General features: G+C 34.9%; 1 protein-coding gene and 3 long non-coding RNA genes across 4 annotated transcripts; 2 read left to right on the top strand and 2 right to left on the bottom strand.

Moving 5' to 3' along the window:
* The first annotated feature begins 31,660 nt into the window (after window positions 1-31,660).
* LOC123663008 lies at window positions 31,661-31,917 on the top strand. The gene is made up of 2 exons (XR_006744597.1): window positions 31,661-31,733; window positions 31,835-31,917. It is a non-coding gene; the product is annotated as an uncharacterized LOC123663008 (long non-coding RNA).
* Window positions 31,918-38,577: 6,660 nt separating this feature from the next.
* On the bottom strand, window positions 38,578-39,222 carry LOC123663009. Its single transcript, XR_006744598.1, has 2 exons — window positions 38,821-39,222; window positions 38,578-38,787 (listed from the first exon to the last, which is right to left on the bottom strand). It is a non-coding gene; the product is annotated as an uncharacterized LOC123663009 (long non-coding RNA).
* A 2,120-nt stretch (window positions 39,223-41,342) lies between these two features.
* Window positions 41,343-54,793, top strand: LOC123662776. The gene is made up of 5 exons (XM_045597574.1): window positions 41,343-41,376; window positions 41,836-42,065; window positions 47,166-48,332; window positions 48,376-48,948; window positions 54,614-54,793. Exons 1-5 carry the CDS (start codon window positions 41,343-41,345, stop codon window positions 54,791-54,793), a joined length of 2,184 nt encoding a protein of 727 aa, XP_045453530.1.
* Window positions 54,794-56,965: 2,172 nt separating this feature from the next.
* On the bottom strand, window positions 56,966-58,626 carry LOC123662994. The gene is made up of 3 exons (XR_006744584.1): window positions 58,419-58,626; window positions 57,506-57,584; window positions 56,966-57,306 (listed from the first exon to the last, which is right to left on the bottom strand). It is a non-coding gene; the product is annotated as an uncharacterized LOC123662994 (long non-coding RNA).
* Between the last annotated feature and the right edge of the window lie 13,463 nt (window positions 58,627-72,089).

Here is a 72,089-nt window from a genome sequence, read left to right as displayed (position 1 = left end):
ATAATAATTTATGTGTTATGTATAAAGCTTCGTTTTTAAGTTTAATTACGTAAAACATTTAAGGTTAGTAAAAAATTATTGAAAAAATACATTACAATTCTTTACTATTTTTAAAATAATTGTTATATTTCAATCAGTGGCGTGCATAAAGTTTTTAGACAGAGTAGGCAGTCAAAAAAAATTTGAACAGCCACACTGCACTTACTTTCTTCCAATTTTTTCCTAATTTATTTTAATTTTGTTGGGAATAGAAGCTTTTAGATAATTTCAAGAACAGACAAGTTAATTATTGGACACGTAAAGTGTATTTATACTAATAATGCAGGCATACAAATACACGTACAGCAACCAACTGATACCAATTAGACTTGGGTAACTCATGAGTGAGTGATACAAATGAAACATCAAACAAATCAGTTACTGGATAGCCAACCAAGTTATTTATGGGTATCCTGATTGCCCAGGATTCCCAGGATTGTGTATCACCCCGTGTTTCCGGGAATACCATAAATATTAAAAATATTATTTCATTTGTTTTTCTGAGTATGGTTTAGGGGTAAATGTGTGTCTCAAGACTCAATACAATCACATTAAAATTATTACTTTTTTATTTAAAAAACATGTTCTTACATAATGAAAAATCAGTCTCATTGATTATTATAATAATTAACCTTATACTTATGTATCATGTTGTAGGCAAGTAACTAAAATATTAATAAATCTTTTTAACACGTTAACTGCCATAGTAAAATTTTGAATTGATTTTTGTTGTTTTTTTTTATTTTTGTTTTTTGATTGTATGTTCAAGTAAATCACATTATATGACTATTTTAATTGGTTTCCGGTGATTATAATGTAAAATAAAGCAAAAAAATAAAATGACTGGCATATGTGCCTGACGAGGCCCAAACGAAACAAAACATAGCCATTGGGCCATGTCAAGCATTTTGTCAAGCACCGTCCGCCGGCTGCCAATTTATTTGCGCGGGAAATCACTCGGTGCGGCGTTCGGCCGTTTGAACAAAAGTACCTACGCGTGTCGTAGTTCATTCCTTGCAGGTTGCAACTAGTCCGGCGCGAGCCATGCGATGTACCTACAGTGTTTATTTAGTAGTCGCTTCGAATTAGCTGCGGAAGTAAGTGCGCGCATCCATTGCTTTTTTTTGTGTTTTTGGAGATTTTGTGTGACGATAGCTATTGTAATCATGTCCATTATTGATAATACGTGTGATTTTGAATTATCGTTGGTAGATCTGCAAGCAATTGACGAACTAGAAAAACAACTGACTCAAAGAGATTCCCCGCTGTTAGAAATTCCATGTTGTAGTGAAAATTGTGACGATACAGAAGTAATTTTTCATAGTCGAGGAAACAGGAAGAGGCGGTATGTGATAGAAAGTGGTAACGAAGAAGAAAACCCAGAACAGCAGGTTAGCACAAGGCTTGAGACCGATTTATGGTATGAACCAGCGGGTAAGCAAAGAAGAATTATACCTTTCACAGAGTGCCCTGGTTTGAAACCTTATAGTTTGAGAAATACGATGGCAAAATCCAAACCAGAGGATTTCTATTGTTTGTTAGTTCCGGATAGTGTGTTTCATGATATAGCTAGGGAAACCAACCGATTTGCTGCTCAGACAATTACTAAACTTAGTTCAAAAAATCAACTAAAACGAGGATCGCGACTGCTTAGTTGGACTGATACAAACCAAGACGAGATCAAAAGGTTTTTTGGTTTGATTTTATATATGGGCTTAGTTAGATTGCCTAAGCTAGCAGATTATTGGTCAACAGACCCCCTGATTTGCCAATCTTTCCCGCGTTCGGTTATGTCTCGTAACAGGTTTGAAATTTTGTTACGAATGGTACATTTTTCTAACAACGATAACCAAAGATACGGCGACCGTCTGTTCAAAATACGTGAATTGGTAAATACTTTGAATCTCAACTTTGAAACATATTACTATCCTCATGAAAATCTCTGTATTGATGAGTCTCTGGTACCATTTCGGGGTCGCATTATATTCCGACAATATATCAAATTGAAGAGGCACAAATATGGAATTAAAGTTTTGAAATTATGTACTAATCCAGGATACACTAACAGAATTCAAATATATGCGGGAAAGAGAGGTGAGACTGAAACTACAACCCCAACCAATGTTGTGATATCACTTATGGAAAGATATCTTCAAAAAGGTCATACATTATATACCGATAACTGGTATACCAGTACTGATCTTGGACGCAAATTGTTGGACAAAGAAACGCATCTTGTGGGCACTTTACGTAAAAATAGAAAATATTTGCATAAAGATGTTATAAACGGAAAGATAAAAAAAGGAGAGTTTAGAGCTAAAGAAAATGAAGATGGCATTACCTGTATGAAATGGAAGGATAAAAGGGATGTTTATTTACTGTCTACGAAACATTCTATTGGATTTACAAGGACTTACAAAAGAGACAAAGAAATGATAAAACCAAAAATTGTAGTCGATTATAACAAAGCAAAATCTTCTGTAGACCTATCTGATCAGATGATCGCATACTCAACACCACTGAGAAAAACTGTAAAATGGTACAGAAAACTTGCTGTTGAACTGTTGTTGAACACTGCATTACTCAATTCTTACATAATTTATAAAGAAACCACAAAGTCAAAAATAGGGATAGTAGAATATAGGAAAAAGTTGTGCAAATATCTAACAGGATCGGGTAAAGAAAACAGTAATCCTGACATGCCATTGACAAGAAATAGGAGGCAAAAGCATGAGCTAAAAAAGAAAGAAGGGCCTGTTAAAAAAACTAGAAAGTACTGTTCGCGGTGTTATAAAGTAAATGTTCAAACAATAGACAGAAATTATGCTAGAAAGAAGACTAAGCAAGTGAATACTTATTGCCCACAATGCCCTAATGAACCACATTTTTGCCTATCTTGTTTCAACGAGGAACATAAAACAATGTAACTTTTCCTTGGCCTCTGCGACTGATTATTGCATTTCATTACTCTAAATTGCATTTTTTTTATAATTTTCTAAGCTGTGTAAGCCCAAAATATGATTATTTCTTATAATAAAAAGTTTTTATAGTTTCATTGTGTCGCATTTTATTTTTCCCAATTAAAACCTAAATAAATCCAGTTCTAAATATAAAAGCGTTAGGCCAAGTTGAACATACTTTTTCCAGGGCCTTGTCAGTCAATTCTAATAGAAAATAACACTGTTAACATGCTAGACGGCACACTGCCGTCTTTTGAATTTGATGCTTCGACGTCAGTCACCGGTGGCTGACGTGGCCTGAACAAATAGTGACTCTGTCAGGCACCGGTGACTGACATGGCAGTTAACGTGTTAAACACTAAACCTTCTTTCATTTTACTCTTATTCATCCTCTCTACCCCCACACATTATTATAATAGGGTAGACCGAGGCGAATCGGATCACAGGGCGAATCGGATCAAAATAAGAAATCTATTGATAATTCAAATATCACATTCGCATAAAACGCACTCAACCAGCGGTTTGCGCCTCTCCTCTCACCCCGCACCTCCCGACATAGACAGTATTTCGATCGCGCTTGTGAATCAGTAGCGACGCCGTTCATCAGCGACTCGGTCGTTTGTGCGTGTCGCAATTTTTGCGCTCATCTAAGGTACGTACTTACGATTTCTTTGTGTCATTACGATTTGTGTTAAAACTCAACTACATTGGTTTATATTGTTAATCAAGGTGTCTATATTAGAGAACCAATTCGCTTTTAAGTATGATCTTAGAGGTTAACGTCTAAAATATTTATTTCAAAAGTCTTGATTATGGGGTTAATCGGATCATATCGTCAGGGGCGAATTGGATCACACTTTTAAATTGATTTATTACATGTTTGAGGTTATTGATTCATATTTTTTCCATTCTAGATGGTTCGCACGTACAAAAAAAAGACTAACGCCGGAGAGTGGTCTCAAGAAAAAATGACAGAGGCTGTAAATAAGGTCCAGAATAAGGTGTTGACCTTACGTAAGGCTGCGGACATTTTCGAAGTGCCTTACACGAGCTTACAAAGAAGAGTTAATTTATCCAGAGGCGTTATTAAACGTCGAGGTGGACAGCCAGTTTTAGATGAGGAAGCAGAACAGAAGATAGCTGACCGGCTATTGCACTTGGCAAGTCGTGGCTTTGGAATCACACCCAAAGCGGTACGTAAGTACGCGTTTGAATTCGCAGAAAAGCAAAATATACAACACAAATTTATCAGAAGCGCTGGAATGGCTGGCCAGGACTGGTTTCATCGCTTCATGCGAAGAAATAAAAAATTAACTATTCGGAAGCCGGAGGGTTTATCTAGAGCAAGGATTGATGGTATGAAGAAAGAAAAAGTGGCAGAATTCTTTAATACTTTGGAAACAATAGTAGATAACAACAATTTAAGAGGAAGACCTGAATGTATATACAATGTTGATGAAACAGGGATGCCGCTTAGTAATCGTCCACCCAACATTATAGCCCAAAAAGGTGCTAAAGATGTTGTTAGCATGACCACTGTTGAACGAGGTGAAAATGTAACCGTTCTAGCCTGTATGAATGCAGCATGTACTGTACATACCTCCATTTGTTTTATTCAAAGGTGTGCGTAAACGTGACGATTTTCTCCTAGTTATGCCACCTGGCACTGAAGTTGCCAGGACAGAAAAGGGCTGGGTCACCGAAGAAGCTTTTAAGTTGTGGCTGCAACATTTCAATCGCTAACGGACCCCAGGAAAAGTAATTCTAATTTTGGATGGGCACGCGTCTCACACCAGCTACTCAGTGGTAGACTTGTGTGATTCTTTCGAAATTGAATTTGTACTTCTTCCTCCACACACATCACATGCCCTGCAACCGCTCGATTTATCGTTTTTCAAACCGCTCAAAACCTACTATCACCAACAAGCTACAGCATGGCAACATTTACATCCGAATCGAGGAATCACAAAAGTCGCTTTCGGAGCACTTTTCCAACGAGCTTGGAATCAGGCTGCCACTGTTGGGAATGCTACAAAAGGCTTCGAAAAGACCGGAATATTTCCACTAAACGCCAATGCAATACCTGACCACAAGTTCATCGGTGATCAAAAGTCGGACATTGTAGAGTCCCTAGTCCAGACCCCAGATACACAACCAGTAGTTGATCCAGTGTCATCGGCAAGTTCACGACAGTCTGACAAAGCCCAGTCTTCCACCTGTGCAGATGAAGAAAGAAAAAAGATGAAGAATAAAGCAACACCTGGGATAAAAATTAAGAGTTCCTCAACAAAACAGAGAGAGTGTCAAGTGCCCTTAGTCCAATCCAAGAGTTTTTAACAGGTGCAGCCACAAGACCAATCCTCAAGTGTAGAACAAGTGCAGTCAAAAATAATGGTACAAGTCCAAGCCACAAATACAAAACCACTTGATAATATAGTGCCATTCACAAGTTCGCAACAAGCTCACGAAGCCCAGCCTCCTGTGCAGAAATAATTAAAGAAATTCTTCCATCACTGTTAAAGTCGCCAATTCCCTCTAAAAAAATTCGTAAAGTTTCAAAACCGGTCTTGCATTTAACATCACCTCAGAGTAAGACTGCTCTTCTTGAAAAAAAAACAAAGAAGAAATTTAAGGTAGACAATAAAATCAAGGAAAATAAGGAAAAGGCTGTAGGCAAAGAAAATAAAGAAGATGAAGAATAAAGCAAAGCCTGCGATAAAAATTAAGAGTCCATCTGCAAAACAGAGAGAGTGGCACTGCATTTACTGTTCCGAAATATTCGTTCATCCACCAACAGAGGATTGGATTCAGTGCAATGCCTGCGAAGAATGGTGCCACGAAAAATGTGCTGATATGGGGGGGGAAAGGGGACCATATATATGTGAATTATGTGCCCATAATTAAAATTGATCTCATCATTAAGTTTTCAGCGATTCCAAAGCTATAGTGTTAAGAAACTTAAAATTTTGTTACATTTTGTGTACGATCCGATTCACCCCGAAAATTGGGGCGATTCGGATATTTTTCTTTTTTTAGTTTTTAATAGCTAATTAAGAGAATATATGTATGATTTAAGTTTTCAAATGTTTATTTCATAGCTGATTGTTACTTCTTACGTTTTTATCAATAAAAATAATATTATATAACACTTTAGTATGATTTGCTCAACCTCAAAGAAAAAATGATCCGATTCGCCTCGGTCTACCCTATAGGTAAATTATTGTTTCACCATTTCTATAATTTTTTGCATAATTGCATATCTTTTATCCATACTAAATCGAAGCAATTCGTTCGATACGAATTGTCCAAAATATTTGCAACCACGCAAATCCAAAATTGACGGAACCCGCTCTTCTACTTCTGTCAGGGTCTTTTCTGTACTCGTGAAATTATCTTTTGTTGATTTTTCTGTGCATGTTGCACAATCCTGCGTTGTTTTTTTTATAGTTCCACTATCTTTACTTACTTCAGGTTTCCAATTATCATAATAAGTTTGTGAATTTTCATAAAACACGTCGTCGTCGCATTGCGTTTCCATTTCTGACTGAGAAATATATATTTTTTTTTTTCTAAGTATCTCTACAACAAAATGAAAAGATTGTTAAAGCGCTTAACCAACTTCCACATTTTTAACAAAGTTGTATGTGTCACTGCGGTCACCAACCCGACTGCCCAGCGTGGTGACTATGGGCAAAACACATGAGTTCACGTTATTTTTGGCGTAAACTTGTGGAGGCCTATGTCCAGCAGTGGACTGTATAGGCTGTAATGATAGATTGCATGCTGCCACTGTTAGTTTTAATAAAAAAAGATCAATTTCATTATTGTATAAATCCATGTATGGAGGAGTCAGTCCTACAGGAAAAGTAAGGTGGTTGAAGGAAAGCCGATTGAAAAAAGCTATCTAAAATAGAGGAATTGTAAAATCAAATCGGATATTGTTCTGTTAGCCTCCGGCACAAAATAAAGATATAGTGAAGGATGTCTGAAGCCTGATTTTGATGAAGAAATAATTAATGTAAGGAGCACTTTATCTCCAAATTGCAAAATTCAAACGAGGAAAGAAAAAAAAATCAAAAGAAAAACAATACTTCAGAGTGAAAGTGGAGATTGGATGGAGTTGCAACATTCGCTGCTGACGACTTCTAATTTTGTAAGAATAATAAAAAGACGAGACTACACTAGTTGTGCCAACCAAAAGTGATAAAAAGTAGCAGAGAGCACTTTAATAAAATCGTCACTCCTGGAAAAAGCTGACCACAAACGAAAAAGGTTAATTTAGATGATTTCGAATTATCTGCTATACATATATCAAAAAATTCATTATTTCTACGTGGTTAAGAAAGAGTTACACACGGTAAACAAGCTACGTTTAGAATTTAAAGAAGGTATAAATTTAAAAGGAAGTAATACAACGCTACAAAGAATATTAAAAAAGTTAGGCTTCCGATTTAAGCGCTGTCAGTCTAAACGCAAAGTCTTGATGGACTGCTATGACATTACTGCATGGCCAGATACATATGAATGAGAAAAAATAGATAAATAGGAAAGAGACCCGTAGTGTATTTAGATGAAACCTACATTTATGCAACTTATCATACCAAAAGTTATTGGCAAAGCACAGAAGAAGATGGAGTATTGATCTCAGATTAAGCTGGGAAACGATTAATTATTGCGAATGCCCGGTCCGAAAATGGATTTGTGCCGAATGCGTTATTACTTTTTAGTTCACAATCGCAATTTGCAGATTACCACTACGACATGAATGCCAAAATTTTTTTTGAAGTGGATGACGGAAATGGTTGTACCATAGTTTTAGGAAGAAATTATAACATATATTAATAAGGTATAAATAATTTAATAATGTATAAATAATTCAATGATAAATGTTACAGTTACGTTGTTATATACGAGTACCTACGACAAATAGTGCTTTTTTCTAACGGACTCCGATTGTGCCTTACGATTTGAATATTGTGCGCTTTTATCATGGATATCAGGCGTACGCACGTATTGTGCGTGAATTGTAATATCTGGGTAAATACTCTTCGCCGATATCGGATTTTCGATCAAAACACGAGAGAGTGTAAGGTGCTCTGCAACTGGATTTATCCACAAATCGTAAGTCCTAAAAAACATTATTGCCCGTGTTTATCTCAAAAAAATGTGGAATTTATTAATCTAACTCGTTATGTATACTTTTGAACAAGGTTTGATTGTTATACATGGTAAGTTATAATATCATGCATTAACACTTACTTGATATTACTTTCAGATAACTGATGATGATTATGTTTGCGAAGAATGTTGGGAACTTTCCATGGCTGCAGTAAACCAGAATCTTCAACAAAATACTGCTTATGAACCACAAGTTGGAACAAGTCAGCGCGGTCATACCAATGTTTGTATTTTATGTGGCTGTTCCCTTGTACGAAGGCAATGTGACAAAATATTAAAAGATAATCCCACTGAAATGCAACTGCAGATGATTGAAAAAATTAAACGCTATAAGAAACCACAGCAGGTGTGTGCATCTTAGTTTAAATCTTATCTTATCCTATTAGAGTACATCAGCCACGGTTAAACGATGGACACGCCTATTCCAACAAGGCAGATAGACTCTGGAAGATGACCCCCGCTCGGGTCGGCCGAACAGCGCAGTCACCGATGAAAACATCGAAAACTTATTTCATCAATATATATAAGGAACTTATTTCATCTACAAATTAAATTTTTTGTTCATGTTTTATAATGACATTCATTGAATTTTTCAGTTCTTAATTACATAAAAAATTAGATTTAATTCATTGACTACTGTCTTTTGCCTTGCATTTTTGTAAAAACGCATAATATATGCCATAACTCTTATCAATTTATTTAAATCTGAGTACCTTTGAAACAGATCGAAAGCTAAATTAGCAGCGGAGAGAGCAGTGACACCAGAGGGCGCAACATCCAATGATACTATCTTGATTTTGAAGCTTTTTTGAATCCGGTCAATTCATGTGCTAATGATCCATCTAAATCTTACACCAATAACATTCATAAACATGAACCTTAGCGAACTTCTCGAGTTCATTGTCATCTTCGCACCCTAATTTTCGTAATTTTATATTAATATTTTCGTAGTCTTTGAACGCTGAGACTAATCGTTCTTTTTTTACTAATAAAATGGACTCACTTTCTTTTAATTCCGATGACTGCACATCGTTGTATATGCGCGTTATGATTTGTTTTTTATATCTACAAGCTGACACTAAACCTTTTACATCTTCCATTTTTAAAGATTTACTTAAACACTAAACTTACAAAAAAACACAGGTCCACTATAAATAGGTTTAAACTAAGCACAAAAGGGTTCGGCTCTTGAACTTGACACGAGTCACGAGTCACGACGATTGGCGGTCGGACGGTTGTTTGCAATTTGCATTTGATTAAAATGGCGATCAACAATAAAATCTAAATCGTTGAATGATATGTATGAAACGAAAATAACAAATTGATGACACTTTCTTCTTATTATCGGCTTTTATTAGAGGCCGCGAACTCCTTATTTAATTTGGCGGATCTTACACAAAGATTTCTTACTGCACACTTTAGGCGTTTAAACTTCTTTGCTTTTATTTTAGTATTTTATTGATCCACATCCTGTGGATCCAATTTCACTTATTTATTGAAACCCTTTGCGTTGTTAACTTCAAGCCATGTTGGCGCACAGTATTGCCATATAAAGACCCGTGTTGCTAGTTAAAAAGAATATTTTGTGTGCAACACAAAGATTAAGAGAATATAATCCCAAATTGCAACCTGAAAAATGCGAGTTCTTAAGAAGAGAAGTCGCCTACCTTGGTCATGTCATCACAGAAGACGGCGTAAAACCTAAACCTGAAAAAATAAAAGCAGTAACGGACTTTGCAAAACCTAAATCCCCTAAAGATATAAAATCCTTTCTAGGACTAGTTTCATATTACCGTCGATTCATTTCAGATTTTTCCAAAGTTGCTAAACCTTTAACTAAGCTTTTGAAAAAGGATACCCCGTTTGAATGGCAAAACGAGCAACAAGTTGCCTTCGACGAATATAAAAAATAAATTAACCACTGCTCCTATTCTTTGCTATAATGACTTCACCAAATCCTTTAAACTCACTTGTGATGCGTCAAATCATGCCGTCGGTGCTGTCCTATCTCAAGGTGCTATCGGAAGAGAAAACCTATAGCATTTGCTTCTCGTACCTTAAATCGAAGCGAAACTAATCATAGCACAACGGAAAAAGAACTTTAAGCTATTATTTATGGCTGTAAAACTTTCAGACCTTACTTATATGGTCGAAAATTTCAAATAGTAACTGATCACCGTCCCTTAACGTGGCTCTTTAATCACAAAGATCCCTTTAGCAAACTCCAGAGATGGAGATTAAAACTCTATAAATATAAAATATGCAGAAAAGGCAAACTCAACTCTGCTGCAGATGCCTTATCTCGTTATTCTCCTAACTCTTTTGCTCCTGTGAAAATAATAGGAACCGGTTCTAATCCCACTATTAACCCAAACAATACGCAAAATCCCACTGAATCATCCTCGTCCACTCATCCTTCTACCTCCCAAGGCCCTCTAAATCCTGAATACGTCACAGACCACTTGAATAGTCCACCGAATCTTGACTAATGGAACTTACCTTTCTTAGGGCCAGTTTTTTGATCCGTAGTAAAAGTAGAGTTAACTATTTGTCAAATTGACTATAGTTAAGAGACTAACTAATGGTTAAGCCGAATTTTCGTTTTTTGATCGCTATTTTAACTTTAGTAAGTATTAACGAATAGTTAAAGTATTGCCTAGGGTAAGGTCATTTTTCGTAGGGAGTCGTTATTTTGATATGGTAAAATTTGTAAATCCGAATGCATTTTGACGAGAGTCGTGACGTGATATGTCAAATTTATGTAAATTCATTGAATTTTCAAAAGATTATAATAATTGTATTTTTAATTAAAGATTAAAAACTAGCTTAAAATTAACTTAAATAATGACGTCAAGCAACAAGTAAGTGCAAGAGTTTTTTTAACTTTTTATCATAATGTAAAGCAGTTCTTGAAGATCATAATATGTTTAATATTCTCCATTTCTTTGTGTAGAGAACGTAATGCCCATATAGTTACCCAATACCTTGCTTTGAAGACAGAATTATCAATGGACACGGTATAAAACAAAAGAACAGATGTTGATTTTGTGCGAACAAAAGTTAACTATTAAGTCATATGCCTAAACCCTCGACGTTGCTGTGGTTAAATATTTTAACTATTTGTTATTTTTTAAACCATTAGTTAAGCTAACTATGGGTCAAAAAACGTATTTTATAGAAAGGACAATGGCCACGGAAGTATGAAAATTAAACCCAGGCTGAACAGATACAGGCTGTAGCTTAAAATTATGGTAATATTGGGTGATGAAAATATATGATATCATCACCATCAAATTCGGTGGATCAATGTGTGATATTGCTATTTTTATTTCATCAGGGATGATTTTTTTATCTTTAAGATATTTTCAATTTGGGTATCTCTGATGATGTAAATACGTTATTCAATCGTTTTATTACACTCCCATCGACACTGGAGTTTAAAAACACTGAGAACAGAGTAGAGTTTAACAACACTGAGAAGTTTAACAACACAGAAAGTTTTTATTTGGGGCGTTTTATTTTTATCTTTAAGATATTTTTGTCGATATAAATAAGTTATTAAGTTATTAAATAGTTTTATTTATTCGAAGATGACAAACACATTATTGTCACAGGTATTAACACAGCATATGATAGCGACAATTGAATACTTTCTTAATAAAATACATATATGTCATCGTAATAACAATAATTATTCTACGTATCGTATGTCTATACAATACAATTGGCGATTTCAATTAAGGACATAGTGCAAAAACTATGTAGGTATCATATTTATATTATTATTATATTTTGTTACACATTCATTTCAGGAATGTACTAAAACTAAAACAATAAACAAAAGAACACACCTGCAGTTATTATCTCGTCGGCATTTCGCAATCGTATAAACTATTTCTTTTGTTGTTTCTGTCTGTCATCAACACTGTAGATAACGCTATCTCTATTTAACTCCGCACAAATACGTAAAGGACGAAGTGTAAGCAAAATAAAACAGTTGTCGCTAACCTATGTGTAAGTGAAACACAAGATAACAGGTAAGTTCAGCTCTTTCGTGTGTTGTTTCTCATAATGCCCACGCGCAGTCCTTCAGTGTTCGTTGTTGTGATCTGTGCGTTCTTTCTTTGCTTTCGAGGTTATTATTACGGCTACTTGGACCCTGATCTCTGGACTTTGATTTTTGCTTAACGATTGGTATTTGGTTGAAATGGATAATACTTGTCTTACGTGCAATCGTCCACTGCGACGGACTCGAAGGCATATTATCACACAAGATTTCTTGGAAACTCAACGAGACATCGTTGATGCTATTTTCCATCACTTGGAACCACTAGAAGAGGTCTGTATAAACCTAATCTAATATAAGTCTTTACAAGTTTATTCATAACGCATTAGTGTTTTCATTAATTCGAAATAATCGAATAGTGCTAACAATCACTTCCTAATAGATATTTTCATATTTCTTATTTAATACGTTATTGTTACTACGATATATGTTTGTTATTACGATATTGTTATTAGTTTTTATTGATTGGATGATGTTGAAAACTTGCAACGGTGATTCGACGCCACCCTCCATTTTCTCAGGAATAAAATGATCGATCAAAGCAACTTTACTAACTTGTGGTGTTGTTGTTAATCAGTTGTTACACTAGCCTAACCCCACGGTATCAGTGTGCCTCCGACTTAACTTCATACGAAGATAATTAAACAATATATATGAATATAAGAAACCCAGGTGTGCTCACAGCCTTATTTTCTCTGTACGGCACACGTGCAAGATTTCAACATCATTTCGGATGAAGATGGCAAGCAACGGAAAGCGACCACCGCAGAGACCACCGCAGCGACGGCCACACCGTGGAAACCTTTCTTCAACTTCGTTTTATTAAATCATTCTTCTACTTAACATCAGTAGGGAATCACCTCTTTATTATTAAGTTTAATTATAATGTAGATTAATAAAGTATTATAAGTAAATTGCTTTTTTTTGGCATCTGCGGCTGCAAAAATTGTAACTCAGTGCAAAATAATAATAATAATATATTATGAAAAATGTACAAGTGTAAATAATAATTCCACATGCTTTACGTGCCGAGTATGGGAATATTTTTATTTGGATAGCACTACATTGTTACCGCAGCAACAGCAGCTCCTAGAATCTCTCCTAATCTTATATAATTGGGAAGTCGTGTTTTGTTTTTAAGAATTCGTTATGCGTAATAAATGTTTTAATTTTACAAATACAATTAGGTACATGTTTAAGTACGTACATATCCGTCACTTATTACCAGTTTTTTTAATTTATTTCTGTTTTGTAAATTAAGTGATTAAAATACAATAATAATAATATACAATAAGCACGATATATTTTATTATTATTTATCTTTTATTTTAAATTATCTCTTAATGGGTCTAAATTATCTCTTCTTTTGCTATTTAATTCTGTTTATGTGTTCATACATATAGTACTTGTGTATTGTATTGTTAATATGTATAAGTAGGCAGGCATATTTTTAATAGTATAGTTTTACTGATAAACACCACTATCATGAGCCAACCCACCTATAACTTTTTTTTACAAATTCATTATTTAGATATTTTAACCTGTCTTTTCAGGTGGCTTTTGACGGATCAAGTTCGATTTGCCATGCTTGTTGGTGTAGAATCAAGCGTTCATTACGACCTGAACCAGTGCATCCACATGTCCCTTCTTCAATTTCGTTCGAGGTTCCAGGCCTGGTACGAGCAGCTAATACGTTAAGACGTTGCATGATAAACAACTGTCAAAACCTTCAGCTCTGTCAAATGACAAACACTATAAAAGTATATCTTTTAAGTTATTATTCATTATATATACCTCAGCTTGCTCGGATATGTCAACATCATCTAAGGAACACTTCTTTGGAAGAAATCCCTCGCAATATAACAACACTACAAACACAGTTCAATCCTGGAAATGTGCAGGAGATAATTAACATGTACACTACGGTTCTTGAACGGCGGAACAACTTCGATTTCGATAATATTAACGATATATCTGAACAGGATCTACATTGTTGGACAGGTTTGAACCATGATCAGTTTAATAATATGTTTGAATAAGTACCTTCCTTAAGAGACAGAACAAATTCTCCGCGACAAGATCTGGGTATTTATTTGACTAAAATAAGAACTGGAGAACCGAGTGTTCGACTCGCTACCGTTTTTAATACGTCGAGGCGAACTATAGATCGAAAAGTTAATATAGTCAGATTATGTCTTTTTCAAGACTTTGTTCCTCGACATTTGGGACTCGACCACATTTCTCGGGATGAAGTGATTGCCAGAAATAGGGTTCTACCCAACTACATCTTTGGAAATGCCGCATCACCAAAGGCTATTTTAATATTAGATGGCACTTATATATTTATCCAGAACAGTTCCAACTTTCTCTTTCAAATAAATAGTTACAGTGTTCACAAATATCAAAATCTTATCAAGCCATTCATGATTGTTTGCGCAGACGGATACATTTTGGACGTTACTGGTCCTTACAATGTGACAACATCAGATGCGTCTATCGTACAACAGATTTTGGAAAACCAAGGGGAACCAGTGGAGGAAGCTCCCATTAATTACTTCCTCGAAGAGGGAGATATTTTTATATTAGATAGGGGGTTCCGGGGCTCTGTTTCACTTCTGGAATCATATGGATACACAGTTCATATGCCACCTTCGAAAAGCCGCAATGAAACTCAACTCACAACGGATAACGCCAACAAGTCTCGACTAATAACCATGTGTGGTGGATTGACCAGATGGGTGGTGGAAACAGTTAATGGCCGCTTCAAGCGCGACTTTAAGATATTTCGTTATAAAGTTTTTAACCGAATCTTGCAAACCACTATCACAGATTATAAGATAGCTGCTTCGATAATTAATTGTTTTCAATCAACTTATGAAGACAGTGTGTACGTTGAACAATTTATTGAGATAATAAATACAAATATACAAAAACCGAACTTACTTGCAGACTACGTGGAGGTAAATAATTTAAATAAGCTAAATTATAATAACTTATAATTTAGCCTATTTAAATTATTTACCTTATAATAACAATAACTATTGTTGCAATTTTTAACTAATGGTCGCCTTAACTAGGGATAAAAAAACCGGCCCTTAGACCCACTACAACAACTTGGTGAACCTCCGATTCCTCTTGAAAATATTGATTTACCTTCTAATTCACCAACTCTGGACGAACTTCTATATCCGCCTGCGGTTCCTGAAAATGAAAACTTAATTAGCCCTAGTACTCACCTTAATAACACTCCCACTCATACCTATTCCTGATGATATTCTAAGCTCTTCTGCCAGTCCTAATGATAGCTTTCCTATTGATATACCAAGTCCAAGTCGCTTCAGCCTGTAATATCCCACTACTGGGTATAGGCCTCTTTCCCCATGTAGGATAAGGATCAGAGCTTAACCCACCACGCTGCTCCAATGCGGGTTAGCGGATATATTCCCTACTATGAGTAACGATCGTTATTAGGCGTAGATGATAATCATTTATACTGACTTGCTGAAAATAGCTGTGAGGCGATCTAAGAACCAACAAAATTCGTCGAGCTCTACCAAGGCCATCGAATATGGGAGTAGCGATCGGTTGGTAAGTAAAACTGTTTGCCATCCTTACCATATCCATATAAAATTAAATTAAATTTTTGTTATTCTTGGGGTCGAACATCTCTCAGTATAACGTGACTGGTCATTTAGTATAAAAGTCTATTAAGTGCCAGATTAGTTAAAGAATTTATATTGTGTTTTATTCATGTGTCGAATTCGAATATTTTTTATTTAAATTGAACTTTAATTTTAAATTATAATTTTATATTCTTTCAGTATTTTTTTACTCTCTTTTCTTTTTTTTCTTTTCTTAAGTAAATTTTATAATCTTATCTTTCTATCTTTATCGTCTGTGAATATTTAGTGTTCATAAATAAAATGGAGGTAAGATTTTCTTTTTCTTCATCTCATTTGATTAACGCATTTTTTTTTTCTAATTTTAATATTATAACAGTTATTATAAATATTTTTACAGAACAATTTTGAAGAAAATACTTACAAGGGATTCTACTTTGAATCTCCTGATAGTGAAACAACCGACTTGGAAATAGTATCTACTCAAGTAATAAACCCAAGTAGAAAAAGATCAGCACTTGCAGGGTTAGATGAACTATTTGAATCTCCTGATAGTGAAACAACCAACTTGGAAATAGTATCTACTCAAGTAATAAACCCAAGTAGAAAAAAATCAACACTTGCAGGGTTAGATGAACTATTTGATGTTCAGAAAAAGAAAAAGCTATCTTCATCAGTGTCACGAGTGCAAAGCAGTGGGGACACAGCTTTCGTCTCTACCAATGCAGACAATGGGCAAAATGCCTCACATTTGGAAAAAATTGATGTATATGATTTAAAGAAGATTTCAAAGATACGGATACGGAGACAAGGATAAAATTATATACATCGCAAACAAGCAAAGACTTCGAACACATTCAGAAATTAATATTTGATTTGACAAAAGATATATGCACAACTGAAAATTGCAAAAAATATCTTTTTAAGAACAAATAACTTTAAAAAGACTATTAACTCTGTTGTTTTATTTTTATTAATTTTTTATTAGTTGTAAATAGTTAATTTCAAATGAATATAAGCTTAAATTGTTAATGTATTAGTAATTATCGTACATTAAAAAAGAATTTGTTAATGTTCATGTGTTTTCCCTACAAATACTTTGTAAATTGCGTACATCTCATCAGTTTGACTACGATATTTTAAAGGACTACATATGACTATGTTCCTTTCGAAAGATGGATACATGCACGAGCATATTCTTTAATTCCCAAATAGATGAAATTCTAGAAGACATAGAATCAATCCAATTGTGTAAAGAAGTTGAAGAAGCTGATTTCTTCGCACATTGTTTTCTTGAAGATTATATTGATAGTCAACATGAAGCTGTTGAAAATCATAGCAAGTAAGTAAATCTCAATAAAAGTATCTTGATATTATTATAAAATTTATATTTATATTACAAAAGTATCTTTATAATTTTATTGTAACTAACAACGTTTACGCCTTGTTTTAATTAATCACAACTACAAGCTGGGGGTTCCCTAAAAAGGAAGTCTGGAAGTGTGAACAATCCAGAACATCTTAAACGTCGAAATATGGATGAAGCAACATCAACTTCATCTAACATAACTGAAGGATCGTGCACTGAAGCAGCATCAACTCCAGGTATTACAACGCCCAAAGGATCCCATATTGCAGTTGCCTCATACCCGGATAACATACACACAGAACCCCACGCAGGTACCGATTCAGATAACGTGTTTTGTAGCGCTTGTCAAAAAGAAATACATACACGGTATTACACAAATCATTTAAAAAGTAATGTTCACAAGAACAATATTCTTAGAATGGAAGGTTCTCTAAAAAATGTTTCCGTGATTGAATCTGCTTTCGGTCAAAGAATTATCACATATAGAATTTGTAATAAATTTAACAAAACTCCAGAAAAAACTTTCCAAACACCAGAAATATTCATGAGCTCTATCAAAGACGATATATTTCAATTAATTGAACGTTCAATTGAAGTGTAGTAGTTATAATCCTACGCTACGTATCTTTTATAAATAACTGTAATCATTATTATAGAGAGCAGTAATAAATCATCCTTGGAACAAGTAAGATGTGTTTAATTACATAACAACTTCCCTACATGGCGACCCTGCCAGCCGCGCATACATGGCCGCGCGTATTTAAAAATAAAATAAAATAGGCGCGCCAGAAGTTATTAAATATTTATTTTTGTAATGAAGAAAAAAAAACGTAAAACATGTGTCGGTCGTACCAGACGAAGGAAGACGTTTAATTACGCAAAATAGTGTTGGAACTGGTAACAATGCCAGCTTTCAAAAATTGGAAGAGCATATGAACATACAAAGCGTTATATCCATCGTTGTGCTGTGTATAATCGGACTGATATTCGGATACTTTGGATACAAGCAATACAGAAAATGTCATACGAGGTGGATGCGCCAAGAAATGAACCAGCAGGCCTTCAGAGGTCTGAGATTTTCTCAACGTCGTCAGAGCGAGGGGCGACCAGAACCTGACGACTGCTTGCCAAAGTGTTTTATAGTGCTCGTAAAGTAAAATGGTGTATCGTGATTAAGGACAGTGAAAAGTTTCTCAAATTCTCAAAAGTCTTTCAAAAGCAAGCCAGCAGAACGAAGCTAATTACGATCCGTTACCTGCTGCACTTATTCCACCTAACCTTGTACCTACCCGAAATCTTTTAGGATACGGACCTATTGATGCACAGAATCCTGGCGCCCAACAAAGACCACAAGGTATTGTATTTCCTAACGATGATTCCATTGAAGGGAGATTTAAAGTCAGTCACACTGCTTGCTCCCGTGTATATATTATACTATTAGAACTGAAAGACCGTTTTAAAATGGCTGGGTTTAGGCACGAAGAAAATAAAACAGGTCTGAATTACTTAGAAAAGATAACACCAAAGGTTGTAAGTGCTAATCTTACATTTGTTGAATGTGAAGGACCAGCTAATCCTCTGGTTATGCCACTTTTTGATAGAAATATTAATGTATATAGCAATTCAGCGCATGGATCCGCCGCAGCTAATCAGTCTAACATAGAAGTAATGCATAGACGTAGAATTATCCGTGGGGCTCAGGCAGCTATTGGACCGTGCTACTTGTACCCAAGCCGGACAAACGCCAGGTGGTTGGGCTGCCACCGCAAATGATAACTTTAATCTTGAAGGACTATTTGCACCAGTTCTTCATTTTGACTATCCAACTATTCGAGAACCTAGATTTGTTTCTCGTGGTCCCGCAGGCGTTAGAAGAAATGCCATACAGAGCTTTATAGAGCGTAACTACTATCTAAAGAAGTAGACGCCTACTAATTCCCGGTGCGCTTAAATCCGGATGACAACTTTACATACCTCTTAAAGAGAAGAACATAAAACGCGCCCATGTAGGGAAGTTGTTATGTAATTAAACACATCTTACTTGTTCCAAGGATGATTTATTACTGCTCTCTATAATAATGATTACAGTTATTTATAAAAGATACGTAGCGTAGGATTATAACTACTACACTTCACAATTACGAATCATATAACATTTTTAAAGTAAATTTTATTTTACATGCCGAATTCATACAACAAAGCAAAAATGATACACATAACACTTTTGTTTTTCAAACTAGTAATTTTATAATTTTTCGCGGAGATGACTTGAATGTCTTTTTTGCCTCACTGTGTAACACTTTAACGAATAAAGTAAGTAGCTTTGAGAAAAAAGACAGTGGGTGGAATCTCAAACAAATTATAAGCTTGGACATGATTATCAATAAGTTTAATCCTCTTCGTGGTACTACTTATATTGATTTACCTCAGGACATTAGAACAAAGAAGGCTGATATTAATGTTCACAATGATGACCATATGTGTTTTAAGTGGGCATTGCTCTCTGCATTATACCCAGTCAACAATAATGCTGGACGGGTATCTTCATACAGCATGCACGCACATAAAGTTAATTTTGATGGTTTATCTTTCCCAATGAAATTAACCGATATCCACAAAGTTGAAAATTTAAATAACATAAGTATCAATGTTTATGGATTGGAATTTAATAGAGAAACTAAACGAAATAGTGTCCTAGGCCCATTGTATTTTACCAAAAGTCGCAAAAGCACACACATCAATTTATTATGCTTAACAAATGGTACAAATAGTCACTATTGTTATATAAAGAAAGTAAGTTGGTAAGCAAACAACTTTCAAATCAACTTCATACAGTTTACATTTGTGATGGGTGTTTGTTATACTTTCCTACAAATGAGAGATTATCTAATCACCAACAAAACGATTGCTCTCATGTTACTGTTGAATTGCCAAGTAGTGACAAAAAATTTAAAAATTAGTTTGGTGAACCAGCATCTAACGATAAAATCAAGTTTGATCATTTTGAAAGAAAATTAAAAATACCATTTGTAATTTATGCAGATTTTGAAGCTTTTTTGAATCCGATCAATCCATGTGCTAATGATCCATCTAAGTCTTATACCAATAACATTCATAAACATGAACCTTATCGTTTTGGATATTATGTGAAGTGTTCTTATGACGACAATCTATCAAAATCTGAATTTTACAGCGGACCCAATTGTGTGCAAACCCTTATGAGTAGGTTATATAATGATATAAGATCAATTTGTAGTAAAAAAAAACTTTCAGATCGCGCCAAATACTCTGACTGATAAAGATAAAAACAAAATTGATAATTATTCCATTTGTCATATTTGTGAAACTATTTTAGACGAAGATAAAGTTTTAGACTTTGACTGGTATACAGGAAGTTTTAGTGGTGTTGCACATGAACTATGCACAAAAAAGTTTAGAGCTCCGAATTTCGTTCCAGTATTTCTTCATAATTTAAGTCACTATGATTCACATTTTATTGTTTATGCGCTTAACTTCATCGAAGGACAAGTTAATACCTCAAAACAAAGAGAAATACATTTCTTTTACTAAAACCTTATTTATCAACAATCAAATGTTTAAATTAAGATTTGTTGATTAGTTGAAATTTTTAAATTGTAGTCTTAATTAACAAAAAATCTTAAAGACGAACAGTTTCACACGCTCAGAAAAATGTTTCCTAACAACGAAGATTTTGTTCGTCTAAAGAAAAAAGGTATTTATCCCTATGAATTCATGACATCTAATGAAAGTTTAAAACTAACATTACCTTACCCAGTCAACAACAATTCTAAAGCACACTAACTGATTCAAAAGTATCTGATGATGATTACATTCATGCACAAGATGTTTGGGATCATTTGCAATGTTCAAACATGCTAGATTATTCTAATTTGTACCAAAAAACTGATGTGTTACTTTTAACAGACATATTTAAAAATATTTTTATAGATTAACTAAAACTATATACATATTTGTTGTTAATTTCAAGGTATAAAATAAACTTTTACAGCAGCAGGCCTAGCATGCGCGCCACGACAAAATTTTGTCTACCCCTTTTCTCGTATTATCTCTCTATGTCTACAGTAGCTAACATGCGTGCACGTGATACTCTTCTCGTTACGTCAATAGAAGAGATAATCATTAAATTTTAGTGATCTGTGATATTTATCTCTACGGAAGCTAACATGACATCGTAATTTTGTCGAATTTTGTCGTTTTAGGAAGAGAAACTTCTCGTCTTCAATATTATCGACGAGAAAGACGATAAGTAAAAAATAAATAAAACCGGGTGCCTATTTTTTGTATACCATGGCGTTTCCCTATTATAATTATATAATTTCGGTATACGAAGAGCGGGAAGCGCGAAAAGTCGAGTGAAGTGTGCCATATAATGGCACAAAAAACGTATTTGCGCCCTGTTGCTTCTTATTCTAAAACAATGCGTGATAGAATTACAATTATCTAATGTGCGACAAGATATAAAGCACAACACGAGCATATTGTTTTACATATATAATTAAATTCATTTACTTACGCCGTTTTATTTTCCATATTAGATTTTTTAAATTTGATATACACTTTTTATCTTAGCCCAAAAGGCCGAGAACATTGTTAAATAAAACATGTGTCACTCGTTTGAAATTATACTGTGAATCCAAACGTTGGCTCATCCCGGTTCGGCACGATGGTCAATAACCTTGTAAATTGAACTTTACGACATAAGAAATAAGAATGATATTCAGTTGTGATTATGGTTGATAATGTTTAATTTTTGAAATTCCTTCTTTAATAAAATTTCATAATCGAACGAATTACAAAGTGTTTTGAATTTTGGAAGTGATAGGTGAAATTTTAAGATTCTTGTATTTCTTGTTTTTTAAATTAGTCAGTTTAATAGTTAGTTAGTTAGTGTTATTAGTTAGTAATATTTAGTTAGTGTTTATATTTTTCATTATAAAAAAATGGTATATTTTTTTGTAAGGGCAGCACAATTTTCTCTACTCGACAAGACGAAGTCTTCGGAAGAGAATTTTGTCTCTCGTAGTGCGCATGTTAGGGTAATCGAGAAAATACTCGATGTAGACATTATCTCTCTCTCTCGTCAAGAGATATCTCGTTGTACGCATGCTAGGCCTGCAGGACAATCAACGACAAGAACACCATTAAAACAAATTGAAAAAACAATGGAACCTTCTACATCAAGGCACCAAAGTTTTGTAGAAGTTCCAAGTACTTCCAGCAAGGAACAAGTAGGTATAATTTTGTATGTTATAGTTATTTTGTTTTAGTTCTGTACGATTCACTAAAGGGACTCAAAATAAATTGTACACAACTAAAACCAAACTACTGTATCTCTGAACTCCACAGGACACCCAAATGGTAGAGGGTAAACAACCACTAAAAGCTAGTGCATAATAAATAGTGAGGTGCTTTAAAGAATTTTAATTTGTGCTGAATTGACAGCTATGATTACAAATGTATTTACAGCTTCAATATACACCAAGACTAGTATCGGCATCAAGGAATGTCACTGAAGATCACGCTTTGCCATTTCATGTCACACCTAAGAAAAATAGAAGATTAAGAAAAATTATGAGACTTGGGAAACAATTGAAAAAAAAAGAAGATGAATATAATCGAACAAATTTCAGAAGATGAGAATATACAAAAACTTTGCAACTTAAAAATTTCAAATGCTTTCGTTGCATTAATGCAAAGTAAATGAGAAATAGCCCTAGAAAGCCCTAGCCTTGTCTTAATAAACTACTTAATTATGTGCCCCTGAAATCAGGTATAAACAAACATTTGTTTGAATCTTAAAAGAGAAAAAAGGCACAGAAGCAAATGGATGAAGATAATATTTCTTTATTGTTATTTGATGAAATGTCTGTAAGGAAACATATGCTTTATAATTGTAAATTAGACCAGATACAGGGCTTCCAATATCATGGTAATCATGGCCGAAATAAACAAATTGCGATAACGGCACTAGTACTTATGCTTACTTGATTGCAAAAAAAAATGGAAGCAGCTTATCGCTTTCTATTTTTCACATGCTGACAACTGATAGAATGACTGTGATTTTAATAGAGGTAAATATTGTCTCCATAAAATGTTGCCTTGATGAAAGATTGTATTAATTATGCTAATGTATCTTACAATTAATTTCAGATACTTATAGAATGCTTCAATTCCGGGATTAATGTTGTTGTTACTGTCTGTGACCTCTCGACAGTCAATATAAAAGTGCTCAGAACCCTGGGAGCAACAACTAGAGAATTATATTTTTCATTTGCTAGACGGAAAATTGTGGCAATTTTAGATCCTCCACGTTTGCTGAAATGTACTAGAAATCTTTTAATGAAACATGATGTTGACTGCACAACTGATTTTCAGTACAGTGACCAGATTATCAAAGGTAATAAAAACTTATTTCATTTTATGGGCATATATAAGAAAACCGGCCAAGTGCGAGTCGGACTCGCGCACGAAGGGTTCCATACCTATACATATCATATATATATACATTATCTATAAAAATGAGGGCAAAATAACGCTTATTATATGGGAGCCCCCTTAAATGTTTATTTTATTCTGGTTTTTAGTATTTTGTTATAGCGGCAACAGAAATACATCACCTGTGAAAATTTCAACTGTTTAGCTATCACGGCTCATGAGATACAGTAGCTTGGTAATCTTCTAGGGAAGCGCGCACTATCTTAGGCTGAATCTTCACTTACCACCAGGTGAGATCGCAGTCAAGCGCTAGTCTATATATTTTAAAAAAAGGTAGTATTGATAACAGTGAATCAAACCAGGATGACGCTAATTCATTAGACGCACAATCATACCCGCAACTGAAACGGAGAACTAAATAAAGCGACTTTGATGAACAAATAATAAAGTCGCTTCAATCTTATGAAGATAACGATACAAACTATTGCTTATCTTTGGTTTCTTTTATGAAAGAACTATCTTCTGATGAAAAATTAGAAGTGCGCATAAGAATTTCACAAATTTTCCAAGACATAAAAAAAAAGATTGTTGCCAAATACATCATTTAATATCATTCAACCTAGTACTTCCCAATTTCATAGAGCTTCCAGACGTACAACTCCCTCAACTTCTGTTCGTATTATTTCTGATCAAGTTTTTCAGCCAAAACAAAGTCATTCAGTCTACTCCACAAATCAAGCAAATTTATCACAACCTCTGACAGAATCTTATCAGCAGTCTATCGCAGGGCCATCTTATCTGCAACTTTCGAGTCCATCTCCAGAAACTCAAACGCCACCGCCCCCGCAATATATAAGTCCATCTCCACATGCTTAAGATAGTATTATCACATACATGGTCAAAGTTCTCTGAGTCGGAATCGGAACTAATTGATTTGTAAAAAAATGTAAACTACGGATAAAAAATAAACAGACTTCAAAAAAGTATAAGTAGGTAATTAAAAAATAATAAGACCAAGATTATTACTAAAAACGAACTAAAAGTATACAACAAGACTTGTTTTTATAATACTTGTAAGTATTTAAAACAAAATTGCAATTGGACTCAGAGAACCGTTCTCTGGAACATTTGTTAGTAAGTATAAGAGGTACCCCGACTGCAATAATGATTTTGTTTTAAATACTTACTTGTTTTACTTTTTTTTTTCGTGTTATTATTTTTAAATTATTAATTTTTATTTTATATTTATAATGACACAGATATTTGCAATAAACTGTCTTAATTGTAATTATAAATGAAGGTCAATGAAAAAATTAAGAAATGAGACGTATTTTATTAAGCTAGCAGATACCTACTTACCGAATAGTTAATCCAATCCTTTCTTCAACGGCTATTGCGAGTCGGAAAGATGTGTCCCGTTTGATTATTGCTGGCCCGATTAGAGATATACGAGCTCACCAAAAGACGAAATAGGTACTCATTCTGTAGTATGAAAATAAATTATTTGGATAACATCTGAGTTTAGAATGCAATGTATGATGCTTCCCATATTCTAATCTATTACTTAATATAAGGCGCACGCAAAATTTTCTCTTTTGTTTTCGTCTTCTTTTTATTATTAGAGCAATTAGAGCGTTTTTTTTTTTCGGCATCTTCACGCACACGCACCGCACTAGCAACACTGTCTCTGATTAAATCGATTAGTCTGCGGCTAGTAACCAATAAAATAAAGTAGATAAAGAAAAATTAAAAACTGTAAAAGTACGTAATTTAGTTGTTCGATCTGCGGTCTGCAGGAGCACTTACTCAGTATGAAAGAGATATGCAAATGCGCACATTACAGTGATCCAGTATCGGCCAATAAAAAAGTTTGATGGGTTTCACAATTGAGTTCAAAGTAAACTATCGACGAACTATCAGCGGACCGCTTGATCAGTATGGCGCTCTTCCCCACCTGCAGACTTGCCGATCGTTTCATCGGCCGACTCGGCCGATAGCTTCAGTTCGCTCCGCGTTGGATGCGGGAAAGGTCGTGGTACGTACATGATGGATTCAACCCCGTTCTTGCTTGTCGAAACATATATTGAAAAATTAATTCAAGAAATTGAAAAAAGGCCCGCGCTTTATAAAAAACTTAAAACATTACTTTGATGCCTATCAGAAGAAAAAACTATGGGAAGAAGTCTGTGAAGCAGTTGTTCCTAATTGCAATCATTTAGTGCCGAAGATAAAGCAAAACAAGGTAGACATAATATATAATTTTTCTTTCACATGTACCAAATACCACATTAGTTAAATCACTTCGTTGTATGTATTGACAGGAAATAGCGCCCACTGGAGAAATGAACGATGAATATGACGACATAAACTGCCGCACATTATCTATATTATTTCTTCCTCGGTTGTTTTCATTTATTGCTAATTAGTTATTCCTGGGACAACTGTAGCGAGTATCTGCCGTCTATAAGCTTAAAGGCCGCTAAATGACATTTGGTCATTTTTTACTTTTTAATGCCATAGTACTTTAAAACAAATCTCTATCGATCTGTCTAGAAACGATTATTATTATCTTTTAAACGGTAAAAGATAGATCTTTTACCGTTTAAAAGATAGTTTAAAGCTGCTAAAAACAAAAAAAAAACAAAACAAATACTTTATATCGCATAAAGATCGCTAAACAGCACTACTAGATTAAAAAGCAGCTATAGTACTTTATGATTTGTCTCGATTGAAAATTTTTACTATGAATGCTAAACTAAAACACAGCTATTATTTAACAAATAACTAAAAGACAGCAAAAGTATTTTAGCAGCTTTTTCTCTTGGTTACATTGAAGTGTAATATCTTGCATAGACTTAACTAAAAGACGATTATACGCTTTTATGTAACTAAAAAACAGTTAGAACCATTTAGCAGCCTTTAAGCGTTGTATTTTTACTAATTTTACAATAGATAAACTAGTATAGAAAGCCATTTTAGTCCGTACGCAAAGTAAAATAATATTTTTTATATATCTCGCATAAGAAAAAAGCCGTTAAATAGCAATACATCGCTAAAAAGTGGCAAACGACGCAAGCTACCGCGCACCTCTTAGTGATTTTTTCGTATTGCGGGGGACGCGCCTGAGCACGGCACGGCGGGCGAGGGTGAGCCGGCAAGTGCGAACAAAAATATCAACGAGGGAGGATGTTTGCTGGCGTCGCTTTTCGCGCCAAAATCATCAGTCATCATGGCGGGAAGGTTTCCAAGGTACGTATTTTATTTTATTGTGTAGTTATTTCAAACCAATAAAGCAATCCAATGCGATTTATTATGATAGAATGTTTTGTTTACAGCAAAATAGTACGCGGAGGGGATATTAGAGATCGTTCATACGCATATAAATGTGCCACATAAGACTACAGGATATAATGGAGAAAAATATTTTTTGAGTTTTATCGATGATTACAGCAAATTAGTCAAAGTTTGTTGTATCAGATCAAAGGATGAGGTATATGACTACTTGGTGCAATATGTAAGTGAAATACAAAATTTAACAGGGAAGATGATAAAGGAACTGCGATGTGACAATGGAAAAGAATATATGAATTCAAGAGTGTTTCAGTTCGCAAAAGAGAAAGGAATAATAATAAAACCCTGTCCAGCATATGTTCATCAATTAGATGGAACAGCAGAGAGATACAATCGTGCATTAATGAATATGGGTAGATGTCTTTTATCAGAAGCAAAGGTAGAAAGAAGATTTTGGTCAGAAATAATTAAAACAGCTGCTTATCTTAAAAACAGAACTTTAACTAACACTATTGAAAGGAAAACGCCGCGGAAGTGTAGACAGATGTGACAGAGACTGGACAGATCACTGCGGTCAAAAATTCTTTCTTAATGAGAAAATTAACATAAATTCTCGAAGAATTACATGTAGACCAATAACGGTAAAGAGAACGAATAGTTTTAGGGATATTGTAGCGCAAAAAATATGTAAAGTAGATATGATGGCACAGGATCCAGATGTAATCTATAATTCAGTTTTCAAATTAATTTTAGATGAATTCTATAACATTTTTAAACTTAAAACTTTCGATGTAAATGTAAACTTAAAATTTAGTGAATGGGCCTTTGAAGGTATTTATAAGAGTAGAAATAGGTTGCACGAACTGTACAGTATGAAGCAATGGAAGCAGGAGACTAGATTTTTGAATTATGTAAAAGAATAATTTAAAACTTTTAAAGCTGTTTGTAAGGTTGCTAAATCAAAATATATCAAAGATAAAATTATTAATTCTGATGATAAAATTAAATGCATATGGAACATAATTAATAGTATCTGTGGGAAACGTAATAAGCAAACTATACCAATCGAATTAAATATAAATGGTGCTGTTGTAAGCTCGGATGACAAGTTGGCTAATGTCTTTGAAGCCTTTTTCGATAAAATACCATTGACTTAACTTCTCGACTGAATTCATCTTCAACTGATTCTACCCAACTTCTTAAAAATAACGTAAGCAAATGTAATGTTGATTTTTCATTCTCGCAAGTTGATTCTTTAGATATTCTAAAAGCTTTTAAGAGTCTTAATATTAAAAAAACAAATGATCTGTGGGGCATTTCAGTTAAATTAATTAGTTCTATCATTGATGACCTCGCTCCGTACTTAGCTTTAATTTTTAACAATGCTATTAAAGTGGGGTCTTTTCCAGATTTGCTAAAATGTAGTAAAGTTTTACCGTTTTAGTCGTTCTACGACAGATGCTGGTGTGGCACTTCTCAAACATATATATGACGCCTGGGAAAGATCACAAAATGCTATTAGTATATTTTGTGATCTATCAAAGGCATTCGATTGCGTGGACCACGGGATCTTATTAAGTAAACTTGAGTGTTACGGCGTTAATGGTAAAGCTCTTAATCTAATTGCTTCATATCTATCTAATAGAATTCAACACGTATCAATAAACGGAACGAAGTCTTCTGGATCTGTGCTAAAAATGGGCGTCCCACAGGGGTCGATTCTGGGTGCATTTCTTTTATTAATATATATAAATGATCTGCCATTTTATATTAAATATATTTGTGATATAGTGCTATTTGCAGATGACACTTCTCTAATATTTAAAGTTGATAGGAAAAAAGTACATTATGATGACGTGAACGCTTCTTATTCGCGAATTCAAGATTGGTTTAAAATAAACAACTTTTTGAATATCATATCAAAAATTGACCGCTCCAGCGGGCGGCGCGTGTCGGCGCTCTAGCCAATTAAGCTATGGAAAGATATCACGGTCAGTCGGAGACGCGGGTTCGAACCCCGCTGGAGCGGTCAATTTTTGATATGATATTCAAAAAATGTTTAGAATTCCTAAATAAAATCGTAGATATTAATAAACAACTTGGTTTTGACCGCCAAAAAATCCAAGTGCGTTGTGTTTTCGTTACCTAACGTTAAGCATCCAAATTATAATTTTATAATAAATAACTAGAGGCTTATTGTCAATGATACTACAGTTTTCTTAGGGATACATTTGGACTCAAAACTTCAGTGGAATTCCCATTTGTCATCCTTGAATGGTAGACTCAGCTCCGCGGCATTCGCAGTTAGAAAAGTACGACACTGGACCGACGTTGCAACTGCACGCTTAATATATTTTAGATATTTCCATAGTGTTATGTCTTACGGCCTGTTACTGTGGGGTAATGCTGCAGATATTGAGACTATATTTATCTTGCAAAAAAGGGCTATTCGCGGCATTTACGATCTTGAAGCTCGAGTCTCCCTACGGGATGTTTTCCAAAAGGTGGACATATTAACGATAGCGTCGCAGTATATTTATAACAATATTATGTATATCCACCAAAATATTCATTGTTTTGAAATAAATAGTAATAATCGCATTGTAAACACGAGAAGGAATAAAAAAATTGTAACTCCAAGTTTCCGACTGCGCAAAGTAAACGTTTCCTTTCTGGGTCATGGCATTCGCATGTATAATAAAATACCACAAACGATTTTGGAATTGTCTCAACATAAATTTAAAGTTTTTATTAAAAAAAAAATAATAGATAAAGCTTATTACTCGGTGCTAGATTACATAGTTGATGAAGATGTGTGGACTTAGTGACGCTGTATTTCATGCAACATGTTTCTAATTTTGTACTAAAACAGAGTTTATATATTATTTTCAAAAGAGTAACTGCGGAGTTTCTTGCCGATTCTTTTCTGCAGAGTCTACATTCCGAATCGGTGGTAGCTTCACTTTTACAAAAATAATGATTTATTTTTAAAGTTTTAATTTGTAAAATGATGATTCGAAAGTGCTCTTAGAGCCAATTTGAATAAAACTATTTTTGATTTTGATTTTGAAATGATGTTTGGAAAATGTATCCGTCTGTTGAATTCGTCATAAATTTTAATCCAGTCATCTTCTTGTTTATTTGCCATATACAATGGTTGGAGTATATTCCATATTTGCTCACATGTAGTTTTAGTAATATCTCGTATTGTAGAAGCTCCCATTAGATAATCCAAAGACAACGCATTGAAGCTAGCTCCAGTAGCCAGATATCTGTAAGATATTAATAAAATTGTGAATTTTGCAGGTCACGAAGTGCAAAAAAAAATGTCAAATTTACGTACTTGCTTTCGTCGAGAATTGAACGCACAAAAAAACACTAAATGGGGACAAGCTGCAACTAAGAGTCGTAAATATGTCTACTTTCAGCAGTTATTATTTTTACTTCCTTGTAAGAAAGGGACTATCGGAAGGTTGCCCAGAACCCGAGGGTACTCATGAAAATGATGAAGATGTTGCCGAACCTGCTCCTTCAACTTCTACAGGTATTTATGATTTATAAATAATTTATTGCAATGCTCAAATAATTGTAATTTTAATAGAACCCAATAAAAGTTAATTACTTAATTTTATTATTAAATTTATTATTATTAGGGTTTGTTTCACAATATACGAGTAAAGTAGCGCCTATAGCTATTTGACAAATTAATTATGTGACACATAAAAGTTCTAGTTACTCATGATTGCGTTTCACCATCATCTTACCTATAAATTTATTTGGCACATAGCTGTTTGCCACTTACTGGATTTGGCAACCTCGCATTTTATAGTTCCGTTTTGCGAAATACATGTTTTAGAAAAACATTCTGTGTTGTAAATACATATGAAAATATGTTATAATCGTTCCAATGTATGGTTTATACTATTCTTTATACATTTTATATACATACAGCTTGAATTTATTGATCAAAACAGAATATACATTATTTTTTGTATTACTGTGGCCAGAACGTTAAACTGTCAAGTGAACAAACGTTAAAGTTGAAAACTGAAATGTTATAGAATATCGTACCGTGATATCGTCATTACGTTTTAATATTTCTATATTCGTGTTAGTTAATTACAAACGCATATTTATATAATAATGGCTCGAAAACGCGAAAGAAGTGTCAATTTTTCTAGAGAAGAAGTTGACACTTTAATAAAGTTGGTGGAAAAAAATAAACTCGTTATTGGAAACAGAAAGAGTGATACGGTAACGTGGGCCGAAAAAGAACGTTGCTGGAAAACAATTGAAATCGATTTCAACTCTGCTAGTGGCGTTACTTTTCGTAGTGCTAAAACATTACGCTTAAAATACGAAGGCATCAAACGAGATACCGGGAAAAAGTCAGCATTAATACGGGCGAGACATATCAAACTGGAAGAGGTCCGAGTTCAGCGCCTGTCTTGACTCCCAGTGAAGTCAAAGTAAAAGAAATAATTTTATTGTCAGTTGATGGCATGTACAGCAAGTTTGATTCAGATCACGTACCGAATACAGTGGGTAAGTGATAAATTGAATCGTGTTGGTATATACTGCCCGTTGCTCTATAATAAGAGGCCCGAACTCACCATTACCACCATATTTTTTTATTACAGTGTCCTTGGAACAATCACAAAATACTTGCAACTCTTCTGGTCTTGGTACAGTGGACACAGACACACTTATATTAAATAAACAAAATCAAGATGGTATGTTTTTCATATTATTTAAAAAAATATATACATATCTGTTATTTCATCGTAGTTTTGATGATTTTATACATATAACCAATTCATATTTATCGTTTCAGATATCGTGACTTGTCCTTCTGTTGAATCAGAAGAGGTACAATGTGTGGAAAACAATATTAAGGAAACACCTGTTCGTCCGTTGTAACGATCTTTGTGTAAGTTTAAAAATTATTCATGATTTAATTATAATAAATTTAAAATGTTTAAAACAAGTGTTAATTCTATGGTTAAAAAGAATTTCATATCTAACATGTAACATGACGCCGCGTTGGCGCAACGATTACAGTCATGGATGGTACCTGTTGCGCTGGCGGTTGCGGGTTCGATCCCCGCACATGACTAACATTTGTATTGGCCAAACAGGTGTTTGCCGTGGTCTGGGTGTTTGTGCAGTCTTTGTGGGTCTTCCCACCGTGCCTCGGAGAGCACGTTAAGCCGTCGGTCCTGGTTGTTATCATGCACACCTGATAGCGATCGTTACTCATAGTAGGGAATATATCCGCCAACTCGCATTGGAGCAGCGTGATGGATTAAGCTCTGAACCTTCTCCTACATGGGGAAAGAGGCCTATGCCCAGTAGTGGAATATAACAGGCTGAGTGCGATCTAACATGTGAGTGACACCACTTAGGAAGACTTGAGATTTCATTATGAATTTCTTCATACATATATTTTTATTTCATAATAGATGTAAACTTGTATTTTATGTCCAATAAATATGTGAACAAATCTACTTACACATTTATATGTATTTGTACAGTACCTTTATTAGTTTATATTTTGAAATAAACATTTTTACAGTATGTCTAAAGTTTTTTTTATTTCATTTTTCTTTCATATAAATATTTGTCAAAGCTGTTATTTCTTATCTATTACAGTTGACCATCTTGAAAAGAATTCAGAAGTAGATGAAAACAATAAGAGATGGTCTCAGTGGAAGCCTGCGTCTTTAAGATCAAAAAAGCACCCGGCTTTGTGTGAGTTTTTGAGGCAATATTGTACTTTTCCATATTTATATTTTTACTGTGTATTTACAACATAACTTTGTATTTTTTAACTATAACAAAACCTAAAAACCTTTTGAGAAAGTAGCAGAATCTGAATTAGAAATTATTGAATTACAAAAGACAATTCTTGAAGAGGAATTGATAAATAATAGAAAGAAATTTAACTTTGAAGAAAAAGAAATGGAGCAACGACAGAAAGAATGGGAGGAACAAAAAATGAGGTGGAACTTCGAAGAAGAAGAAAGGCAACACAAGAGGGAATTGTGGGCCTTGGAGAAAGAATCAATGTTAAAAAAATTAAAAGAATAATAAAATATTTTTATATGTATATTTTACTATATTTTACTTTATATCCATCAAAACTTAGGAAATTAAGGTTATCTTAACAAAAATGCAAAGTAATCATTAATTAAATGGTTTCTTACATTGTCATCTTGAATGTTTCTATTTAATTCGGTTTCTGTTTCTGTAAAATGATCAAATATTTGTTCTTCGAAAGATCATCTTTCATTTCAATTGCAATGTTGTGCAAAACTGTACAGGCCACAATTATAGGTTGGACACGAGAAACAACTAATATTTTTTTTTTAGATAATACTGGAAACCTATTTTTCCATACACCATAGGTCCGTTCCACAATATTCCTGCTTCTTATTTGTGATTCATTTTAAAGATAAAATTTTTAAATATTCTGCAGGTGTAATTGGATTTTGGAGTGGTCTTAAAAGATAAAATGTATTTTCATACCCCTTATCTCCAACAATTAGACTATTACCAAATTCTTTATTCATAAACCTTTGTTTTATCTTGGCATTATTAAATATAGTTTGGTCATGAGCTGCTCCAGGCCATCTAGCTACAATATCCATTTTCAAATTTGCACTGACCACAGTTTGAACATTAAAAGAAAATTGAGATTTTCTGTCCCGATAATTCTCAGCACTATCACCACCTAAAAATACAATTTTACATAGTAGACACTCAAAGCTAGATGGTGTTTTTTTTAACAAATAAATACTAGGTACACTGTTTCCTATTGCAACATGCATTGTAGCATATTTACCTGGCAATTTTATAGGTACATGAGTACAATCAATGGCACCAACAAGCCTTGGAAATCTTGCTATATCATAAAACTCTTGTTGTAAATTAATAACATCTCAAAATTTAATAAACTGTGGTCCTAATTTTGCAATTGCTTGGGAGACCATGTTCACAATCCGACTAGCAGAGATGCTTTACTTGTACCAGTAAAATCACCTACAACATTGAGAAAACTTCCAGTTGCATAATATTTTAATGTCAACAATAGTTTGATTATGGTTATAGTTTCTAACAAGTGTTGAAACTAAATTAATATATGTATATTTTATTGTGTGTTTATTCTATTAATAAAACATCCCATCTATTTGTTTCCTTGTTGGAGTGGCTGCTATTTATTTTTTTCTCAAAAATTTCATGAATGTTTCAGGAAAAGCGCTAACTAGTATTTTTTTGTTATTTACAGATAGAAATTGGCATTTCACCAACATGCCTCGCACATATAAGCCGGATCCAAGAGGTAAACGCTATAAAAAGTATGACGAAGCTATACTCTTAGGCGCCGTAGAAGAATATGGGAAGGGACAATATTCTTTAAAAACCGTTGCTGAAAAATATAAAATTAATAAATCTGTATTGTACAGGCCCTGCACAAGAACCATGAAAAAGCAGGGAGGACAAACAGTTTTGAGTGAAGAAACAGAATTGAATATAATTAAACATATAAAATTACAAATACTTTTTGAAAGGGCAAAAGAAAACTAATCGAAATACGAATAATGCTTAAAGCAGTGTGGTAGTGTTCGATTTGTATAATGTATATTTGTCTTTGTTTTTTTAATGTTATATATACGTCCTCAGTACAACTATATTGTATTGCATTGTGTAGTATCTATAATTATATTTATTGTATTGTCTAATTTATTTGTTCATAGTTTTAAGTGGAAACTTTGTTGGCTTGATTATTTTTTTTATGTCTCATGAACGAATTATATTCTTTGTGCTGTTTGTTTCCCAATAAAGAAAAAAAAAAAAAAGTAGTCTGCTACCCTGTTAGCACGTGGCGGCGTTTGGACGTAAGTAAGCGACCGCGCCATAACTTAATGTACCTCTATACACCTGTTTTGAGTCGTCAGAGCTAGGGCGTCCAGACGACGCGTAATTAAGAAGATAACTGTTGGTTAACTTTGGTAACGTTGGAAGTTTCTTAATATTTATGGTTTTGTATCACGTATTCATAGTAATTCACTAGTCAACTTGTATGTATCTCAACTCTTGAGAAAACTTTTCTCTACTGTCCAATTTTTTGGAACAGTCTTATCTGGTAAACAAACCCCTGTGAATTGTAATTTACGTTTTTTCCGCTTTTATCACTCACTTTCACAACACATTAGCTTACGGACATTTTAAAAGGCATTAAAAAACCTCTATCTAAAGGCTTAGTCATAGTGCACGCGGGCGGTGAAGCAGGTTTTGTGCTGAATGCTTTGCTGACGTTCAAAGCCCGTACAAAAAGCGGTGACTACCATGACAACATGAACTCGGAGAATTACGAGCGGTGGCTCCGTACTAAACTGATGCCGAATTTACTACCTAATTCAGTAGTCGTAGTCGACAATGCATCTTACCGCAACAGATAACTTGATGCTGAACCAACGTCCACTACAAGGAAAGCAGACATGGAAACCTGGCTCGAACAAAAAGGAATTACATTTGAAGAATCCATGCTAAAGCCGAAGTTGTACAACTTAATAAAAAATACAAAGAGCAATTTAAGAAATATAATAGCGATACCATATTAAACGAAGCAGGCTATTCTGTACTTCGTTTGCCCCCATATCATCCAGACCTAAATTCTATAGAAATGGCCTGGTCCCAAATAAAGGGATAGGTTGCCAATAAAAATGTATTTTAGAACCTTACACAGATAACTGACCTGGTTAATGAAAAAATAAATTAAATGGGAGTACAAGAATGGGGGAAATTATGCACTTTTATATATTCAAATATGTACTTTTTTGAAAAAAAAAATTTCTAATGTAACTCTGAATTCTTTTTCTTTAAAGTCTGCACTGAAATTTAAATTCAATTTCTCTAGCTCGGAAGTAAAGTGTCACCATTTGCCCAACCAAAAATTCAAAATAATACGTAGACCCTTTTTAACTGGCCACACTGAAAAAAAATGTACTATGTGAGTTAGGCAAGTAGGTTTAAAAGTTCCAGTTCATATTATGAGGATCATCATCAAAATGAATTTTTATTTCAGTTATTTCGTCATATTTTTTTTAATTCTTAAATCACATGTGATGAGTTTCAAAACGTTACCAACAAGATATTTATAATCTATAGTACGATGAGTTATGAGGAAGCAGGTAAAGTCCTTTTCATTAAAGAAGTCCCACAGAAGATTGTGGAACTAAATTTGACAGATCGGCCACGTTGTCGTTTGTCGATGTTATCAAGTTCGTTTGTTGTGGTAGATGTTTGTGAGTTTTTAATTATATTAGTGCGTTAACAAGTATTTTTCGTGATGCCTAAAGTTGTAAAAAGTTCGGGTCGAGAAATGATATTGAAGGTGAAGGAGTTCCGTGAAGCGGAACAAAAGAATCAAGGTATTTTAATACCACTAAACAATATTCGCAAGAGAGTCGTCGCAATGACAGGTATGTTTGAGGGTTGCCGTGCAATGATTTTATGCCGTTTTGTTGTATTTTTTGGAATTAGTACTTTTTTAATAAATCGATATTTGAAAAAAAAACTCGAAAGTTATAATACGTATAATTTAATTTTAGTATTTTTTATTAATTGTTCTTAATTTGATGTGTCCGAAAAAACTGTGACCGAAATTACAAAAGAAGGTATAACAGCAGCGAGTACTTCAAAAAAAAAAAAATTGTCACACCAGGGAAGAGTCGTTCGCACCCCAAAAAGTTGGACTTGGATGGGTTTGATCTGTGCGCCATACGGGAAAAAAATCAGTTTTTATATTGTGAGGAAGGAGTTACGAACATTGGGTAAATTACGCGTCGCATTGAGAAAAGATATAAATTTTCAGGGAAGCATCACAACATTGCACAGAATACTATATAATATTGGTTTCAAGTATAAGCGATGCCAATCCAAACGGAAACTTCTCATGGAACGCTATGACATAATCGCATGGCGTGCAAGATATTTGGAAAAAATCCGAAGAAATCGCACTGTGCCAAAAAGACCTATTGTATATTTAGACGAAACCTATATACCATAATACTTACCATAAAAAAGGTTGTTGGCAAAGTGAGGAGGAGCCGGGTCTGTTGGTCTCAAAATATGAAAGGAGTCGCTGGATAATCGCTCATGCAGGGACAGAAAATGACTTCATAAATGATGCATTTTTGATGTTCAAATCCCAACCAAAGTCTTTCGATTATCACGACGACATGAATTCCACTTTCCTAAAATGGCTCAGGGAAAAACTGATCCCTAACCTTCCTAAAAGGTCTCTTGTGGTAATGGACAATGATCCTTATCACTGTACACAACTGAACAAAGCGCCCACAATGTCGAATATCAAAAGTAATATGTAAGAGTGGCTGCGAGGAAAGGGTATCTATTTTGAAAATACCTGAACAAAAACGGTATTCTTTGATCTAATCAAACAAAATAAAGGTTTACCGAAATATGCTATGGATGAATTATTGAAAGCTCACAACCATCAATTTTTGAATTGATCCGCCTTATCATTGCGATCTCAACCCGATTGAAAAAATCTGAGCCTTATGAAAAGAAATAACTTCGATGCTTGTGCAATTCGGCAAAAAATTGTGTCATTTCACGTTGTACAAAAAGAAATTCCTACATAATTCTTTCCTAGAAGGAGTTATCCCTGGCTTCCGTGGTCGTGAACATGGACGCATAAACAGAGATGATGAAGATGTTACCCTGGAGGAGTTGCGTCGTGATCCAACTACAAGCCAAAGACAACTGGCAAGGCGTACGGGTATACCCAGGATTAGAATTCATAGAACTATTTGAGCTAACCAACTTCATCTCTACCATTATCAAAAGGTTCAAGCTTTGAAACCAGAAGATTATCCTAGAAGAATGGCATTCTGTAGAGAAATGTTGAGGGGAGATCGGGAGGATCCAAATTCTTTTTGATAGCGTTTTGTGGACCGATGAAAGTCGGTTTGAGCGAATTGGATTATTTAATATGCATAACACGCATTATTATGCAGTGACCAATCCCAACTTAGTGAGAGAGTCAAATTTCCAGGAACGCTATAGCGTTAATTTGTGGAGTGGAATTGTCAACAAAGAGTTTGTGGGCCCGTTCGAGTTGCCATTAAGGTTGAATGCTGACATTTATTTAAATTTCATTCAAAATGAATTACCCGGTCTGTTGAGACATCTGCCAGATAATTTAAGGGAGCGCATGTGGCTACAACACGACGGAGCTACCTCCCACTTTGCTCTGCGGGTAGGAAACCATTTAAACGCGCCGCGGTTGCAGCATCCACTGGCCAGCCCGTTTACCCAACTTGAACCCCGTTGATTTTATTTATTTGGGGATACTTTAAGGAGATTGTGTACACACGGGAGAGCATATCGGAGCGAGATTTAAGAAGAAAAATTCAAGTGGCTATAACAGTCATTATACAAAACCGGCAGCCATTTAATAGGCTGCGAAAAACTTTTTACGCAGATGCAGATTATGTTTAGCGCAAGGCGCACGCCATTTCGAAAACCTTTTGTAAAAAATAAAACAATATGTTAATTATTTATGTTGTTTTATTAATTCTCCAAACTTTTTATTAAGATATAAACTTAAAAACTAAATAACCACAAAAAACTCAATAAATTGACATTACAATTAAGTTTTCACAGAATTTTTTCGAAAATCAATATTTTGCCGAAAATTTAAAAAAAACTACAGAAAAAGTGAAATAAAAAATACAGTCTAATTATTCACACTACATGGGCCTATAGCACGATAGGTAGGTTATTACGCTATACCTATACCAAATTTCATTAAATCATAATTTCTAAACCATAAGTTTTCGTAAAGTTTGTTTTAAATGATCATTCATGATGCTCTCAAGCTGAAAAAAATTTTTGGACCACTGTAAACGAGCCATATTCTGGTTCCTACAAATATATACCTAGTCCATAATCTTCAAACTTCAGACTCCTATAAAATCCCCAAAAATACACACTTTTAGACTAAAAATTTACAAAAATTAACAATTTTAAACTAAAAAAGGAAAGACTGGAAAATAAACAACAATCTGAGCCACAACAAGATCCATGTGAAATGTTTCTTTTAAGTTTAGTGCCATGTATGAAATCCATGTCTGAGCAACAACAATTGAGCCTACAAAGAGGTATGCTAGAGCTAATAGAAAAGCTTAAGTACAGGAAGTTCCCACCTCGAGCATTGGATATGAGTTCGACAAAGCAAATTTATCCATCATATTATTCAAATTATTCTCCAATTATACATGGCCACGCTTCGCATCAGGAAACCGAGATTCCTTAATCTGAAAACGTATACGTGATTCCTTTGCAAACAGAATCTCAAAATGAAAATCAATGACGCAATAGTAGGATTAAAATCGTACGTACCTTAAAGTGATAAGTAAACACTCTTAAGCTGGAATACACTCTCTGAAGTAGTGTGTAGGGTGTATTTTGTTTTGTTAAACGTGATTGAACTGAATTTAATAATAACTTGTATGTGTTTTCAGACATTCCAAAGGTAGTTATATAAAGAATAAACGCTCTTTCGGGCGCAGCTGACATAATTGGCAAACATACAGGAGAACTTCTATTATTAGGCATTAAAAATAAATAGTGCCTTATCTGTGCTCGTGCAAAAAATAAAGTGTTAACCCTCCAGAACACAAATGTTTTAAATAATACAGTGGTCATCCACAAACATGGAGAGTGAAATAATTGTGTAAGGATTTCACGAATCCATAAGAATTTACAATTTAATTTACGGAAAAAAAATGTTTGGAAAAACGTTTACATAAGATGATACCGTTGTTGGGATATCCTTTTAAGAGCCATTTCACAATTTTTCGCTCTGCAAGTTTCGGTAAATTTGGTCGCAATCGGCTCGTACGACTCGCGCGATCTTTGTGTTACTTGGTATAGTGTGACCACCAAAAAACCATCTTGGTCTTTTTCTAATGTATAATAAAAATTAATAACTATGGTACAAAATGTTTTTTACATAATTAATTTGTTAAAAATTTCAAGTGTGTTATATAACAATAGTCAATAAATTTAAGAATAAAAATCTATTTTATGATACAATTATTTTTTTAAATTGATTGAGTTTTTTGAGTTTACGAATGAATCTAATATCTACCCCGGCGTGCGGTGACCCCGCCGTCGGGTAGAGGTTTCCCTTTCGCTCTACGCCTCAATCTCGTAACCCCGCGCATGGTGTCGTGGTCCTGTCTCGCGGCCTCGTGCGGGACCGAGGGTCTATTCTTAACCGGCCGGACCAAGAGGAAGAAGACCTCTATAAAAATTAACCCAAATCCCAAGCGGCGACACAGCGCGAAGGGATGCGTGGCCAATGCAAGGTTCGGTCAATCTGTGTCAAAAACAAACATGGACACTTATAACAAAACGGAACTACCCCAGGAGGGTACCGGCGCCTCCGGCGTCGGAGAATCCCTCCGTGCTTCGGCACGCTGCCCGATCGATTCTGGGGAGGGCAAAAAACGTGTTGGTGTTTCCGATCTTACCGGTGTACACAGTGAGAGGCCCGAGAAGGGCGGTGATGATGTAAGCCCCGAGAAGGGCGGTGAAGACGTTGGGCCCGAGAAGGGCAGAGTTATTATCGGAGTTACAGACGAGACGAGGCAGCCGCGAGTTGTCCTCACTCGTGTGGACAGCGTCGGCTCTGTCTCCTCGGTCGACGGGAGGTTTTGGGGGGCGGGATCAGATTCCGACGACAATATGTCGTTGGGATCGTCCTGCCGCCGAAAATCTAAGTTCAGAAAGAGGATCCTGTCTCCGGATTCCTCTGAAGATGAAAAAGAGCGGAAAAGGACGACGCCTGGCAGGGGCCGAGGTCGACCGGCTACAACCGGCCAATATGTCGGACTGGCCGAAGCCAAACGTCGCCTCAACGAGGAGAAGGAGCGAGAATTAAAAATCCAGGCGGAGAGTGAGTTGGCCGACATGACGCGGGCGGTCCAAACCATGACAAGCTCGCGTCAGTCGGACATGTCACTCAGCGACGACGCCGAAAGGGCCTCGACGACGGCCCCCCACGGAGACGCGCTTTCTCGAGCGGAAGGTTACCTTGAGCTTTTGCAAAAGGTAACCGGAAGCTCGAGAAACCTTAAGGGTACCTATGTCAAGGCCCTTAAGCAGATCCAAAAAGGCATGAAGGAGGTCGTGGAGGAACTCGCCAGTCGCAACGCGACTGACGAGGTCGTCCACCTCAAAGCGTTGGTGGCCGACATCCGTAAAGAGAAGGAGGAGTGGAGGAGCAAATCGCCGCTCTAGAACAGAAAATGGAGATATTTATGCTGTCGCAAGCTGCGGCGCGTAAACCCCAGCGTCCCGACGATTGAGAGGAGCGCGAACGCTCTCTTGCGTCCAAGCTGAGCGACGTGCTCAACGCCTCGATCGACGCCAAGATCGAAGCGTTGAGCGACCGGCTCTTGCCGGCCAAAGCGAAGCGTGTCGCTCTGGACGCGAGGGAAGAGAGACAAGCCCCAGCTTCCGAGCCGGCTGACCAGGCGGCGGTCACGACGTTGACCACGCCAGCGAATCCGGCTCCGAAGAGGGGGAAGGAAAAACGACGGCGGAAATAGAAGGGCAAGACCACGCAAGCGGTCGAGACTCCGGCGGCTGCAAAACCGGCGCCCGCAACTCCAGCCGCGCGGTAGACCTGGTCTACCGTCCTCGGACGGAAGGCCAGGAAGCCAGGCAAGGCTGCGGCTACGGCTGCTTCGAAAGAAGTGAAGCCGAAAAAGAAGTTACGGGCGACGTCTTCGGCGGCAGTTTCCATAACGCTGCAGCCGGAGGCGAAGGACAGAGGCGTCACGTACGCCTCTATAATCGCAGAGACCCGCAGAAAGATAGACTTGAAGGATCTGGGAATCGAAACGCTCAAGATCCGAACGGGCGCGACGGGTTCCCGGATCCTTGAGGTCCCTGGAGCGGCGAAAGGCGAGAAAGCAGACCTTCTCGCCTCAAAATTGCGAGAGGTCCTCGGCACGGAAGCCGTCAAAGTACAGCTATACAGTCAGGTGGCTAAGTTGGTTGATGGAAAAAGAATAAATTTTGCGTTAAAAATTTCTTATCAAACTAGATGTCATGCAACTGCAATAGCTTTTAATGAAAGGAAAAGAATTTCTCAGCCATACAGGTTGTCCCGCGATAAAGTTCAACTCCGAAACTCAGTCTTCGGCAAGACTATGAAAAATATTGAAAACAGGGTTAACGTAACACACTGAGAGAACCAGAGTAAAGCTTTAAATGTACAAGATCTAATCGATAAACTACAATTTCATAGTCTTTGAATATTTTCGAAAGACCTAGTTGCGGTTCAGTTCGAAAGACTAAGTTAATACATAAAAATAAAAAAATAAAAAACAATTTATTTAGGGTTTTGTATTTAGATATTAAAAAAAAAAATATTGTCTGATTTTCATTATAACTATATGTTTAAAAAGTTTGATAAAATCAAAATATTGTATACAGATACGGATAGTTTAATATATCCTATAATTTAATATACGGATAGCCTAATATAACCTGACCTTCCTTTCCTCATACTTTGATACCTCCGATTATGATACATAATATTTTTTAATATCCAAAATTAAATAAAAAGAAATTGGGGTTTTCAAAGATGAAAATAATAGTGAAATCATGAAAGAATTTGTAGATTTACGATCTAAAATGTACACTTTTAACTTAGATACTCGTAATAAGACTATATATAGCCAAGGCAAAAGGAGTAAATAAATGTATCCCTAAAAAGAGGACAATGAATAGTTATAAGTCTTCTCTATTCAATAAAAAAGTGCAATATTATAGTATTCTACTAATTTTAGAAGAACAACATTTTATAAAATATTAAAACATTTAAAACTTAAATATATTAAAAACAGAGAAATAATAAAAATATCAGTTTTAGTGAAAACGATATAAAGTTAGAGCTTTAAAGTAAAGTTAAACAAGTGAAAATCTTGTATAAAAAGTATCCTGTAGACGAATTAGCCAAGCAACACGGAAAAGAAATATTGAGGCTACCACCTCCTTCCATTGTGAGTTAAATCAATTTTTTGGGCCGATTTAAAGTACTTATATGTATGTTGCTAAAAATAACACAACATTTGAATTTAACAGAGTAAAAAAGTTATTGAATGAAGCTATTGAACAAATCACATCTGAAAAATGGCGGAAATGTGTAGACCACATTGAAAAAAAAGAAAAGTTTAGCCAACTAGGTTAAAACTAATATAGTTGATAATTTAACAAAAAAAAACTTATAATAAATCTTACAGATTCTGATTCAGAATCAACGGATTCTGTAAATTCTGATTTTTAATATATAACAAATATTTTAATAATAATAATCAATAATATTTCATTTGTTCCTAAAATCCTAAACTTAAAATTAAACTTAAACTTTAAATGTATCAAATCTTATATAATTACATAATTAATTATATTTAATTAATTATATTTAATTAAGTAATTATCGAAATATAAATATAGGTATTTTACATTTTAAAAATTTGAGTAAGTAAAGAAGGTAACAAAACCCTGCGTAGGTGACTGAATGACTTCGCATTTGGTTTATTTGCGTTTGGTATCTCGGCTCATTGAACGCACTATACAAACTTTAGCCGTCAACGAAGACACACAACCAACTGCAGATATGAAATCTACACTTTTAGACAAAGCGTTCTGGTACATGTTAGATCGGTGCATCAGTATTCTCAAGCCAGTGACCGACAGTATATTTAAACTGGAATGAAATAAATTCAATTCAATTCAAAATTAGAATTTATGTTAACGGCAACGCACTTGTAGTGCTTCTGGTGTTGCAGGCGTCTATAAGCTACGGTAATCGCTTACCATCAGTTGAGCCGTACGCTTGTTTGCCAACCTAATTGTATATAAAAAAGATGATAAATGTAGAACCTCAGTTACTTGATTTAAATTCAAAAAGAAAAACCATATCCAACATTGTCAAGTTTCGATTAGACCCTTTAAAAATAGATATTAAAAGATGTATCTTAAATTCATTGGAAATTAATCCAAATACAAATAAAATATTATGCGGTAATTTAAATAAGATTAGAATCGATCCGAATGAGGAAGAAAAGCGCGTAATAACGCGCCTTTGCTACAAATAAGTATTGAGATGTACACTCGAGAGCAAAGAAATCGCACACCCCTACATTTTCATTTTGACCGCAAGTATTTTTTTTAATTTAATGTTGTTTGCAAATACAACTTGAATTAAATTGAAGTACACATTGTTAGCTTTGCCATTCGGGCTGATCATCTTCGTAAGATGTCAAATAAAGGAGAAGGGTCACGACCTATGGAAAAAAAACCCAGCCCCGGCGCGAAAGAAACATATCTCAGCCGGCCTAGCATGCGCGCCACGACAAAATTTTGTCTACCCCTTTTCTCGTATTATCTCTCTATGTCTACAGTAGCTAACATGCGTGCACGCGATACTCTTCTCGTTACGTCAAGAAGAGATAATCATTAAATTTTAGTGATCTGTGATATTTATCTCTACGGAAGCTAACATGACATCGTAATTTTGTCGAATTTTGTCGTTTTAGGAAGAGAAACTTCTCGTCTTCAATATTATCGACGAGAAAGACGATAAATAAAAAATAAATAAAACCGGGTGCCTATTTTAATTTTAATAATAATAATAATAATAATACTTTATTTCAGACCAAAGTATAAGTCCATATTGGGTTAGTACAACAAGACAAGACAATATTCAGAATAAAAAACAAAACAAAATTATATTAAAAAAATCAATAACTAAAAATAAAATTAAATAGAATAAAAGTAAAATCAATAATCAAAAAAAAAAAATTCAAAAATTCAAAAAATTTTAAAAATTAAAAAAAAAAAAAAAAAAACAAACAAACAATGCGTGATAGAATTACAATTATCTAAATTTTAAAAATTAAAAAAAAAAAAAAAAAAACAAACAAACAATGCGTGATAGAATTACAATTATCTAATGTGCGACAAGATATAAAGCACAACCCGAGCATATTGTTTTACATATATAATTAAATTCATTTACTTACGCCGTTTTATTTTCCATATTAGATTTTTTAAATTAGATATACACTTTTTATCTTAGCCAAAAGGCCGAGAACATTGTTAAATAAAACATGTGTCACTCGTTTGAAATTGGTCAATAACCTTGTAAATTCAACTTTACGACATAAGAAATAAGAATGATATTCAGTTGTGATTATGGTTGATAATGTTTCTCTACTCGACAAGGCGAAGTCTTCGGAAGAGAATTTTGTCTCTCGTAGTGCGCATGTTAGGGTAATCGAGAAAATACTCGATGTAGACATTATCTCTCTCTCTCGTCAAGAGATATCTCGTTGTATGCATGCTAGGCCGGCAGGTTTATTGTGATATTGAGTGTAACAATTATCAATATTTATTATATCCGATATTAGTGGCTAACATTGCGATATTGAGTGTAACAATTATCAATATTTGTTATATCCGATATTAGTGGCTAACATTGTGATATTGCTGTGTGATTTATTAAAGAAAAATATTTTATTAAACCATTTTTTTAAAAACAAAACTGTTTATTATGTTACTTGTCATGTGAAAACAAACAAAAAGGCATGAAGTTATTAAAGTCAACATATAACAATCCTCTCATCTCAGCCATCTAAAATTTTTCTTTTTTCTTTCCTATTATTATGTACAGTACGCGCGCGATATGATTGCATTGGGGGTATGAGGTGGCGCGGGTGGGCGCACCTCCCCCCGCCGCCGAAACCCACGCCTCGCACGCCTGCGGGGTAAGGGGGGTGCGCATTATCCTATCTCTTTCGCAATTCTTTGAGAAGAGCGAGAAGAGTGATTTCACGGTTGGCACGCGCTCACTCCTGAGCACTTGCGCATTACCTCGCTTACTTTCTTGGAGTTGAAATCTGTGCGTTTTGTGTTTCTGGATTATTGATTGTTTTGTGTTTCTGGATTGCTGATATGGCAGACAATGTTTGTGTTGTCTGTGAGCGTACACTACGTCGTCGTCGCGGACATGTTCTTACTGAACGCTTGTTGGAAACCCGACGAGCTTTTGTGGAAAATATGTTACGCGCCATAGATGGTGAAGTAAGTACCTTTTAATATATATTAAGTTTATTATAAACGTTTACGTCTGCCTTATATTAGTAGAAGTATTAAATGTAGTTTAATTAAGGAGGCACCGAGAGCAAACTAATGCTGCCGGTTTTTTTATTTATTTTATAACCTCAAAAAGGATCGGCATGGTGTAGCATCCATTTAACATTATTTTTAACAGAGATATCACTTTCGTTTTGCACAATCACTAAAAAAAGTGGCATCATTTTCCATGCCATCGTTTTTCATTTATATTACCTAGTTATATAACGTAAAAATGGATAATGGCGTTAAATTGTGACCAGACGGGATGTTCGGGGCTCGCTTCACTCCCGTCGCGGGATATTAACAACAAGCTCAGTAATACATATAATATGTGTATAAATAAGAAGTAATATTGGAAACGATAAGTGATCTGATTCGATTATTTCTAAACTATACAAGATATCGGAAAACTGATCACTGATCCTGAAAGTGCTTCACGAGATTTTCCGGATAGATCCAGTTTATTTCATAAATCATTATTGATAACCATTTGATAGAGCTTGTGAAGCACTTTCAGGATCAGTAATCAGTTTTCCGATATCTTGTATAGTTTAGAAATAATCGAATCAGATCACTTATCGGTTTCACCCTGCATATCTTTTATTGTTTTACGAATAGGTAATGATTGAAAAAGAACTATCAGGACCCTATTTTTCGAAGTAACAAGTTACAATTTTACAAGTAAAATACTGGTAACATCGCTGCAATCGCGGCCTCTGATTGTTTCTTTTAATCGATTTTGGCAGTTTTTACTTGTAGAATTGTAGCTTGTAGCTTGAAAAAATAGGGCCCAGAAGCTCTTTAGTCTATAACTCTGTAAGGATAAAATAAATGTCAAAACGTATTAAATGGCTGTATATATGCAATAAGTACCTGTCATTTATTTGGCAAGGAACATTTTAATGTTTTCTTGTTTACAGGTCCCTTTCGATGGCACGAGGTCGGTTTGCCACGCATGTTGGCACAGGATTGACTCCGACACTAATCAAGCAGCCTTACACGCTCCTGCTGCGCCTGCTGTTGGAGTGGTAAATGTTGAGGGAATAACGCGAGCTGCTAATACGGCTCGGCGATGCATGTTCGACGACTGCCATGATACCCACCTTCGGCAAATACCTAACTCGATAAAGGTGCATCTTCTGAGCTATTATCACTTTTATATACCCAATCTTGCTCGTATTTGCCAACGACACCTGCTGCACACGCCGTTAGAAGATATTCCACAGAATGTGACGAATCGACTAACCGGGTTGAATGCAAATTATGTTGCTGACATTATTAATATGTACACTTTAGCTTTGGAACAAAGGTCTTATTTGGATTTTGAAAACCTGAACGAAATATCTGAAGAAGATATACGTTTTTGGACTGGACAAACCAGAGAAACCTTCAATAGATTGCTAGATGAGGTTCCGACCCTCCATCGATCGTCTAATACTCCACGCCAAGACTTAGCTGTCTATTTATGTAAACTCAGAACGGGTGAGCCGAATAACAGAATCGCATCAATATTTAACTTGTCAAGGCGAACTGTTGACAGAAAAATACTTCGAGTTAGACATTGTCTTCTCACAGATTTTGTGCCATCACATCTAGGATTGGACCACATAAGCAGAGAGCAAGTGATACAACACAACCGAGTTTTGCCGAACTATCTGTTTGGAAATGAAGAGTCGCCCAAGGCAATTATGATTTGTGATGGTACCTACATCTTCATCGAAAAAAGCTCCAATTTTTTATTTCAACGCCGCACTTACAGCTTGCACAAATATCGTAACCTAGTGAAGCCCTTTCTGATTGTGTGTGCTGATGGTTACATCCTCGATGTTACGGGTCCCTATCCCGCTAGAACGACAGACGCTGAGATTATGACACAAATATTAGAAAATCACGACGAACCAATAGAAGATGGAGCATTTCACTATTTCTTTGTGGAAGGAGACGTATTTATTTTAGACAAGGGTTTTCGCGATTCAATTCCATTGATGGAAACTTACGGCTATGATGTTTATATGCCCCCCACTAAACTAAGACACGAAAATCAATTGAGGAGAGAACAAGCAAACAAGTCTAGAAAAATAACCATGGTGAGATGGGTTGTGGAGGCAATTAACGGGCGGTTTAAGCGAGATTTCAAGCTGTTTAGAAATCGAGTTTTCAATAAAAATGTACCACATATGTATCTTTGATGACTTCCGAATTGCTGCAGCACTGATCAACTGCTTCCAAGAGCCTTATTTGGACAGTCCATACCTATCGGATTTTATTAACATAATAGATGAAAATATTGAAAGACCCAATTTATTGGCTGAGTATGTGGAAAGGTTCAATATAAACCGGCAAAGAGCGACGTTCCAAAGAATGGCGGCTGACAACCCACAGGTGGCAGATTTCCCGCGGCTGACGATAGAAGACCTCATTCTGTTCGCGATTGGTACATACCACGTTAAGGTAGCGCGTTCCTACTGCAGCGAACATTTGAAAGCAACTGAGGTTTATGAGATGGAGTTATACAGGCACCCGGAGGCGATTATTAACAATCATGTCCTCATTAGGTGCAGGATCAATTCTCGCCACGTCACTACGAAAACTTATTATACTTATGTTTTATACAACCCCGAGATTGAGGGTAGAAATGCTATTAGCGAGTACTACTGTTCTTGCTATCACGGTAAAAGAACATTGGGTAGTTGCGCTCATGTGGTGAGTGTCATTTATTACCTGGGGTGGGCTAGACACCAGGACGACTTTTACCATCCCGCACTGGGTATGGCAACTGTATTATTAGATTTAGAAAACTAAGTTTTAAGTTTTAATATGTAGCTGTCATTTATTACCTATCATTTATTAAAAAATCACGAGCACAGTTCAGAGTTTTTATTGGATAACACTATTGTCTTATAACCTAGAATTCTTACGTATACGATTAACACTAGAGTCTTGGTAATACAAGAGAGTCTGTAAGAGGCTATTCCGGAAATCGACTTCAACAACTGTTACGAGGATTGGAAAAAACGTTGGCATAAGTGTATTGCGGCCGGGGGGGATTACTTTGAGGGGGACGAAATAGATTTGGCAGAATAAATAAAGAATTTTAAAATTATGAACAAAGTCTTACTATTTTTTGCCCACAGTAGTATTACAATGTTAGCCATCGATATCGAATAAACTGACACTTTATTATTGGTACACTTAATATAACAAAAAATCCGTGATAGTTAACTTTTGCGCCGGGCCTGGGTCACAGATGACCATTCTCCTTTTACAGACTGACGAGGGGTCAGTTTTGTAACACATGCTACGCCATGACTGAAAAATTTGGTGTCGCAGATCGATTTAACGAAGTCAAGAGAGTCTGCGGCAGAGACTTTGTAACTGGCTTTTTCCAACGACATCCTAATCTAAGTCTTAGAAAGCCAGAAGCGACAAGCATCAATAGAATACTTGGATTTAATAAAGTCGAAGTGGATCGATCCTTTGAAAACCTAGAAATTGTCATGAGCAAACACCACTTTCCGCCATCTTGTATTTTTAATATGGATGAGACTGGCGTAACAACGGTCCAGGAAACAGAAAAAATTATAGCGCCTAAACGACTAAAATGAGTTGGATCAGTCACGTCATGGGAAAGAGGTAAAAACGTCACAGTTATCTGTGCTATGAGTGCTTCCGGGTCCTTCATCCCACCTCTTTTTATTTTCCCTCGACAACTTCACTCACCGCAACTAGAAAAAGACGGTCCCACCAGGGGCTGCTTATACATTTTCTCATAACGGTTGGACAAATGAGAGTATATTCATTAAATGGCTGCGACATTTCATTGCGCACTCAAAACCCACTGCTGAACAACCTATTCTGCTGATTATGGACAACCACAACAGCCATTGTACTTTAGAATTTTGGGAAGTGGCTAAAGCAAATAATGTCGTAATGCTTTCCATTCCACACGGACTGCCAGTATACTGTCGCTGTACCCTAGGGAAATATATGACGTCATAAATCGCCGCCATATTCTACTGTGAGCACTGGCGTTTTCGAGGTAAGGTAGTAGTTAAGGCAGTACTTTGATCACGTGATCAGTCAAAATCACCCGAGTGCCAACTGACAAACATCTTTCAAGCAATACCTTCAGTTTAATCACAAAATTATAAAGTTCTGTAATTAGTTTAGATTAGTAAATAAAACAATGGGAGAATTGCAAAAATTAACCATATTAGACTGTATTAAAAACGTTCAATACGAGCTGAAAGTGACGCAGGAAATTTTTGATCGTGTAAAGATAGGTAAATTTGCCATTGCATATTAAAAAAAAACTCCTAAATTTTACACTACATAACCTCTGTGTATTAACTTATACACAAAGTTAAATAAGTTGAGTAATGAAAAACATATTCTTTTTAATGAAAAACTACTTATTTTTATTATATTATATATTCAATTTACAATTAATATTATTTAAAATATTTTTAATAAATATGATAGCACTCCAAAAACAGTTTAATATACTTATTTGAAATTTGAATGCTGCGTCAAAAAATGCGGCTGACAGTATACGGGATTGCGTTCCGTTTTAAATAGTAACCAGTATAGCTAAATTGACGTCACACTGTACAGTGGTTGCAGTGCATATCGGAACATAGCCTTAGCTTCACTGTCGACTGTCACGAAACCATCGACAATTCGCTTTATCTCCCGCATTGCTAAATTAAGAATATATTGTCTACTTGGGTTCTAAAGAAACTGTTAATGAACTTGTAGATGTTACTAAAAAATTAAAATCAACGACCATATTTTGGACATTCGACCATTAATATCAAGGAATAAACGTATTATTTGTCAAATTTTTGCCCTATTATTCCATACGAAGTATTAATAGAAAAATTCAACGACATGAATGAAAAATTTTCAGTTACTTTTAAGTTACTTTTATGGAAGTTGGAATTCTTGATGCTGGTTTTTCTCACATTACGAATTTTAGAAGTTAGTTATATGCGTCTCATGAGGACGAAATAAGACTTCCTGATTCACTACAAATCTATTTTGAAGACACGATCAACTGGATCTATATATCAAATGAATCAATTAAATGTTATACTTTTAATACTAACGGACATTTAGCTGAAAATTACTTTCAAAGTAATCAATCACACTTCAACTGCCACCAAAAACCTTAACGATAACACAAGAAAACGAAATGAAAATACTATTATAGAAGATATTTCAGAACCTCAATGTCAATAAAATAATTATTTCTCCAAAGGAATATAATAAGGTACCTGCGGCATATAAGGCCCGAGGTGTTAATAAGGCCCACATTTGAAAACTCGCGCTAAAATACTTCTATTCCGATTCAAACTTACCTCACACATGCATAAGACCGAGAAGGTATACCGCGACATTAGCTTGCGGCCGGTTCACGCTGCTATCTCGTCAGTAGCAAACGATTTGTGACGGGCTACGCTACAGAACTCGGATTTATAATTATTGGTGACAAATAAATGTAAGTATTTTGATTGAATTTCTATTAATTAATAACGTAAGATAATTTTATTAAACTTGAGATATAAGAGTATATAATTTCAATGGTTTTAATCCAAAGTAAGAGCTTTTTTGTCCTAAATTGATGGTTTTATAAAATAATGCTAAACGGCTAATAAGGCCCACTGGAGTAGGTCATGGGCCTTATTGCCCTATCTTTCTTATCTAACTCAACATATTTTTTCTACTCACAGATTTAATAGATATGCCTCCACGACGGGCTCAGTGGATGCATGAAAATTTGCGTTCTGCTATGGCAGTTGTAGAACGAGGGCTGTTGACGCAGTGTCGTGTTGCAGACCAATATAATATTCCTAGATGTACGCTGAGGATCCACTTGAAAAGTGGAAATATAATAAGACGCTTAGAACGCATTTCAATGATAAATGAAGCTCAGGAATTGAGAATCATAAGATTTGCAAACGTTGTGTTGCAACTAATCCCTAAGCTTATTTGTAGACAAGCATTCATGTTTTGCGACAAATATGGGCTAAAACATAACTTCAACAAACACGTTGGCCTTGCTGGCAAAGATTGGCTGAAGATGTTTTTGAAGCGGCATCCAGAAATTTCAAAAAGAAAGGCACAGTTCATGAATCTACCCAGGGCATAAAAATTGAACAGACCAATCGCAAGCCAACAATTTGAAGAAGTTAAAAAATTATATGACGAACTGGATGTACATATTAACACACCCGGAAAAACTTTACAACGTAGACGAAAAGGGATGCCGGATGACTGTTCATAATCAACAGACTGTTTTGGCGCAAAAAGGAGCTCGACGAGTACATTTAATTGCACCAGAGCATGCTGAAAATGTATCAATCGCTATGTGGGTCAATGCTGTCGGGACTCTTATTTCACCAATGATAATATTTAAAGGGCAGAGACGGAAGCCTAAATTTAGTGACAATTAACCAACTGGCAGTTTCATAAAAATGTCACCGAAAGTCATGACAACCGAATTATTTCTGGAATTCATAGAAGAATCTTGGTTTTGCCGCGCTTGCAAAGAAGATCGTGTGTCGGATATGCGACAATGTGTTAAATGTCACATATGGTACCACGAAAAATGCCTAGGATTGACCAAAATTGATAAGAAATTATTTCGTTATCATTAAGTAAATTAGTACCTATTTTTTAAATGTTTTTTTTTTGTTTGTTTACTCGTAAGTTCTTAATCATTAAAGTACAATATTTCTAAATGAATATAGTTCCGAAGCTCCTAATTGCAAGTTTGATTTAGAATATGTTATTTAAGTCATAAGAAATTTTGTGATAACTTAAAAAGTGGCTTAAGTTAAGTGGAGTTTTAACTCCTAGGGGGTAACCCTAGGAGTTAAAAAAGCCCATTGTCAAAATCTCTTAAGTTAATGTTAAAAAAAATTCTTGGAATGATTAGCTGAAAATGTCAAATACTTTGTTTTGTTGATAATTTTATAAAAAAGGAAACTTTTAATATTGGGCCTTAATTTACAATGGTATTTTAATAAAGCCCATGGCAAGAGTTTTTAAAAATGGTTATATTTCTTTCCATGCTGATTTCTATATTACTCTTTATCTTTTATTCTCATCCTCAATAAAAAAACTTTTTCCTGAACCCATTTATTTTTAATATTTTAAAATATTTTTGGAGTTTTTTAGTTTTAAAGTTAGGTGGGCCTTATTTGCCGCAGGTACCTTATTATATATAATAAAACGAGTCCACTCAAACAAAACTCCAGTCCAACCTTCACAGTCACATTTGAATCAAATAGATCTTATTGTGGAAAAAAAACATACCATTGATTTATTTGACTATAAGGATGATACCGATATCAATTTTTCATTGGAAGAAGAAAAAGCCGGAAAAAAACTCTTCGAAAACAAAAAGAAAACATTAGATAACAGATCCGAAAAACAAGTATGAGTGACATTAAAAATGAAATCAAGGAATCGAAAGATCAACATTCTTTTACCCGTCCATTATCATTGTAGCAATTAAGAAGCCTCCTAGACGAAACCCGAAACAAATACAATATCAAGAAGTATTACAGGATTACACGGATAACAGAGCAGAATTACAGAGCGGTTGAATTGTTGGTGTAATTTAGCTCGCGCTCGGCAGTCCGGGTCTTGACAGCGAGGCCACGTGATTGTTGTTCTTTTTCGTGTATCGCAGCGTTGCTTGACAAAATGGCGGACAAAAAATTAGATGAAGTTAGCTAGTGAATATGATGTAGACCATGCAGCAATTTACGATATAAAAAAGAATCGTGAGAAGATCGAAAACTTCGCAAACACTGCTGACTCCGGGACAAGTTCAAGACAGACAATTAAGGTTGGAGAGTATCCTCTTTGATGCTTGCTTATGATGGATTGTATAAGTGGTTTCTTCACTATTACACTCTACTATGATGCCCTATGCAAATGCTAGTGGCGCTCATAAGCTAAAGCTACTATTCATTGAAAAAGCTAAGAATCCAAGAGTGTTCAAAAATGTTAATCTCCTACTTGTATATAAAAATCAAAACAACGCGTGGGTAACAAAAGAGTTATTCATTGACTGGTTTGCAGCAAGTATCTTCCACCTAAAGCTCTGCTGTTGTTGGATAATGCACCTGTTCATGGACCAAATAATGAGTTATCATCTAGGGATGGTAACATTCAAACTCTTTTTATGCCACCTAATTGCAGACCATTACTTGAACCGATGGACCAGAATGTAATACAGATGATAAAATGTTAGTAAAAAAAGAAGCTCTTGACGAATGCTGTCATTCCAGATGATGATGTTACCAAAACCTGAAGGACATCAACCTAAAAAATACGGTCTTTAATGTAACTGAAGTGTGGAACAACATACCTTAAAATATTAAATCAATCATCGTGGAAAAAGTTATGGTCTTCGCTGAACCAAAATCCTGAAGAAGAGTGGAATTCAGAGGGTGAATTGTCACTTGCAGAACTCAAGCAAATGTTGTTCCAAAATAATCAGACAGAGGTGCCTGAACAAGATATCGATGAATGATTTGTGGAAAGCTCAGAATTTTAACCTGTAATATGAAGAAAGATAAAGAAATAATAAATGAGGCTACTTCTAGCTCTTAACAAGATGATTTGAAATGACCTTCTTTAGTCCCAGGAATACCTCGGTGAAGGCTGAAGATGCCCTAAAATCCATAGATGTCAGTATCCGGTAGGCAGAGGAAAATGAGAGAAATGAGAAATGAGAGAGAAAATATGATTAAAAAAATATATACTGTAGCAAAAAACAAGCGAAAATTGACAATTTTTTTTTCAAAGCGCCATCGTCCACTTCCACAACTGAAAAAGTTTTAAATGTTGAACATAAATAATAATGATAAAAAAATTTCGCCACTTTTAAATAAAAAGACCAAACCATATATGTATAGTCTTTTATTGCGGATACCTATATATGATATGTAGAATTAATTTTACATTTTATGTATAAACCTTTTACTGCCCATACAAATTCGATAATCCGGCCATAATAAATATGGGTGCCGTATTACCGAGTACTACTTATTTACGCTTACGCAAGTGCGAAAGCAGCTGGAATAAACAAAGTATCAGAACATTTGCATTCAACATATAGATATCAAATAGAACACAATTTAGATTTATTTGATAAAAAGTTATTGTTCATAGCACCTAAAAATAGAGTTAAGCGTGGAATTAAAAATGGATTAGGCTCAGTTGTTAGATTAATTACAGGTAATCTTGATAACGAAAACGCAAACCATTTGAAAATAAAATTAAGAAAATACATAACTCAATTTCTAAAATTCAAACTTCCCAGCAGTGATTTCTTTCCCTAGCAAAAAAAAACTGTAAATGAATTTTCTATTCAATTAACTAAAATAAATGAAAATCAAAATAGATTAGCATCTATGTTGCAAAATATTACACTAAACGCGAACACGGTAATAAATTAATTGCACTTTTTATTAATTTATGTACAAACAAGTTTTAGTTTACAGCTCTTATCAAATAATGCAACTAGAAGATGCTATGTCACTTTCACAAATAGGTATAATGCACCCTAGTATTATAAGTTCGCATAATTTAGTTATAGGAATTATAAAATTTACAGACATTTTCTTTACTAAAACCAGTAGCGGAGGTGAATATGGAAAATATTCATAAAACAGAAAATAAAAGCGTATAGTAGATGGCACTCTTTACCTTACATTCTAGAAATCCCATTCATTGTAAACAATATTTATGATTATATCATCATTTCAGCCATCACAGTCCACTGCTGGACATAAGCCTCCACAAGTTCACGCCAAAGATGGTGTGAACTCATGTGTGTTGCCCATAGTCACCACGCTGGGCAGGCGGGTTGGTGACCGCAGGGCTGGCTTCGTCGCACCGAAAATGCTGCTGACCATCTACGGCCTGTATATTTCATTGCCAGTTGGATGGTAATCCCGCCATCGGTCGTCTTTTTAAGTCCCAAGGTGGTAGTGGAACTGTATTATCCCTTAGTCGCCTCTTACGACACACACGGGAAGAAAGGGGGTGGGTATATTCTTCAATGCCGTAACCCACAGCAAATTTAAAAAAAATTATGATTAAATACATGATATATTCTATCCCAAATAAACAAAATCTAACAATTATCCTGAAATCCAAATACCTTGCCCTTGGAAACGAGGAGTATGCATATATAGAAGAACCTTGCAACAAGATCTCCAATGATACTCTGTAATTCGTTAGACTCAGATCAATAGAAATAATTGTGTTTGCAGGCAAACGAAGAAAAACAGACTTCAATTATATCGACAAGTAACACAACATATTCTTGTCACACACACCAAAGCGCATTCCGCTGACACCAGACGAACTTAAACAACAGATTAATGTAAAACCGCATTCGATATACTTTTAATGTAATAATTTTCTTTAATATTATATTGTCTACGCTTAGCCTCATTTTGATAAAGTTAAATAAAATGATTAATTGTAGTAAATAAAAAAATTCCTTTTTAAAAGTCTTTCACTGGTCGTATATCATATCATAACTCATATTTTGTTATTTTTTGTAAACTTACTTGTGTCTGGAGCAAAACTCTATAAAATTGTTTTTATGAATAAATAAATAAATCGAACATACTTTGAACAAAGCTCTAAAGAAGTACTATATCTAAGGTTGTATTAAAGTAAACCAAGCACACAATGGGCAAATTATTTATTGTAAAACTTTTACAAATCATAGACATTGTTACCAATTTAGTTGGTAACCAAGAAGTTCGTTTTGATACTTACATTGTGATTTGAACAATACTAAAACTGTTTTATATCCGATGGCTCCTTTAAATGGAATTGTAACACCATATTTATCAAGTCCACGTGATCACACTGCTTTATATTATAACTCGCTGTTTACAATTCACTTACATTTCCTCAAGTATTGTTATAGAATAAAATTTATTCTCCATCTTCATCTAATATTCTGATCTTCCGATGATTTCTAACTTTGAGAGATATAGATGTTTCCATGCATCTTCAGAACTACTGAGGAAGTATGTTTTTAAATTTCAGAAAACAAGTTATAGATATCTCAATAGCACTCACAAATTCACTATTTTTAAATGAGGAAGGTATTCAGCACTTGAAAATTTAGAATGATGTTACTACTTCAATGACTACTCGATGGATACATAAGTAATGATCTGTGATAGAGCTTTAAATAATGTATGAATCATCCACCTACCTTTCTCAATCTTTTTCTAAATAACATGCTATTATTTTTGAACAATACTGGGTACCGTAATTGTTGTACAGTCGACTACCTGGAAAAGATAAGTGTAAGATGTCATTTTACAAATAACAATGCATTTTTTCCACATATTATATATGAATTTTTTTTTTTTTTTTTTGTTACTTTCATATTAAAACTTAATCATTCTAGCAGGGATCAAAAATGCATCTCTAAAATAATTGTTCACAATACACTAATGTGTGGGTAACACAAAAATAAATCATACTTTCTATAATTATGATTAATGAAGGTTTTTTTTTTATGAATGAAAAGTCAGTGGCCTGTTTTCTTACATACTCTTTGTCCTTGTAAAATACATTACAAGCTTTGTCTAAATGTAAATGGCTGACATTCTTTACGTAAAAACAAACGATCCATAGCTGTGACTATTGTAAGCGCGCCATCCCATTAGTCATGCTACAATGTAACTATACTTATAAATATTATAAAGGGAAACCTGTTATTGGCCTTATTTTTTTGTAATTTGTTTTTGGTATGTATTAACTGAAACGCTGTTGGTTTTCTTAATAAATAAATAAAAAAATAAAATTGTTGTTAAGAGGTAATTAAAGACTGGGGGCCTGTCATGTTTATCATTATACAAACACACATCATACATATTACTACATAAGTAACTGCATGATGTTAAAAGCAGTGATTCATGCAACCGACATTTGAGTGTAATAAAGTAATTTAATATCTCTCATTAATAAGTTGCCATTTTTATCCTCTACTTCGATCATGAAAATGAGATGATTACAATAAAATTACATCACCCAAAATATTCGGTACTGTTATCAGCTATTTTTTCACTTTGATTGATGAGTTTAAATAACAAAGGCCTAAGTGTCTTTTATTTACTTACGATTACTATTCACTATTTTTATTCTCTTTTTTTTTCTTTCTGGTGTTGGTTTCCGAATAAATTTTGTTGTAGATACTACACATTTACTTTTCTCTACGACACACTTTCACTTTAGTCAAGAACAACTAACAAGTAAAGAAGCTTTAAGCTTTTTGGCTGTAGTCAACTAGTCACAGATTAAAGAGTCACAATACCATAGAGTACATATTACGAAGACGAACACAGGTTATGGGTATGTTCCGATATGCACTACGAGCACTGCACAGTGCTATCATTGTAGAAAAATTCGTCCGTTATGGCCTGGCCTGCCAATATACTGTCGCAGTACCCTAGAGAAATATATGACGTCATAAATCGCGACCATATTCTACTCTGAGCACTGGCGTTTTCGAGGTAAGGTACTCTCAGTACGAGATCAGTCAAAACCACTCGAGTGCCAACTGCTAAATGTCTTTTAAGCAATACCTCGAGTTTAATCACAAAATTATAAAGTTCTGTAATTAGTTTAGATTAGTAAATAAAGCAATGGAAGAATTGCAAAAATTAACTATATTAGACTGTGTTAAAATGTTCAATACGAGCTGAAAGCTACGCAGGAAATTTATGATCGTGCAAAGATAGGTAAATTTGTTCTATAACAATAACCATCTAAAATCAAGGTACTTGCCAAGACGAATCAAACGAGCCGAAACTCGATGAGGTTATGTCGTTTTATTGCGAAGTTTCTACGGCCATCTTCCAGCTCCATCATCAGATCAGACCCTGGTAACTATCTTAAAACAAACTACTCGTCAAGACAAATCAAAAAAGCTGAAAATCGATGAGGTTGCGTCGTTTCATTATAGAGTTCCTATGACCACTTTCCAGCTCCACCATCAGACACTGGTTACCATTCACCATCTTCAGATCCTGGTATGGATAATAGGACTTACTATTTAAATTGTTGCAATGTCATCGGTCCCGAAGTTTGTAGCATATGCAAGAAACAGGTGATCGGGTAATAATAAAAAATCGCTAATCCTGAAGATCTTGGTAAAGATAACAGGACTAACTGTTTAAATTATTGCATTGTCATCGGTCCTCGATAAGTTTCAATAAAATCTGAACGTTGGAAGTGGGTCAAAATGAAGTCCAAAGGAGTCGGTTACAAACATGCAAACATACAGGTGAAGCTAGTAAGAAGCGTGTAAAAAATAGACCAAGACTTCAAAATAGACCCAAAAAAATCACAAATTATGACGATATTTGAACATAATTACTTTTTCTAAAAAAAAAAACTAATTCCCATTCGCTTACGCGAACGGCCCGCGCGGCTATGTACTATTGGGTTGGAATATATATACTATAGTTATTTATAAGAAAAATCATTACGAAATATTTCCAAATGATTACCATAGTAAGTTGTCGATGAGAATTTTTTAACTGATTTGATTTTTAATAAGTTATGTTCTTTGCGTGTTATAGCATAATTTTATGTGTTCATTAACAACTTAAGATTATGAAATCTAACCAAAAGTACAATCTTCAAAAAGGATTTAACAATTTTAGGGTAATTATTGATTGAAAATGGAGAACTGGACACAAATGGGAATTAGATTTCGGCACTTTGATTTATAATATCTCTTAACTCAATTTTTAAAAAAGATTTTTAGTTATCGAATCATATTTAGGATACTTTAGTTACATGAGAAATAATTCACAAAAGTAATAATAAAAATACCGCATTCGTTCTTTAAAAATCGCAGCGCGATTTGCATATTTTCAAATATTTGTCCATCTCTACTGCAAGATCAACATACGATACGAACTGACGTTTAACGAATGACAAATAGACGCTTTTAAACAAAATAACGCGTCACTTAGCTGTTCCTTAAAACAATTTAAGCGCAAATTCATTATTCTTATCTAAATAACTGTATGTAAATTAATAACACAATAACAATTATTAAAAATATCAACGGTTAAAGTTTTGAAACTAGTATAACGCTTAGCTTCGGCGCTGTACCCGTGCCACAGTGTTTCCGTTGTCATGAAATTACCGGCCGGCGCGACAATTCGTTACAAAAAAAACCCTAACCTATTTAACTTCAAAATTAGACCGCTTATCGACATAATTTCGTTAAAAAAATAACCCTAACGTATCTATCTATTACAAAATTACACCGTTTATTGATAATTTATTAATTTTATACATTATATATAAAATGAATTATACGTTTATCGGCATAATTTCGTTTCCAAAAAAAAAATAACCCTAACCTAACTTCAAAATTATACCGTTTATCGACATAATTTCGTTAAAAAAAACCATTGAGGTTAGAATAACGCTTGGCTCCGGCGCTGCGGGAAGTGCAGCCTTTCCGCCCTTACGTGTGAAAGCAGGCGAGGGCGGAACGGAAAGAAACGAAGGCGGGCGAGGGCTGCCAACCCTCCGCGCCTCCGGCTTCTAAAAAACACTCTAGGGGTAGGGCAGACCAAGACCACGTGGACAGTGGGGTGATCCGATTCGGTTTTGGGTATTTTTCGAATTTATATACCTATATTCTAGCACACAATCTTATCAATTTTATTAGAATATTATGTTGTTCTAATTTGTCCTACAGTGTACAAGTATTAATTTAAACTGATATAAAAACTGTCCCAGAAGATTAAAGTAACATTTTTCGACAGTAATTTTGTAATTCAATAACAATTATTAAAAATGAAACAAAATATATAGTATTTTTCTATATGACAGAAAAATAATAAAAATATATCATGACATGACATACATACATATAATCACGCCTCTTTCCCGTAGGGGTAGGCAGAGACCACTTCTTTCCACTTGGTACGATCCTTACATTCTTCTTTCCAAAGAGCAACACGGAGGGGAGTAGCCATGTACAGGCGTTCCCCTCTGTCAAGGTATAAGGCCAAATGGCCATATGCATACAATAAAACTAGTTGCAGCCGCACTGATCACTAGACTAAATCTAGTTGCGCGATTGAATCAACGTCCTTCAAAAAATGCCAAATTGTTCTGTTTTTTGCTGCAAAAAAAGATCTGCCACGTCAAATTTACTAAAACATTGGCGTTACCTTTCTTACGTAAGTATTTTTTAATCACATTATTAGTTGTATACTTCTTTAAACGTTTTTGAAACTTAAAAATTACAAATATTATCGGTCGTGTTGACTCGATTTGTTTACCAACACAGGCCGCTCGCCCTCATACAACATGCGGATCGGTCGAGCGACTGATCGGAGTCTATTTCCGAGAAGTCACTGTCGCCGAGCGATAGTGTTGTTACCGGTTTGTTTGTAGATGGTTATCGATAAAAACGGCAAAGGCAAAAGAGGAGATAGACATTTTTGAGATTTTGATTTATTTAAAATATTATATTGCTAGCTTTTTTTAATAAACATAGTTATATAATAAAATATCATTAAATTGAATATAATACACGTATTATGAGTATTAATTCAATTTAATAGAATTACTCAATGTGAACTTCAACCATGTTTTATATAAAAATTTGGCAGGTTTTCTAAAAATCCAAATTTAAGGGATACATGGAAAAAAAATGGTAATAACAGATTAACCTGGACGCCCACAAAAAGTGGTGTAATGTGTTCAGATCATATCAATACCACTAACTTTCAAGTGTTGGCGAACAATAGAAGGATTAGTCGAGGGCACCAAACCAACACTAATGCCACACTGTTTTTGTCCCGTAAGTTTTTTTTTGTCTCATATACAAGGTAATCAAGATATGGTTCACCTTAGTCATAGTAGTGAAATGAAGCTTAGATTTATCAACTTTGAAAATTAACAATGTCCATCCTTTCAGAGTCATCAACAAATCATTCAGCAGATGACAAGCTATCATCGTATGATGCCATTAGTGCTACGCTCCCTACTCCCGATTCGTTGACATCACCGTGTACATCATCAACGCCTCAAAATGTATGTTAAATTTAAATCGTTTATTGTAGACTGGCATTGTTTGGCACAACAACGTTGCACCAAACGTATTGTGACATAGTTATAATAGTTAGACATATGCTGTCGCGACACTTTTTAACTGACTTCCAAAAAGGGAGGAGGTACTGTAATGACACAGAATGTATCTATGTGTGTTTGAAAAATGTAAGTGTGATTTTAATTTAGTATGTGTGCGTTTCGTAGTGATAGACGATTATTTTTGTGTGGGAATTAGATAAAGTGTGCATGTGTGTAATTTCCCCCCGCAAAAAATGACAGACAGTTTTGTATCGGTAACAAACGCAATGGCTACTCCCATCCGTGTTGCTCTATGGCTTCTTTCGCTTCGTCCACTTTCATCTGTCTGTCATGACATGAAATAAAATAAAATACCTACACTACAACCATTTTGTTTAATACTCTGTCTCAGTCTTTGTTGTCTATGTCGTTAAACGTCAGTTCGTATCGTATTTTTATTAATTTTTATTGTGTTATTAATTTACATACAGTTATTTAGATAAAAATAATGCATTTGTGGTTAAATTGTTTTTGAAGGAAACGCTAAGTGACCCGTTATTTTGTTTAAAAGTGTCTATTTGTCAGTCGTTAAACGTCAGTTCGTATCGTATGTTGATCTTGCAGTAGAGATCGTTTTTACGTACCTGTTCGAAAATAACGCGTGAAAGTCGCGGAACGGAGCATGAGTGCACTTCCCGCAGCCCCGGAGTTAGTCAGACGCGGAGCTCTAATTTATTGTAATATCTTTTGATAACAAAAATTTAACCTCAAAACTTTAACCACGATATCTCCGTAACCACGAGGTTTACACGATAATAGTCGTACGGGGGGGGGGGGGGGCGTAAAAACCCACTCTCCCCACCCCAACCTTCACCCCCTCTCCCCCCTAAACCCATGAATTAGTCACCGATTTTGTTCAGTAGTAACTCTGCTAAAGGGGGTTTTACATGCTACGATAAATCGTAACAATTGAATGAACGACTTATCACTCCAACAAATCGTAAGAGTAGATCACTGTTTACGCGCTACGATAAATTGTAACGATTTTTTGTCAGATAGCACCTATTACCGCTATCGACCACAGTAAAGCTTTTAACCATGAAGGAAGTAGTGTTGCTGACACTGTACATCGTTGGTTTAGTGAAAAGGTCAAGAAGTCGCGAAAACCAAAAATACAGTGGAGCCGGGAGTGGTTGTTAAAGAGAAAAGATTTCTCTCATGTAAAATTGTTGAAAGAATTACAAAATGAACGAAATTATTTGAGAATGGATGAAGAGATTTATGTTGAGCTGCTAAGTTTAGTTTCTCCGTTTATTGCTAAACATGATGAGGCTGACTGTTATGAGGAAAGTTGTATCTCCCCACCAAAGACTCTCAGCTACCTTACGATTCCTTGACACTGGAAGAAGTTTGAAGGACATGGAATATTTAACTGCCATTTCTAGACCAGCTCTCAGCAAAATAGCCCCAGAAACATGTGAGGCTATCTACGAAGTATTAAAACAATACATACATGTATGTTGAAAACAGTTTCTTTTTAATAACATTCATATTAAGTTAATAATCATTGAAGATGAGAAGATGAAAAGGTCCTGCTACTCGGAGAAGTTTGTAAAGAAGGACGAAATTGAAAGTGATGTGTAGTTTGAGTCAGTGGGCTGTTGAGGTTCTGGTTGCTGAGTAATGGGTTGTTGGGAGTCGGCTTATTCAGGATTTGTGTGTTTGAATGTTGGTTTCTTAAGAGTTGGCTTGTTGTATTGTGTTGTTGAGGTTTCGCTTGTCCAGCGTTTATTAATTCAGTGTATGGCGTTGTCTTGTTAGAGGCATTAAGAGTGTTATGCTTGGGATTTTGGGAGTATACTGTTTGAGAGTTTGAGAGTTGCTGTAGAACATTATTACTAGAAGAAGTATGACTGTGCTGTGAGGGTAGGATATATGAGAGTGTGAGAGTTGATGATTTGGAATTTCAGAAATGTAAGGTGGAGGGTGGGGTTGTTGAAGGTATGATGGGTGAAATTGTACATAGCCATTTCCGAGTGAACAGTGTGGTTGACTATTCATTACTGTATAATCTTTAGTGAGTGCTTCAAGCTCTCCCTCAAAAATCACATCATTTATGAGTTTTTGTGCGAATACAGACTGGTTTCCTATAAGCCTTAAACCAAGATCCCCTAGAGTCTAGGGGATCTTGGTTTAATGATCTTGGGTAAAGCAATTCAATCTCATATTCCGCGAATAATAATTTAGCTAACCCTAGAAAACTTTCTAGAGTAGTATTCCATCCATCTAAGGATGGAACGTGCACATGTCAAGGCTTCGCTGGCTGTTTGGATAATTTACTGTTGGTGTCAATATATCTAATATTTTTTATTATCTTAATAGATTTCCGCCAGAATTCCTGATTTGGTGAAGAAGGTTTAACAGCACATCTTAATTTCCCTTTTGTGCCACCTTTAGATCCATTAACACTGTCAAACAGATTGTCAAAAAACTCGACCACACCTGCAGTTGTTTCCATAGTCTCTATTGGAGTGTTGAGTCTCTTCTCTCTTATCTGAAACATTTTATTTTGTATGAATATTACTATATTTCTTGTTAATGCAATTAGTATTTTGTACAGTATTGATTTACTATTTTACAACATTGAAGATCAAATTTAAGGTATTAAGGTTTTATTAGAGTCTAGAGGATCTTGGTTTAATGATCTTGGGTAAAGCAATTCAATCTCATATTCCGCGAATAATAATTTAGCTAACCCTAGAAAATTTTCTAGAGTAGTATTCCATCCATCTAAGGATGGAACGCGCACATGTCAAGGCTTCGCTGGCTGTTTGGCTAATTTACTGTTGGTGTCAATATATCTAATATTTTTTATTATCTTAATAGATTTCCGCCAGAATTCCTTATTTGGTGAAGAAGGTTTAACAGCACATCTTAATTTCCCTTTTGTGCCACCATTAGATTCATTAACACTGTCAAACAGATTGTCAAAAAACTCGACCACAGCTGCAGTTGTTTCCATAGTCTCCATTGGAGTGTTGAGTCTCTTATCTGAAACATTTTATTTTGTATGAATATCACTATATTTCTTGTTAATGCAATTAGTATTTTGTACAGTATTGATTTACTATTTTACAACATTGAAGATCAAATTTAAGGTATTAAGGTTTTGCCTAAGTCTGGTAGCCACATCTATTTACTGCACTTGTGCCATTGCATACATAAAAAAATCTACAGAATGTTCTCTTGAAATTTTTTTTCGATGGTGCATAGGTTCAGGATGAAACCCATAATGACTCATTCTATTCACTGTAGATCAAAAGCCTCTTAATTATCACACATAAAACTAGTAAATATACATTTACAAAGAGCGTGAGTATTATTAAGCATTGCAGCTTTACGGGCACTTAGCACTTAGGAAGGTGTTTTAACTTTTTTTATTGATTTGTTGAGGGTTCACATGCTGTGCAGTCAATTTTGGCATTGCCTTGGTATGCCTCCCATTACTGTCCAAGTCATATACACAACATATCTGACCATGATGCTTTTTTCCCTTCATACATAATATCTTTTGTTAGGAAATTATTCCTAACACCTTTTAATAAATGTGGAGGATCATGGAAGAGAAAGAGATCTTGTCCAGCTATGTGAATTGTACTATCTGAAACATTTTTTTTTTTATTAGTTAAAAAAGGTAAATGCGCATTTAAAAAACCAATTTGTTTTAGGTCTAAAATAAAAGTTTGTAAACAGTATAGCATATAATATATATATATATATATATATATATATATATATATATATATATATATATATATATATATATATAACTGGGTTTAACTAATATAATTTGGTAATAATTAACTAATACAATAATAATCTAATATATAAAATTCTCGCGTCGCGCTGTTTGTAGTTAAACTACTCCGAAACAGCTGGACCGATTTTTATAAAATTTTGTGTGCATATCGGGTAGGTCTGAGAATCGAACAACATCTATTTTTCATCACCCTAAGTCATAGGGGGGGGGGGGGTAATAATTTATATGGCAAAACAACGTGTGCCGAGTCAGATAGTAGTTGAAATAAAATTGTAATTCATAGGATGAAAAAAAATCACTAGGTACATGAATGTTTCAAAATTCGGAAGTTTAGAACAATCCATTTAGAAAACACTAAAATCCTCAATGAAAATTAGACTGATGAACAAGGGATAGCGATGGATAAAAAAATAGTGTTTTTAAATATGTAACATCTAAAGTTAGCACCAAATTAAAATCAATCTCATTATAAAATCCTGTTTCTTGTGTTTCCTATATTATGTCCCTCAATCAACAATTTTATAACAGATACTTTTACAAATTAAATTTATTACAAATAGGTAACAGACAATCACGCAAATTCTGTCTGTCCTTTAACTCAACCAGTACAGTAGTAGAACACTGGTGTAGAGACTCACTGTTATAACCCTACCAAAACCAAACTGGTGACATTCACCAATAACTGGGTACATTCAATCCAAAGTACACAGGTAAAGTAACCCCTAGGTTGTCATGTATTCCTAAATAATCCTGGATAGTGAATAGAATTGGAGTCAACAGACTGAAGCCAAAACAAATAAAGTTTGTCTAACATTCTGGCATTGCCAAAGAATAGTAGGTAAGACAGGGTACCTAACCCCAAGTTGCATTATGATCCTACAATCAAAGATTTAAATCGTTAGATGCGCCCTCACCTTAAAAAACTATGGAATAATTTTTGAATGTGTTCGCTTGCACTACGCTTACGGTTGCTTACGCACGCACACTAATGCGTGCCTAATACGGTCAACAAAATAATTAAATTGTAAAATGTACGAAATAAGATTGTTAATGTAAATAATTTATATAAGTGCAAAAATAAAACACGTTATTACTATTACATAATATTTATTCTCCATGAAATAAAATCAATTTATTATACTTTTGCCTGTTAGTCTTCTTAACATCTTTATGAATATGATGAAGGCGTACATCGGCGTAGCATTTAATTACGGACTTAATTAATTGAATTTTATGGTTCCAAGTTGCTGGTTGTTCCTGGGAATGATATTTTAAATTGTTGAAAATATTGGATTTGACGAACAAACTCAGGACTTTTGATTGCAAGGCTTTATAATCATGTTCATTATAAAAATAATTATTGCCTTGTAGTTTTTTATGAAATTTTAGTAATGCTTCTGTTTTAATGCAAATGTCAAATACATCGCGTGAAGAAAAAAATAAGCCACCTAGGTTTCTTAAAATTATCAACCTATGAAAACTTAGTTTTTGATTAGTCATTAAAGCGCTGCAACATTTTTGGCATTGAATTTTTTTAACCATTTTTCTAACGACCCACCCAGATATATATCCGACAATTTGCTGTGAGATCTCACTCATACCTTTTATCTCGTCTAATAAAGTTGACAGAATGTGACTGTTAATTTGACATTGTTCGTCCTCAGCCGATTGCAACTCATTTATCGTTGAGCCAGCATCAGTGTCGCGGAAACCAGAAGTGGTCGCATTAATTGTTTCAAGAGCTGATGAACTACTCAATATTGAACAATTGTCTATAGGCAAGCAATTTCCCGTAAAACTGCTCCGTAGTTCTAGGTGACAAAGTGCTTTTTTATATATACCACGAAATTGCTCAGTAGTAGGGTTGTTATTGTACCCACCGTGTTGCCTGATAAGTCCGAAAAAAAGTTCAATATGGTCTTGACTTAACCTATATGTAGACAAGTAATTCATTACTTTATTTTTTTTAATCAATTCCGCCTATAAATATTTCAAACTTTGAATATCTATCAAAAAACCAAGAAATCCCATTTTGCATTTTGCTTTCGTGGCTGATGTTTTACTAATAGTTAATTTTATGCTCTTTCCCCTAGTTCTTTTTACTTTGTTGTAAATTTTAAGCGACTTTATGTAAGCTTCTGCTTCATTCAGGAAGCTAATTATCTCTGTTTCGTTTTCTTCACTAAGTGGTCGTTTAAATCCTTGTTTATAGGTAGTTGAATTTAAAATATCAAATAAATTGTTAAAGGTTTCGATAAATTGTACAGTAGCTTCAACGTCTTTAAAACTACTTCCAGTAAGCATGTCTGAGCATAAGATCAGCGCCTTTGCTACACTTCGACTCAATAATTGGGTTGCTAGGTTGACTTTCATTATTTGATTCCGAAAAGAAATATGACGTACGGTCAGTTTGTTTGCAAACTTGAAGCCCTCTTTCTCTTGGAGTTTTTGCAATTTGACTAGGTACAGCCATGCAATGCGGTCACCGTTACTAAACAAAACTTTTTTTGACTCGAACGCGTATTCCTCACTAGCTTGAGCATATGACATGCATCAAATAAAACAGCAACTTTTTTGTTCCTGCACGCCGGGTGAGAAAAAGTGGTTATTAATTTATCAAGGTCTTGAAAATTGCAACCTAGAATTTCAGCAGCTGCTACGTTTGCTGAACAACCATCAAAAGTGAGTGCGACAATATCGACACCGACGTCGTAACACTTTTTTATACACATTTGTATTAGGCTGGCACGTTGTTCGGCTCGTAGCCCGTTAATGAAAAAAAAAACCTAACGGGATTTTCCAGTTTTCAGTATTCGAAACTAGCATGAAAACGTAAACTTGAGTTGCAACTTCATCTTTTGGACCTAAGCCTTCATTTACAAGTCCCATAGTTTTACGACCATTCCAGGTTGTCCTTTGGCGTATTGCCATTTCGTCGACTACTAATGTTGCTATAACCCGATTCTGTGCAGATTTTGTACGAAGTTTTTCAAATGCCTGTTGAGTGAATCCAGGGGTGACGTCGTTTTTCTCATACCATTTGGCTATAGTTCGTGGATGCGGTAAAGTGTTCTTACATTTAGCTCTAAGGTACTTATAGGCAGCCGGTGAATAATAATGTAAGGTCGCACAGAATTTTTTTACAGACGGCGGAAATATCCTCCTTTTTTCGACAATTGAAAGTAAGAAATCATTGTTTGCTTCATCAGCCTTCTGTGTCAATTCATTAAAATTTTCTTTGTTAAAATATTTCTTGTTTTTTAAAGACTTTACTAACTCTCGTAGAGAAGTATTTTTGGATTTTAAATACTTGTTTTGCTTCTTCAGTTTTATAATTTCTTTTCTGCATTTTTCTCTTTTGTTTTTTTCAACACTCAATTTTTTTTTAAGATGAATTTTTCTTGGTGTGTCGAAAATGGAGTCTGTGTCCGACACGTATACGTCATGAAGGGGTGAACTAGGTGCAGTTTCTTCATTTAGGTCAGTAGCCAAATGCTGGAAAGTAGGACGAAAAGCTGGTATAGCATGAATTTTTATTTTTCGTCGTCCCAGTGGTGTTAAATAAAAATCATCTTCCTTGAAATGAGCAGAGCAAACTCGGCTAAACTGCGTAGGTAACCCACTCCTCATCTCCCTGGTCTCGTTGTATTACCTTTATCCATTTTTCTTTGCAACCTGAGTCTTGCGGAAATCTAAAAAATAAAAACGTAATTTATAAAAGGTACTTTCAGTTACTTAAATTTTATTTCAGTACCGAATAAGTTACTCTTAGGTGAACCATTGAACTATTTAAAAAAAAAAAACACTTATCATTTACTAAATTACTAGATTTCTAAGAACTGAAAAAGATTATTGTAGTACAATATTATTTTGACAAATTAATATTACACTTTTGTAATATCTTTATATTACTGTGCAATTTAAAACAATTTTATTTTTATTTTTTTAATATAATAATTATAAAACTTAACATGCCGACGCTACCACGGCATTGCCGTTTGTTGATGTCCATCTATAGATGATCCCTTTGTAAGCCGCTTCCGTGGTACTTCCGAATATCTAGTTAGATTGGATATTAGAACGGTACTGAGACAATAGTGTCATCTCTGTTTATTTTACACAAATTGTGTAGTACTACTTTCTTTGTTGCACAATTCCCGCTGTCCCGTAGTTATTTCGTGGTATTTTCAAACATTAGAATGAAATAAATTCAATAATTAAATAAATATAAATACTTACGAGTGAAATGTTACACCTTGGGCTTTATTTGTGTTTCTTGAGTTGTGATTGCACTTTCGAAAGGCACACGACGGCATTTTGGGAAACTTTTTTACTATAAAATCAGCGCGTTAATTATAATGTACAACGTCTGACTGTCACTGCGCATAAATGAGCACTGATTGCGAATGAGTGAGCTCACTCATTTGAGGATGGACACATTTTAGAGCGGTCATACTATGGCAAGGGCGCATCTAAGGATTTAAATCTTTGCCTACAACGCGGTTTTCATAGTGGTATGTGACGCAACACTAGCCTGGTGCCAACGCCTAATGATTGTAGACAATAAAGTAGAATGCTTCCAAAGAGTGGCCTGCGCGACATCAGCAGATTGCCTACCCAGAACTTAACTGACAATAAGACGCAAAATAGTCACAAAGCATCGAGTTGGGGAAACCTAGCCTGATGTCAAGTAACAATATATCCCTCAAACAGTTCTATGCAAAAAAATATCAATATATTATATGACAAGTGCCATAACGCCATCATGTACTTGTAATATTATATTTAGACATAACGTCGGCGTCAGTGCAGGACCTTCTAAATGCAAAAAAGTATTTTGTACCGTAGACGATAAAAACTTTCTTAAAAGCGATGCGAACAATTTAATACAACTTTTTTCACATTATTCGTTTATTTTATAGCCATGTTATAAATAAGGATTTGAGTTGCAAAAGCAAATTAACCGGGGGGTCGGGTAACCAGGGCACAGCAGGAATTTCCTGCTCAAAATATGGAGCAGCCCGACTGGGGTAGTACCTCGACCTTACAGAAGATCACAGCAAAATAATATAAGCTGTTTTCAAGCAGTATTGTGTTCCTGTTGGTGAGTAAGGCGACCAGAACTCCTGGGGGGATTGGGGATTGGGTCGGCAACGCGCTTGCGATCCTTCTGGTGTCGCAGTTGTCTTTAAGCTACGGTAATCGCTTACCATCAGGTTAGCCGTACGCTTGTTTGCCGACCTAACGACATAAAAAAAAAACATACGTTGATTCGACGTGCGAATAGTTGAGTGAGCATATTTTGGATTATGTATATACTAGATTTATGAATGTGATATTATATCGTAATGTATGTAATTGTGTTCTGAGTGAATGAAAAACATTAGATTTTCTTTATATTTTTATTAGAAAAAAAGATTAAAAAACAAAACATGGTACTTCTTAGTCTACAAAATTTAAACATTTAGGAATCTCTCTGTCAGTCTTATAATTTACTATATAAACATTTCAAAATCAACTTTTTGTAATCCCTATAATATAAAAAACCTAAGTAAATATAACTTTTTATTCATTTTGGCCTCAAAGGCACTTAGGACAGGCGCTGGACTTTTGCTCGCCACAAATGGGGTTTTTGCAGCTGTCGCACATGTCTTGGTCATTCTTCTAATTTTTGATGGACCAAAGGCACAATATTTTCTTTTCTTTGGCTCAGGTACATCTTCACGTTCTGTGGGAGGTTCAACTTGTCTTTTTGGCAATATACCTTCAATTTTTTCTTTTAGATTCGTCGGCAAAGTAAGCATTTGCTGCCTTGTCTCCATCCATGGAGTCATCAAGCTGTTACTGAGTTTTTTCATAAAATTTC

Source organism: Melitaea cinxia, chromosome 19, assembly GCF_905220565.1.
Source record: "Melitaea cinxia chromosome 19, ilMelCinx1.1, whole genome shotgun sequence".
NCBI classification, from domain to species: Eukaryota; Metazoa; Arthropoda; class Insecta; order Lepidoptera; family Nymphalidae; genus Melitaea; species Melitaea cinxia.
The sequence above is the reverse complement of the archived record's forward strand: the minus strand, read 5'-3'. Positions and strand labels throughout refer to the sequence as shown.

Excerpts from the sequence above, each read along its gene's own strand:
- LOC123662776 (XM_045597574.1), top strand. The coding sequence starts at position 41,343 with ATGGAGATATTTATGCTGTCGCAAGCTGCGGCGC. Across the intron at positions 41,377-41,835 it reads GCTGTCGCAAGCTGCGGCGC|TTTCCATAACGCTGCAGCCG; the intron begins GTAAACCCCAGC and ends CTTCGGCGGCAG. Across the intron at positions 48,333-48,375 it reads AGTCTAGAAAAATAACCATG|ATTTCAAGCTGTTTAGAAAT; the intron begins GTGAGATGGGTT and ends GGTTTAAGCGAG.